Below are 60948 nucleotides of genomic sequence, written 5' to 3'. Positions count from 1 at the left end.
GCATTATATCGCCTGCCGAACCACCGGGACTTCGCAGTCGCCCGCTGATCATACGAAAGTATCAGCCAGCTGGGACAGAAACTGTGCTAATCCGCTTTTCCGAGAAATTTATAGCTTGCTAACAGCCTGTAGGATTGCCGCTGTGAACCGTTGTACAAATACGTGCTCCTCTCAAGGATTTGTGAAACATTTTTGATACAGAACTATCTATCAGTCTTAAAGAATGGTCCATTATAGCATGTGCCACACACTTAAGACCCTTAAACATTACAACTCAACTAATTTCACTGAACGTCTTCCAAGATTACGACCTTTTTCTCTGTGACGCATTCGAAAGGGACCAGTCAACATCTGTTAGACACCAGGGAGGTTGTATAGAATCCCGTAAATATTCGTCTTCTAAAATTCTGCTCGTATGCGTCACGGTTGCCGGCCAGTCTTTACAGCGTCTGTTCGAGCCTAAATCGGAGGCCTAATGAACTCTCAATGAACTCTAAAATGCCAATGACAGTTCGGCCGGTCCAGTCAGATTACTCAAACTGGCCGGTATCCCATGATCGGGCCGATAAGTCAAAATCAATTTTCTTGGCGACTTACCTCTTTGGGTGTCCTCTTTCAGGTTCGTTCAAATTATTTGATAAACTAGAAATAGTTTGACAGGAGCCTGCTCCGCTTCGGAACGTACACGTTCGCTCAAACTTTCCTGTATGAAACATTCGACTATTCTCTTACGCAATAAATAATAAAATTCATGGGTCACCGTGCAAAGTGTGTTACCATAGTAACCAATTACCGGATATTTACAGAATCACATTCAAAATGGCCACCATCGCTGTGTTAACTCCCTTGGTAAAAATACAATTTTCGATTTCCGAAAAACTAAGACGGTCAAAAATTGGTTTTGGTCTTTTTACTCCAATCTTAAAGTGAAACCCCACAGGTGGTAGATAGAAACAGAATTGTAAAAAATGGAGAGTCCGTATATCTATCTCCAAGGTGTTTTATATCCTAAATTTAAGGCTGAAAGGGGTCCCGGTCGATTTCGGAGAATTAGCGCTTTTTTTGGTCGGTCAGTGACCAAGGAAATATTCAAAATTCCTTTGACTTTAAATGTGTATTTAATGTAAATTGATCATGGTTGTTGACAGAAAAATGATCACACATTCTTTATTTACGTTTGTAGCTTATCTGCTCAAACCAAACTTATTAATCAAAAGATGGAAATATCTGAAACCTTTCACAACAACCATGTCTTTTTTTTTGTTATTGGGATGTGTATAGAATTTAAAGTCTTGTTTAAGTGACTTTCATTTCAACTTACGAGCGACGGCTCCCTATAGACAGGAAAGAAACTCAATACCAGTTTGCCAATTGCGCAAGATTGGTATAAAAAAGAGATACTCCCACAGAACTTTCTGAATAAGAAAGCTTTCATTACTTTCTCTCAAAATGACCAATCTTAATTTTCTGAAGGAAAAAGAATAACGTTCATTTTGAGTCTGCCAAGTCCACAGGAAACTCAAATCTTAATCTTGTCTGGACATCTGGAACATCTGTGAAATTCCCCGGATGTTCGTCACTGTCGACGTCAATACCCACAGCGTGATGTTAAGTACAAGTTAAAAAGCATAAATAAGCGCTTCTTGAAACCAGGCGACCCTAAACTTTCCTACCAGTATTTTCTCGGATCTGGAATTTTTCTCCGCATTGCTAAACGTCTGACGCATGCAGCGTGCCCTTGAAGATGTCTTATATGGAAGTGTGAGGAGGCATGCTATGTGTGCGTTTTGACCTCGTGTACGTGTGAAAATCACGTGTGGCATATCTTTGCGTTTCACTGGAATTCTATCTCTAACAGTGACGTCTACTTTCATGTAGATGACGAACATAATATTTTGATGATTTGTGATTTCAATCCTCAGTCATTAAGACAACAATAGCCACCTGCATAATTACTGTGAGAATATCTCGTTTGTAAAATTTATCGAGTTAATGAAAAATCGGGATAAGTAGGTGATTCCTAGGCTCGCCAAATAAATTCACCGTGGTATGAATAAGAGCAAGATACCAGAGAGACCACAAGAGCGATAAGTACTTTGCTGTGAGTGCGTCCGTCTTGTTGTAGATTGTTTTTCTGTAGTTTGCAATTTTTACTGCTGTTGTCGTAACCTTTGACCCTTCAAAAACACTTACTTTTTTTTTGTTCCGTGTATTACGAAAGGCTGGTGGCGTATGTTATATACGCAATAGATCACTGCTTTGGCATTTCTTTACATTTGATGACCAGTCGTCCCGTTTAATTGTATATTGTCTTCATCCACCACTCTACAGACGCAGTGCCAGGCAGAGCTATAAATTACCCTTTCAGTTGATGAATGAGATTCAGTGAAAGTAAACTGCGCCTCGCATAATACCCTCCTTTGATCTTGACTCCAGCACCCCACCAATTGCATAATGATGCATCCTTACCATACCCATCGCACAGTGGTGCATCCTTACCGCACAACTAAGATTTTCGTGCTCTCAAGTTGTCACTCTGATTTCTTGTCTGGACTTTGGTGTGAGTGATTTTTATGACAAATGAAATCACACGGTGAGTATATGTTTATGTGCCCTACTTGACACAATGCATAAATAATTCTTGATACTCAAAAACAAACAGACAAACATTCAAACACACAAACACCCCTCAAGCAAACCAATAAAAAGCCAAAAGCAAAAAACAAAAACGAACGCTCACATTCGCGGTTTAACAGCCAAACAATTGGCGGCAACCGCAAGCGATAAATCTACACACAGTTGTGATTAATGCCGTCGTTTATCGCCATAAACCCCGATTATCCTTTTAAATCAAAACACAGAAACCACGAGCGGTATTTTATGCGTCGGTGTTACCGAACCTGACCCTGTAATAGCTGGCAGGACTTCGTTGACTACTTCTTCCGAATATAGCGAGTTTCGCCTACGCGGTAAAACACAGGGAAAACTGCAAGGATTGTCACATGGATTACAGCCAGGCCCTGGACATACCATATCCTCGCTGGGGAAGACATAAATTTCCTCCGAAACTTCCCCGACACATTTTTTCATGATTTGAACAGTGTCCGTAGCTTGACCTGACGAAGTCATGAAAACTGGAATTTTGGACGATATTTGATTTTTACAATTCTTCGCATTTTTGTCATGCAATCGGAACCGATATCAGAGCTTTTGTCTTTTTTCTTTGGCATTGCTTACAACTTGTTGAAATTCCCCTGCTTCGGAATCCGATTATAGCAACGGCAAACAACAGCGCTTCCTCGGGTCAAATACAGGTCAAGTCGTAAAGTACTATAAGTGCGTTTCTAGGTGAGGTGTTCCCACAGCGATGGAGATTTGGATGTCATTTTTATAACATTCGCGTCACTTCAAGTTTCCGTAAAAATTCACAGGCAACCGGAAGGCCTGACATATACCGTTTAACCCTTTGAGCGCCAAAGTCAATTTCTGCCGCCTTGATAAAATATAACTAATTAATTTTTGTTCAGATTTTACCAAATTTTGATCAAAAACTGTAGCCAATAAAAAATAATGTCCATTTGGTTCAAAATTATCAAGAAAACTACAGAAAATATCACAAAAATTGGTAAAATGTCGCACTAAAATTTTGGAGGGAAAAAATTACAACACTCAAAGGGTTAACCAACGGTCAGGCTGTGGGAGCAGGTCTATACTACAGCCAGGATCGTGAATATTTGCTTGTCACTCTTGACTATATCGGCACTGCAGCTGCAGTCGAAATTCCACGAGAGGGCAAAGGATGTTAAACGCTCCCGGTTCCGGCAACCGTTGTGTCAATATGCGCACCTACCACTTATTGAAATCCCTTGCATTGTCTCCGTAAAGGGCAGCGGGAAGTGATTTCCCAACACCTGCCGTATAACAGTAACGGTTGCACGCAATTTGGTGATTTTTTCGCCCTACCTTCCTCGTAGCAATGGCAGAATTGATATAAGGGTATCTTTTTATACTCCGATTTCGCAATCGATGGAAACCGCCAGTCACATGTTGTCATACATAACACGCGTGTTGAACAGTGTTAAAACAAAAGTGAATCCTAATTTTCCAGGTAACAATCAGTGAGAAATGACAAGAAAATTAACATATGCAAATGAGCAGTTTCTTGTCACTTTTATGTAATAAAAATATTACATCGTAAAATGTATCATGTATGTAATATGTATCAGTGCTATGAGTCAATGTCCACCTTGTATCATCTTAGGTTCTCGCCATAAGTCAAATTATTTCATGCCAATCGTGCAGGCCTATCGTGTAATGTGCCGACCTACGATGTACGGACCTAACGGGTCTAAAATGTCTAACGTCTATATATCATTTTAGGATCTAAAGTCATATTCTATCATGCCCTAACGTGTCTAAAATGTCTAATGTGCAGACTTTTAATGTGTATAGCCATCAGGTGCCGCCAACTGGTAAATTTCATCAATTTCGTAAAATCATCACAAAAGATGTTTTAAGGCTAATATACCAATTTTATTTTTGACCTTGACCTAAAATTCGGAGGGGAAAGTAGAGCTGTTCGTAACTGCCCTCCCACTGGCTTACACGGAAATTGTGCCCTCCCACTGACATTTGATGCCCACTGCCCTCCAGTATTCAGAGTATTTATGGTCTGCCCGTTCCCCACTCCCCACAACAATTCAAGCTCCCCACTGCCCTCTCCCCACTACTTAAATTCCCCGTTGCCCACTAGATACCCACTAGACAACCCAAATCAACACAAAACCGTGCGAGCGGCTAGCAGTATACCTTGGAACATTGCTCTCCTCTTCCTCAACTTCAATCAACTACGGTTTCCCCTCCCTCTACGTATTTTCGGGTACCCACTGTCAAACATTTTCTCCCCGCCCACTGAAAATAATGAAATTTCTTTCCCGCCCACAGTAAATATCGATTTTTTCTACCCTCCCGCTGATTAGTTTTAAAATTTGCCCGCCCGCTGAAAAACTGCGCACGAACACCTTTTTGCACGAACAGCTTAGTTGGCAGCACCTGAGCCATGCACGTTTGGCGTACACGTTTAGGTTCTATAATGCAAATCGCATACAATTGCCTATAGCACGTTAGCTTCAAAAGAGTCAATCATACATTTTCGCCAACTACTGGCCATAGCTGATAGACAGAGGACAATGGAGAGATTCCTGGTGGGTGGGGGACAAAGTAATTGGTGGGATGGGATATTTTTAGAATTGGGACGTCAGGCCACCTGTGAACGTAGGCACACATATATACAAACATCCGTAAACGCTCTCACAAGCCAAAATTAGCGGGGAACTTGCAAGAGTTTTCTTCATACATGGCTTAGGCAGCACGCGCTTTGAGATCGAAACAGTTAAAACTTTGCCCAAACTTTCTGAAAGAAAACTTTGAACCATCCCCTTTCGAAATAAAAATCAGGGTTCACAGTGTGCTCGTGAAATACCCACTATTTTTCGACACTTAAAATTGAACATAGCCGACATCGCTGTGCAACGCTAAGGGGGAGCATTAAACTGGCGACTCTCACAAAGATAACCAGCGAAAACTTTACTTTGAGTATCGAGAGAACCCCCCCCCCCCACTTCAAAGTAGTATACCAAAGGAGCTTTTTTAAAAGTTTGAGAGTCCGAAAGTCTGAACCCGAGGGACGTTCTACCTGAGCTTGTTAGTCTCTATAGGGTCTATGGACATTATGAATACAGTCAGTCAATCGTTGAATTAAGCCAGGCCCGTCGAAGCTAAAACGAGTTACCGATCAATCATGCAACTACAGCAACTACAACACTGGAAAGACATAAACTTTTACTGTTAGATTTACAAAGTCTCACTGACAGCGATCACCGCAAACCCTGAACTGCTTGCCCTGTATGAAAATAATCACCATCGCTGTGAGTGTGACGACCTGTATTTTGCATGCACGTCACAAATAGCGACACTGCGACGTCTGGATCAAGTGGTACCGCATGGCTTTGGTTGCAAGTCATTAACCCTTAATTTGTTGTATTTTGGATTTTGGCAGTGATGATCTCAGCGTAATGAGCGTCGAGTCGTAAAATCCCGTGTGACTTTTTTTAAATTGTATAGCACAGTATCAGTAACCTTGAAGTAAACGTCATTCTATCTTAGATAAACACTCAGTTACAGTGTTTATCATCAGTGTAGTATCACCATCGATTCAATTCTCTCTCTCTCTACAGTGTTTATCATCAGTTTAGTATCACCGTCGATTCAATTCTCTCTCTCTCTCTCTCTCTCTCTCTCTCTCTCTCTCTCTCTCTCTCTCTCTCTCTCTCTCTCTCTCTCTCTCTCTATGTGTGTTTGAGTGTTTGTATGTATAGATGTGGGTGCATGTACATGTATGTATATGTATGTATGTATGTATGTATGTATGTATGTATGTATGTATGTATGTATGTATGTATGTATGTGTCTGTGGGTCTCTGTTTCTGTGAGTGTGTCTATACAAATATTTATATAAATATATTAACACCACATTGTCAGACATAGGTACATTGTGCATAAATATGTCCCTATACAAATATATGCATTCATTTATATATACATCGGAGAGAGAGAGAGAGAGAGAGAGAGAGAGAGAGAGAGAGAGAGAGAGAGAGAGAGAGAGAGAGAGAGAGAGAATACCATGTTTGAATCGACGATTTGCTCATATGATTTACTTTAAACAGCTTATTTCACACCGGTGATTGCAAAATATCAAAGTCTCTCATATGGCCAGGGCTTTTACCTGCGTCACGATTCTGACGATGACACGCACGAATCCTCTGGACGTAACGCCTTGGCTTAGCGCTGTTGCCGCGACAGCAGAGCTAGCTCGAGGCGTCACAGACAAGACATCGGAGCGGCCACATTCGATTGACCACCATCCGTTTCTAGTACGGTATTCAATGAAACTGTCCGCAGACGTGACAGGAATTTTCAATTGGGTATTCGTATTTTCCTTCTGGGGACGGTTCATATAGTATGTTTTATACGAACTTCGTGAATCACTTATTTTGATATTCTTCAATTTGAACATGATCAGAAAGGCCAACATTCACTGCTCTGATATTAAATATTAATATTGTCCTTTTTATTAAAATTTTCGCGCAGACTTAACAGTATATTGCACCTGCTTTTTGGTTTAATTTTTCGTTTAATTTTTTCCACATCAATTGCCGCTCAAGACACCATTTCGCTTTGTTAACGGAGACGGAACTATCATCTAAAAATCCCGTATTCAACTAAAATGTGGAAGTGAGACACGCGAACCAGCGTGTCAAATTGAGAGACAATCATTTAAGTAGGCAATTGCTAATGAGTCATGACATATTTACGAGTTTAATAATACATCTACACCTGTATACCGAACTGATGGAAAACAGTCATGTCTATTTCACTTCTTTCCTCCGTCTCGTCCTTTGCAAAGAGAGCGCACGGTGCCAGAGATATATCCCATAATTCTCTTTGATTTGTACCGGCGGAGATTTCCTTATGTTAAGCCGGGGCATGTCCCCCATATGCAGAGAAATGAAATGACTTGTTTAGTGAACCATACTTTGAAGGGCTTCGATTTTCTCATTTCTCGAGCTCATTTTGAATTGTACTATAATTCACAAGAAACTGGGACAGCTCGTGACATCTGGTTGAAACAAACAAACGAAAAGTATTTATTCTTCTCTCCCCGAAGACTTGACCACAGAAACCTACATGTTAACAGTGAAGTGAAAATTATTTTCTCAGCTGGGCCGTGATTGTCAGGGCGCATGCGAAACTTGGTTTTGGCTTCTTTGTGGCTTCCTCGACCCTTTGGCCCGGATGTCTAAACACACATGTAATTTTATTATGAAAAGATAGTGGCTTTATGTTTCAACTTTATGTTAAAATTGAGATAACAAAAAGTCGTTGGAAAGCTAGTCTAGGTTGGTACAAATCAGAGAGGCCTATGGGTAATCTTCTACTAGGACAGTAGAACATATTTCCTAATAAGTGTTTTGTGAAGAGGAGTGCGTCCTTCTCAAAGGCATTGATGTACAATTTTCACATGCAACACCATTGTCTGTCTGGTTGCGATCCTTGTTACCATGGTAATGATATGACAGGCGACTCTACCCTTATCAGTCACTACCACAGTATTCAAAATTATAAATAATGATAATGATAATGGTAATAATATGAATCATAATATTATTTAATCATCATCATTATCATCACCATCATCATCAAAATCGTCATCAAAATCATCACCATGCTCGTCGCTCAGTCAAAATGATTTTCTGTAACATTCAGTAAATTAGGTCAAGGGTCAACCTGCAAAGTTTACGCACTGTCCCGGAACCTGCAAAGTTTACGACTTAAGAAGCAAACAACCCATGACTTAGCGACATCGGTCGCAATACTCTGTATCAAAGCCATCGGGAACAATTAACAACAAAACACGACAAACAAAAACAAACAAAAATGCCAAATAGGTTGAAAACATATATAATCCACTACGATTTCATTCATAGGGCTTCAAACTGCACACAGGTATCAGACCTAAAAACTATGTGAATGGAAACTTTGCAAACTGTCTCCCAGGGCCCTCGTATTTTAAGTCTTCATTATTCCTGACCTAAGCTGGATGTTTTTCTTTAATACTTGGAGACAGATTTGTTGGCTTACGACCTGCAGAGATTTGAAAAGGACTACAGTATGTACAGCGTCACATAAAGCAGGTTAAATGACACAGCTGAGTGGCTCCAGATAATCGGGCCATTTAAAATCTGTGTGCTCGAGTGCAGCGTCCGTCCAAAGTTCACGCATGAAGTAAGTTGGAAAAACCACACTCGCACGACAAGCTCTTTCCAATGCGCAGGGAATTACAATTGCTATGGTCCCGTTTTTCATGTGGTTGTACGCGATTTTATTCGCTACACACAGACCAGTATCAAATTCTTTGTTTTGTTTATAGTTTATTTGAGTGCGGCTCTGAACGGCGATGGGGAAATCCCACAGCATCGTCTGCAACGAGGCCATTGGTCAAAAGGATCACGTGACACAATTATACCTCGCCTCATTAATATTTTCCCGGGGAATAAGCACGTGTTGCACGTGTGTCGTGTTTACAACACCGAGAGCCTGTATGACCATGTTTGGGCATGTGTAAGACATGTTACTGACGGCTGGAATTCCCACCTTAACTGATTTAGAATGCAGTAGGCCTACAGGTTGGATGACCAAACAGAATTACGTCCAGCGAACAAATATAATCGCAGACGTGAAAGCTTATGCAGTCTCCTGTCAACAAAACCTTGAAATTTCCATTAAGTACTCAGCTGAGTTCGTCAATTAGAGCAACACTTTGTAGCGACGTTGCTTTTTGGGAGTGTAGAATTATTTTTAACAGCCATATTAAGACCAGTCATTTCAGTAAAATTCGATCGCGAAGACACACATCTGACCCGGTTTAATTTTTAAATCCGTCAAAACTGAGCCTGAACAGCTAGTCGTACACAGATACGAATTCAACGGGCGTGTACCAATAACATTTGGTGTCATTTCTGACACGAAATTTTATTGAATAAAGAAAAAAAGGCTGTCTTGTCTCGGTACACCTGTAAGATAAATCATGATTTGTTCATGATATTTTCTCTTCTGGTGTCCAGATGTTCGCCTCGACAACATGATGTAAATACACAATCATTGCATGAACATTTTTTATGGCACTGATTAAATCAAGGAAACAACACGGACTGGCAAACATCACAGAACGTGGTCGTCTAGATAGACAAAGTGAATTAGCCCAAATCTGGCATACCAGCAACCAGGAAGTTGGCGTTCCAGTCGTCAACCTGTAAGCACAGAGTGGCTCCTACACTTACAGACTGTGAGAAACAACAGACAGACCAATCACTTTAAATCCAGCGAGTCAATATTTAACAATGACCCGTCACAGGTGCGAATGAAAGGAAGTGTTTATGATTATATATATATATATATATATATATATAGAGAGAGAGAGAGAGAGAGAGAGAGAGAGAGAGAGAGAGAGAGAGAGAGAGAGAGAGAGAGAGAGAGAGAGAGAGAGAGAGAGAGCGCAGTGGACGCACGATCACTGGATGGTTTTGTTCGAGCCCCGACATGGCATATATATATATATATATATATATATATATCTATATATATATATATATATATATATATATATTCAAATTAAACCAGGTCAGATGTGTGTCTTATGTATATATATATAGAGAGAGAGAGAGAGAGAGAGAGAGAGAGAGAGAGAGAGAGAGAGAGAGAGAGAGAGAGAGAGAGAGAGAGAGAGAGAGAGAGAGAGAGAGAGAGAGAGAGAGAGAATGTTTGTAGATCGCGTGAATGCGTGAACCGTTAACTCGAGGAATAGGTGGGGAATCCTGAAATATCTTATGAATTAAACATGCGGCAATTTCCTAACATTTTACGGAAATCCACGCGTTCCAATCTGAAGTGGTATTTAGAGCCCATTTGAATTCAATTAATGTCGTATTTTACAACAATATTTTTCGAGAAGTGTGACGGCTGTCTGCTAAATTTTACAAATCATCTCATGATGAACTGGAGGAGAGGAAAAATTCAGAGTGGAAATAATCCTGAGAGTGACGTCACACATAACCTAGAGTCAGATTTAGTACGATTATGTTTAAAGGGACCTTTTACTGTAAATTTGGGTGACATCTGCATTATTCGTGTTCTGTAAAATAAATAAATCTTCGCATCCCCCTAAAATCTGCTGAAATGAATAAATGATGAGTCTGCAAAGATGATGCGTTGATCAAAATGAGTTCTGGTACAGTCTGAAATTCTGTAACTGTTGTGAACGTTTATAGAGCAAGCTGTAGGGCGAGCATTTCGTCATGAATTTAAGAGTAGAACAAGAAACTGCCTTTTTTACAAGCTAAACAAATATATCAAAATACATAAAAAGTTGCGACTACCGAGCTTGTAGGAGAAGAAATGGAAGATGTTTTGCCGTTTTGATTTCTGTTGTGTCTATGAAATCGGATGAGACAGAGGGATGTGATCAGTCGGTTAAATGTGTCAAAGGTCAGGCAGAACATCTAAGGGTAAAGAAGCGAACGACGTCCTTTTGTTGAAATTGTGTCTAAACATCTCCCGAGTGTATATTTGATTAGAATCAGTCCGTTGGTGGGACTGATGTGTCGTGGTGGTTCTGGGCATGCGTCGTGTACCGTGAGAAGTATTTCCCGATCCGGTGGATTGGGAGTTTTGGGGCTCCCGCGGTGCGGTACTGCTGCACCGGTCAGCTTGTCTTAATCACTGATTGATTTACAATAGATAGGATGAGCATAAAGTAGGATAACAGATCAAGATAATGATATACACGATAGTTTTCAAACACTTCATTTTTTTCTGCTAGACATACCAATCAAGCTGTCAGACGAGACCGTTTTAGCGACATTTTGGTATACTAGAGTAGGTGTTCCTACTCAAATTCGTAGTTTCTCCAGACGGTTCAACACTGATCATTTAGCAAAAATGTGAAAAAAATGTCGCGCTTCTTACAAACCTTAATGTTCTGTGAACAGCCGGGAGCTTATTTGCAGTGCGGCCCTAGCCATAGACTGTAGAGAAACTAACCAAACGACACTCATCATATTGGCGCCATGATTGCAGCGCGAAACAACTTGCAACGTCGCGATGCCTCCATATTAATATAGTTTCACAAGATACCGATTTTTGTCGTTTTCGAATCCGACAGGTAAATGTTTTTAATCGTATTCGGATCTTTCGATAAAGAAAGGCATTAAAGTCTCTCAGTTCTGCAAAAACCTCTTTATTTACCAACCTCCACCGTGCTCATGTTTTAGATATATCGTTCGGTCGGAAATTCCCATGGAAACCACGCCCACTAGAATTGCATATACACATATTTGTGCATGCAAAGAAGTTTAAATGCATCGACGGAGCATTGAACGACCGAGAGCGAAGTGGTGATTTTGTTTGCCGGAGACGATCACCCCACGTCCATCAGGTGGCCGAATCAATGGAAGGAATTCTTCCGCATGCGTTGACCACTTGTCGCCCCGGACTCCGGTACTTTGGACCACGGCAAACTACATTTGTATTTGGACCACCTACCGCTAGAGGGCGCCGAACTGCCTTAGACGTGACATGTTTGTAGTGTTGATGATGAAACTTCGGTGACAATTTTGCGACGATTTTAATTCTACACGGAAAAGAAATTGCGAAAGAAGAACCAATTGTCGACCTTAAGCTGAATTCTTAGGAAACATGTGAAAAGGTGAGTTTATTCTTAGGCTGCTCAAGTTCAAGTACTACAATGTTAAATTATGAACATCGAATTGAAATATCAAGACTACATATATATGAATGTATGTATGTATATATATTATATATATATATATATATATATATATATATATATATATATATAATATATATATATATATGCAGGACTTCCCTTTTCGTATATTATTAGTTTTATTTTTCATTTCGCATGTTTTTTTATTAATACAGGACGCAAATATATTAAGCAGAACTGAAAATCGGAGTTTTGATTAATTCTGCAATCGAAACTTATTAGGCAATAATTCAGTGCCTTAATTGATTGATTTAAGGGTCCCTTCAAAAGGTACACATTCTAGCTTGCGATGTCTGCCATGTTTAAATAAAATCACTACCAGTACTGCTTGTTAGAGTTGAACTTTTTTAATTAAAATTAGATTTGAAACAAGATGTGACCGGTCGTGGGATATATAGGTTTCTTTTTATTGAATTTTGCTGTAAGGCTCCGTTAGCTGTAAGAACTTTTGCTGTATATTCTGGTGTTTTTGTTTTGAGCGTGTGATAAAGTTTCTTGCTCTACTCAGCCTCTTAAGGTATACAGAACGCGCCTCGGGGACAGAGATATTCGGACTCTCAAACTTTTCAATTCTTTTCGGACCTATAACTAGTGGTTCTAATTTGAAAGCTCTTGATGTAATAAAAATGTTAACCATCTTAATTTTTCGAAAACTCCATAGAGTTTACACAGGGATGGCGGCCATTTTGAATGTCAAATATCGTTAAATCTTGGGTAATTTCTTTTCTAGCACCAACATTGGCACGGTGACTCCTGATTTTCATTCTTAACTTTGAAAGAGTATGGTTGAAAGATTTATTGAGGAAAGTTTGAGCAAAAGTTTCAGTCTTTCACTTTCGAGGCTCATACTATCTTAAAATCATGTCGAACAGTCCAGTGCAAAACCTGGCTAATGCATAATGTCTGCTCCTGTTATTTTTGACATCAGAATTCTAGTCAGGACCTAGAATTATTTGCCTATATCATTGCATACTTTACATAAGGCATTGTGTTGGCAAAGCTGACATTTTTATTTCAGCATCCTCTAGGGAGACAAACGAGAAGATAACAACAGTTTTAAAGCATAGAAATCATAAAAATACCGTCAAAAATTGAAGCTATTTGCAAGGAAGAGTTTCCCGCCTTTACTAACTTTTTTCCTTTCACGCTGTCAGGGCCGTAAATGGTCAGAAAACTCCGTCACTTTCAAGATCGTAACGCACCTCGAAATAGAAAGACTTCAGCATTTTCCCAATGGCAAACATTCCTCAACAAAACTGTCAACCCCTCCTTTTGACAAATTAAGCGCGAAAACCAGGGGTCACCGCGCAAATTTTGGAACAAATTGCCTAATGCTTACATATCCGGCGTTCAAGATGGCCGCCATCTCAGTCTGTGTTAACGCTACGGTGAACAATCATATTATTTTGTGATTTGCACAAAACTGAGACTTTCGAAACCTTACTTGCTCCAAGAGCTTCAAAATAAGCCCACACTAGCAGAAGACCAGAAAAGAATTGAACAAAATGTTAGCGTCGGCGAATATCTGTCCCCGAGGGGCATTCTACCTTATGAAGATCATGAGCTCATGGGAAATGTAAACACAGTGAAATTGTGTAAAACGCATCGGACAAAAAGAGATTGTCTGTTTTTTCAAATTAAAGGAAAAATTATTCCTCTGCGTATCACAAGCTATCAAGAAGATCCAAAAATTATGTGACAAGTTTTGAAAAAAACAGTACACTGGTTGTGTAATGTCTATTATGTGACAAGTTTTGAAAAAAACAAGTATACTGGTTGTGTAATGTTTATTATGCTTAATGTAATCGACAAATATTTGCGAATTATTTGACAGAAAACGTAGTAAATTATCGTCGCAGATTTCATTTGCTGTTTTTCTCCTGAATGTTTTGATCACTCCGAAAGTTTTCGTCTGAATGTGTTTCTTCTGCATTTCGATGGAACACATGCACCTGTCAGACGCAAAAAAAATTTACAAGTGGTGTGTTTCATGTTGTTGGTTTTTAAGAGGCTAATAGACAAGTGAGCGGCACGTGTTTATTGAAATATGACTAAAAGAGTTTACTTATTTCGGTCGTAAATTTTCAGTTACTTGTTAAATAGCCATCACGAGGAATATGAGCAAACAAAGTTCCCGTTTTCTTTTCATATCAACGACGTTGTAGTCTTTGACCACTAGTGTAAATATAACCGCACATGGCTTTAATTTATTCATACACCACAAAGGCAAGCCTACGCGTGTTACATGGAGAATCGTTTAGGTTATTGCATTTATTAAGCCATTAATCTATAGACGGTGCAGAGTATTGCATTCCTATCTGAATTCATTAACATTAAAATTAATCATTCCAGAGAGAGAGAGAGAGAGAGAGAGAGAGAGAGAGAGAGGAGAGAGAGAGAGAGAGAGAGAGAGAGAGAGAGAGAGAGAGAGAGAGAGAGAGAGAGAGAGAGAGAGAGACAGAGACAGACAGACAGACAGACAGACAGACAGACAGACTTACAGAAAGACAGAGACAGAGTATACTCAACAGAGACACCTGTACAGAGGGATGACGGACAAGCAATGACACATACCCTCAGGGACATATAAACAGACAGACAGAGACAGAAGGACACAGAAGAGACAGACAAAAATACAGCCATAGACACACGGACGAACAAACAGACAGGGACAGACACAGCGAGACGGGCAGAGAAAGGGAAAGAGAATGAATTCTCAACTAAAAATAAGTATTACAACGAAATATGTGACAGTCGCGAAGCAATGCTACCTTATGACGTGATAAAGTTTAAATGAGAACGAAATTTTCTTTGACGTCCTTAATTTTTATCATATTAGCCGTTTTCGTGAAAGAAGGAATAATATGCAATGCCCATGCGCGTTAAAAGCGGAACATTCTTGACAGTATAATATGAAATAGAGCCACGTTTGTTATGCGATTTCGCGCGAGCCCCTATTAAGCATATGGAGTGTGGGAACATGTCGCGCGCTGATTGGCTAATCTAAACAAATTAAATACTGATTACTTCCCGACGAAATGCGATACAAATTGCACTTCAAGTTCCTTCTACATAAATAGTCGTGATGCGACAATCAGGTTATTGATCTAAGTGTGAAATATTTAGAACATTTGAAAACGCTAGGCTTTAATGGGTGCGGCTATGAACGAAGTAACGCTGGGCCACAACTAATATGAACGTTTTCCTATTTACAAAATTAATATTTTTGTGAAATGAACCAACAGTAAACATGATAGCACTATGCAAATCTTACACCTACAATTTGTCAAAGTAAAAAAAACAACCAAATCCGTTAAGCTGCCAAATTTCAAGAACTTATTCTCGCCCTTTCTTCGAAGCAAAAGAATCCGAGAAAAAAAAAGAAAAGAAAAAAGCTTCAAAGGGTGATATAATTGACCCGGAGACAAAGTACGCGAATTGTTTAGGAAACTCGGAGCCGAGTGCAAGCCTTAAGTGTACCCTCTGACAGCGGGTGCGGGTTTAATACGGAGTGCTAATTTTTCACGGGGTGTAACCGAATTAAAGTAGTACGATTGAGCAGTATATTCAAGTAAATAGCACGATTAAGCGGTGCCATTTACTAAAAATAAACTCTGTAAAGAGCAGCGTCATTCCAACGTTTTCACAGTCAGAACCGCAAACATGGCGAATCTGGACCAGAAACATGGTGTTCAGACGGCGATGGCGTAACAATGAATCGTATCTGTGTTTTCATTAGTAGTAATCTACTCACGTAAATTGAAAAGGGGTTTTATTGGTTGCGAATATTGATACAGGCACTATCAAGGTGATTCCTTAAGTCGAAACATGAGCATCTGTCGTTGCGAGCATGGCCGATGTTTTCGACCATGGCGGAACTGTTAAAATGGTGCGGTGCAAATTGCCCTCGCGAACACAATGAGCGGAGGCAGAAGCGAGGCATGCACGGAAGCAGCACAGCATGATGAAGCGACTGAACTTGACTACTGGCAATAGTCTCGTTATTTGGACTTGAGGAAACGTGTCGTTTCATAGCAAACTACAAATGCACCAAGCTGTAGCCACAACGTGCGGAAAATGCACTATTCTCGCAAACAGTCATATACACTCAAAATGGCGGATGACTGTTGACAATATTTTCATAAATTTGTTGTAGTAAACAAATACCTTCCTATCGCTTGCAAATAGAATTCTAATCCGAACTGAAATTCAGTTGTCAACAATAACACCGTGATCATTTTACGCCTATAACTGTATCGACAGGTTTAACATTACGCATTTCATAATGTGTGTTTTTAAAGATAGAATGCGCCTCGGGGACAGATATTTGGACTCTAAAATCTTTTCAATTCTTTTCTGATCTACCACTTGTGGGGGTTCATTTTGAAGCTTTTTGAGTAAGAAAGACTTCTACCGTCTTGGTTTTTTCGAAAATCCAAAATTTTATTTTTCTCCAGAGAGTGACACAGGAATGGCGGCCATTTTGAATTTCAAATATCGGTAAATCTTGGGTCAGTAGTGTCTTTAGTATCAAAATTTGCACGGTGACCCCCGATTTTTATTCTGGATTTTGAAAATGAATGATTGAGGAAAATTCGAGCGAAATTTTAAGTCTCTTACTTTCGAGGCGCATACCACCTTAATAGGACAAAAATTTGTAATTCACAGACAAAGCAAAAAAAAAACACAAAAAAAACCCCCAGAAAATGAATCACGAATTCCAGCTGATGGGTCTGTAAGTTGACCACCTAGCTACTCCGAAAACAACCATGACCAGGCCGGTTGAAACTGAATATCCGAAAAGTGACTCATGCCTTCATTTTTTTCCTGTTTGATCTGCATCCATGGTTTGGGATAGATTGGTAAGTTTTTCTTTTGGTCGCATTCTGGTGCTTTTAATGAGAATGCGGTCGACTTAAACATTAGGGTATAAACCACTTTAAAGTTTGTGCGATGTCACATCGTGAAAATACGCCGAAAAGTGACGGATATGGAGGACATGTGGTCGGCTCGCTCTGAGATCAACTCGGTACAGTGACTCTGTTTATTGGTTTTAAGAACACATCAGGAAAATCACAGGATGTGCTCTGAGCAGTTTTAGTGAACCCAGAATTCGTCTGCTTTGTACCGTCCGGTTTGATACTCGCTTACTTTCACGCCAAACCCAGGCGGAACTTTTGATGATACGTTGGTTTATTTTTACTCTAGAAAGCATTTCTCTTTTCTTCATCTTCTTCTCCTAAAGTATGCCAATACACAAAGTATAGTCTTCCCGCCGCATTGTGTATCATATACCGTGTTCTTGTTGCCGCTAATCCAATTTATGCTATACCAGCATATTGGTAGCGAAAATACAGCAATTCTGGTTGTCCAGGCGCGAGAATACCAGTGCTGTATTCTTGATATAGCACAATTGGAACACACACGAGCTTTCAGATCGAGAAAAGTCCAAATTTTTAACGTTTCACGCCACCGAGACTTTCAATATACCGTTATCATAGTACAGCAATGAACCGCCTCAGCAACGGGTATACGACCCATGTTTGAGCAGTTCGCTCTGCTATCACTCGTGCACGTGTTTCGTGGAATGGTAAAAAATATCTTGTTGTAAACCCGCCGCTGAAAGTGGTTAACTTTTATTGCAGCGGAAATGAATTTTTTTTCCAGATAATTTCAGCCACAGTTGTCGGCAAGATCACTTAATGTCACTGACATGCAAAATTGAAAAATTTAGACAAGGCATTCCACGGGTAGACGGAAATTGCTGTTTACAATCAGAATAAAACTTGAATGGTTAACTTTACGGCAAATAGAGATTATTTTATGCTTATAAGTTTTTTTGTCGGGACTTTAAAATGAGCTTCATAATGGGGCAATCCTGATACAGAATCTTGTGTTTCTAGAAATTGCTCACCTTGACATTCGGGTTTAAAGCGTATCCAGTGAATTAGTAAAGTTTTTTTCGAGACTGTACGCAACCGTCTGAGGGCCGCGCCCGAATGATCAAGCGCGCCGTCGCGTCGGTTCCAGAATACCGAAGGTGCAGCCATTGAGGGCGCTGTTCCGACTCCTGGCTCTGGAGTTTTCAGGACACGATGAATAATATGAGTCACGGAATGTTGGGCCATTGTGTCCAAAAAGGAGAAGTGTTCGGCCGAAATCTCGGTGAATGACTATACAAGTGCACCTACTTTGATAAATATGCCATGAAAACTGGTGAAACCTCTACGTGATGGAATGCAAACCTCTGTTAAAAAAACAACATCCCATACGGCGGAAAATCTTCAGCCGGACACTATCGAAAAACACTCAGGAATCTATGGTGTTTGTTTATTTACATAAATTGTACATTTCCTTTCACTTCTGCATGCACTTTTACGTATTATAAATAAAAATGAAAACTAAGTAACAACCTTGTACATGACACCAAATTTTAAACTGATAACCAAGCTGACCGTTCACACACACACAACAAAATGTAACTCCGCGATTCAGGTAAATACAATTCAACATACATTGCTTGTAATATCTTCAGAGTTTCAAAGAAACTCTCAATAAATGTCAGAGTTGTCTTAACGCGTTCTGTATTTGCTAAATTTTCTTAATCATATGCCGATGACTGGAAGGCTGAGCATGTTTGTCGAATGACCATCAGAAAACGTTACACTTGAAATATTTCTGAATTCAGAAAGCAAGTCCAGGTTGTGAAGACCGATTTCTACCTAAAATACAGGCTACCGATTGAGCACGGAGTAAACATGTTGACCTGCTATGAAATATGCCCAACAATGTCGATTAAGTGTGCCAGTGGTTGTTGGAAGGACGACCGTGATTCAGACATAGTTTCAGATCCGGATAAAACGGACAATCGATGCCAGTCCCGGAGTCAAAAGAACATTGCTCTAAATTTGCTCCCCGTTGCAAAAGTAGGTCACCCCTGATGGATTAGCTAGCGGCCAGGGTTGAGTACGACGGTCTATGTATTACGCCTCCCTGAAACTCAGCCAAAAGCCTCGAGGCGACTAAAAAACAAAGACCTGACGACATTATAAAACAAAGGCTGTTTTCCTAGGGTTGTATTTTCTATAATATTGGCATTGTTTGTGCTGTAATTATTTTAGTCGTCGACTAACACAATTGTAAACTTTTAACGGACGCAATCGTGATAAGACTTGGACGCTACGAAACTTTGGACTTAGAAATTGATTATGAAGGTGATAACGTTCACAACAATGCCATAGATCTTGATTGAAAAAAATGACAATTTTCCAGGTTAATCAGTGCTACTGATTTCTCAGAATTCTACGATCAGTCCATTTAGTCCTGGTACAGACACCCAATAAGCAGACTTGTAACAAAAAACTGCGCACAAGATGAAACGAAAATCTGTACACTAGAAAATCAATATCAGTACAGCACTATACTGCTAAGTGATATGTACGAAAATTTGGCGGGAAAATCAGGTGTTTCAAAGACGAGAGCCAAAAAAGTCACATTTACCAAGCGTTCCTCGGTCCTAAATTGAGAAATACTTATGAATTCCGGGGGGGGGGGGGCAATTGTAAGCCCGAGCTTCGACTTATATGATCTTGAGTCAATGCAAAAATTACAAAGGTATTATCGTTGTTGTCTGACAATAATGATCTGCTCTCCTCAGTTATTGGCGCAATCCAACTCAATTTAGCTTGGTGGCGCTACGAGACGAACATGTAAAATGCCAGCATTCATTTACGACTGGTTTATTTTCGCTTGTGCGCATGCGTATATGTCTGTTCGGCGTATCCTTGACATGCTCGCCTCTGACAGTCGTTTACAAGGAGTTGATTCGTGACAGAATGAGCTATATTCATGTTAATATGACATCACTCTGAATTTCTGGCTGTTTTCTTCCCGTTTTTTTCGCCTCGCCCACCATGACACGCCGCAGTGAACGTTCAAAGTTCGATGACTCACACTCGAAAAAGCAGAAGTCATCACTCCAAATTTCAGGCAGTTAAAAGTAAACATCGAAATCTTTCGCTGTAGCAAAACAAGGCAACAATATCTAAACTTTGTGTTGAACGGACAGTTCTATAGAGAAAACAGTTAATATGATATTTCGTATAACTCTAATATAATTATCTATGTAAAAATAAACAGTTGGGATTTTTAGGTTAAACAAGTAATTTAAGATGTTAAACTGTTCTCTGCAGAACTTGTGCGCCACAAGTACGAACATTCCTTGTGCCGATCGACGCCTTGTCGAACGTCATACACTCACTGTGAGTCGTCTGTGTGCGTTCCATTTTCCAAATCTTCCGGTTATTGTGAATATGATATGTATGATAAGGTTCAAAAAATGCGGAGAATGACACGAAAAATCTGTAATTTTTTGTCATATTTTTGGATTCTCTTGTCACCACTCAGACATCTTTTGCATTCCTTCCTTGCATGATAGCGTGGGCAAATCTCCTCTGGAAGTCTTCGAACAGTTGCTCGCCTCCTGATGGCGCTCTTCTCAGAAAACCCTCCCGATTCAGGTAAGTGAGGCCGATGCCATTCATGTGGAATCGTTCCACTTCGACGGGCTCTATTTTGTAGTGGGATGTTGCCCACAGCAACCAGTATATCACGTGATCCCTTGTCCAATCGCGTGGATCTGCGTAGAAGGAAATATAATGTTAATTCTGTAAGACATTCAAACCTGACTTGAGCGATTGCTGAGAATCAACGTGTGATTACATGATTTTCATAGTCCAAAGAAATAGGCAAACGATAAACGATGAGGAAGTGGATGAGAATAATGCGCAGAGCATTTTTCGTAACAATGCTACATTTTTTGTAAAAGAAAGAACTATATAAGAGTCAGCAAATGTTTTTGTCTACCATTGAAGAGGGTTCAACACTTGCCTCAAGACATCGCTTTTGTTAAATCATCTTAAGTTTCAAATATCTTCTAATAGTAATTTTTCCAATGTCGATATCTTCTCGCAATGGTGCCAGAACTGTCAACTATCTACCACCCTTCCGTCGACCAGTCAACAGAGTCAGACAAAATTCTCCCTTCTTTTCCCTGCCTCGCCCAGTCTCCAATTCACAGGCCTTCGCCTGTTATACGGATCGATTTGCAAGACTGCTCCCCTTTGTGAGCGCTTCATCTCTGACTCATGAAGACAACATTTATAACTGACAGACTAAACGCTTGGGCGATCTGAAGAAGGGACGCGTTTATTAGGAAAAGGTGCTCGCCTTACAGGTCGTTTTAAACTTTTTGTGACGATTCTCAGATCAGTGAAGAGCACTTTTTCCATAGAATGGCAAGTTCTGTTTATCAGTAGCCTAGGAAACAAAAAGGTCTCCGCTCACTCCCAGCACTATGATCGAGTGATAACGAACGAGAAACAAAAAATACCTCGAATCAAAATTCCTATTAATACGTTGTGAATTCGATGTGAAAGGAATGTCATTCTGTCAACAAAATTTCAAAAAATGATAATTCGTCTAGGATCTCAAGATCTCCGTCTCGGCCAGTGAACCGGTCAAAAGGCGCGAAAGTGGCGAATTTAAAACACGATGGAATTCGGAGGATTGCCTACAGAGCGGAACATTATTGGAAAAGAAAAGAAATAAACACAAACAAACAAACAATACAGGGCACAATCAAGGAGGAACGAACTAATGTAAAATACACGTTTGCACAAAATGACAGTTTTTCGCTCACCTCTTGGGAATTCATTTGGTCTTGACACGCCCTGACTTGCTGTCGCGGCTTCTGTCGTGTTCGTCGTGCAACTCATAGTGGCAGCTGAAAGACAAAACAGTTCAAACAACGCGTATGGTTAGCTATCGATGCTTTGGGCTTGTGTTGGACACTGGGGTGTTTTAGCGAGATTCTGTCTGCCCACGTATGAAAGAATGATGAGTAAACGAAGTGGTAATACAAAAATTATGATAAAGCAGAAAGAGTCAGGGAAGTGGAGAAAGGACACAGTGATAACACGTGAGAGAGGAACAGACAGATACATGATCAAACACTACATAGATACATAGATACATACACACATGCATGCATACATGCATGCGTGCATGCATACATGCTTACATACATGCATGCATACATACATACATACATACATACATACATACATACATACATACATACATACATACATACATACATACATACATACATACACTTACATTCAGTTATGCGGACAGATAGACTGGAAGGCATTTACACCAATGGACAGCAAACGATAAATAGGAAAAGGCATGCAGGCAGAACAGTCTGTACGGAACTGATGCAAACGGCAGTGACAGACAGACAGAGGCAGATACACATACACTAGGGAACACGGAGACAAAGGCCGGCCGAGACACACAGAACAAACAGCAGCGACAGAGTACAACTTAAGGCTGCCAGATGTTCCTTAAGTGCCCAGCAACGCCGTACAACCCACCTTCCCAGTAACATGCGATCACCTTGAATGCCCAAAACCACCCGACCTATCGACGCTTTATGTAAATTTCTCCCACAGACGACTACCCTACCCAGCATGCTTTCTGACCCCGTTTCTTGAAATAACCGTGACGATTACACCATGAAACTGAGAGAGAGAAGAACTTTTGGCTAATTCTGGCTAATTTTGGCTAACGGTGACTATTTTAAGTCCTACGCTTTCTCGAAATTCTGGGTATACAAAAATGATTTAACAGTATTCCAGAGGTAAACACTGGAGATCTCTGAGATTTTGATCGGTCAGTGATTCTGAATGCATATGCCATGTTCAAAAGAAATGGATGTAATTTAAAGTACGTATCAGAGAATAAAGTGCATGAAGTGGAACCGCGAGACAGGGAAACTCCCTGAGGGGACTTTTTTCACTTTCACGTGACTGTGAAAGTGGAAATAAAGTAGTCGTTTCCTTCAATGGCAGACAAAGGATCGCTATACCGCTGTTGCAAAATCCTCTTCGCGGCATTTCAGATGGCAAAGCTTTACTATGGTGGAGGGTAACTTTGTCCCTAACAACGACAGATCCGACAGTTCAAGGAAGAAACGTTTCACCGCCGTCTTGGAAGGACCTTGGTATGTTACTAACAATTTTAAGAGTGTACTTGCAAGGCCAGAGGCCGCAGCTGGGATAGATTCTCGAACCTTCAAAATCATAAGATTCTCTGTCGGGTTTGGAAATTTATCGACAATGTAAGTTTCAGTACTGCCCTCTGAACCGTCCCTCTGAAATCGAAGATCGAGACGACGCGATAGATAGAACGCGATGTCCTACACTTTACCATCAGGTTTCGAGTCAATTCAAGCCATTGGAACAAGCACACACCTACACAGGAAGAAATATCTCTCACAGAATGTCCGTCGATGTTGTCAACAAGGCAACCGCACGTTGGAGGGATTGCAGTCATGTCAATCTTTATACCAGGAAAAAAGCGTGGGTTTCTACGCGCCTACGATGACATGGCGCTCCAATAATTACAAGACCTCGCCTGATGTTGTTCATTTCTATCTATTTCTAACTCGCCTGATGTTGGTCATTAATATCTACACTCAGTTGCCAGAATGCCTTCAATGCTGTATTTTAGATGCGACTCAGTAACATACTCATAACAATCAACCCCGTGTGTTGGTGGAGAATTATTAAGTATACACATGAGAGAATAGTGCGTATTACACATGGTTGCGACAGTCACTGTAATGGCTCTATGAGTCGGCACGTCACCTCACTCTGAATTGAACCCACGTAGGTTGACGACGTGCGGCTGTCATGTTGTCAATAAAACCGAGCAATCATATGAAACACTAAAATATTTTATAAAGGTGTGCACAAACAGACACGAACACCTGATACAGGCATGCAGACATAACATACACCGAAGAGACAGAGAATGTATGTATGTATGTATGTATGTATGTATGTATGTATGTATGTATGTATGTATGTATGTATGTATGTATGTATGTATGTATGTATGTATGTATGTATGTATGTGTAGACGCATGAAACTTAAGTAACATATATAAATACATTGTACCTGAAGTAGTTTATGTTTTATATATAAATATATATATATATATATATATATATATATATATATATATATATATATATATATATATATATATATATATATATATATATATATATATATATATATATATACTTTAAAAGTTCTCCATAGCTGTTGGTCTCCTTTGCCGGTAGTCCATTAACCAATAATGGGATATCTATTTGCGGTGCCACTTAAACTAGATATTCGAGTTTTCGCTATGGCTGATCTGTCGGCGTAGGAGCACACATTCAAAAACGTTCTCGAGTGCCAAATTGTACAAGAAAGTCTAAATTGGAAGAACGGACCTGTCACGGTATCGGAACACTCCAGACAATCATTTGTTTGTGCTTGACATTGATGAACTGGATCGGGGGTCAATGCCGAAAAGAGTCAACGTTATGAAGGTGAAATACGAGGGAAAAGGGTCGCAGAGCGTCTGCCATGATGAGCACGATTGACATGAATGTGGGTGGTGATGATGGACCCAGAGCCAATTTTTTGTAGACACATTTTGGTAAATGACTCATCACTATCTCCTGGTGACTTTCTCAGAGCCAGCTGGTGGCCATGAGAGCCTGTGCTTCTCATTACTTCGTCATATCATTTTGTTCAACGCGCAATAACGATTGCTTGACAGTGAAAGAAATCCCTCACGCTGTGAACGTCAAAAGATAAGAAAATACACACAAACCTCGAGACGAACACTTATGTGAAAATTACTCCGATATTGAAGAGAGACGAGAGCGACAAACAGACCTGTTCAATGCTTTGTCGAGATGACGGAGAGGAGGCTGCTATATCCAGTCAGCGAGACGACTGCCTTTGAAGACAGGCGTGGTACACCGCACACCACAGTGTGCATGCGGTCGAAGAGGACTGTAATATTTTGATGAGACGTGCCGCTATCGTGACCAGACACAAAAGGCAAAGTTGTACTCTGAATATGCAGACCAAAGTAGTGCGGAATTTTTTTAATTTATTCGGCAGCCGTGAGGTTGCCATCACATTAATCTTGGAAATAAATATCCCATTTTAGTACCCTGGCCTGTTTAACATCGTGAACGCGCCCCTCCCTTCAAAACTGCTTGACCGGAAAATCCCCTTCGAGACGAAAAATCAATCGAGTTTCGAAATTTCGCATCTGGGGGTTTTGCGACTTGTTGATTTTCTCACATGATGACGTCATTCGTTGAGGAGCCATCAACTTTGAGAGCTTTCAACGCATGTGTTTCACACCTGTGAGAAAATTACAGAAAATTGGCGCTAGCTTGCAACCGGGAAAACAGTGCGTCCTTTGTTTCAAGGCGGGACTCTCAGAAGCACAAACGATCGAGGGCAGTTTCGTCGCGCATGCGTCTTTCGCATCACAGTGACATATAATCACTCAGAAGATTGACCTTCGTTCTTTTTTCGGTGGGCGTTTAATTTCACCATTTCGGGTTTTTTTAATAAGTTGCACACTTACTGATCAAGTCGATCTCGACCAAGCAAGACAATACTATCATTGACCACGTTTGCAGACACCAACCGGCATGAAGTAGGTATAGTACGCAGTTTCATTATCGATGCTAAACTGAACGCGTTTTTCGCGGGGCAATTTTGTCCCTACTAAGCGTTTTGATGAGATCGGCCACCTCTTTTCAAATTTCCCAGCTCTGATTTCCACAGCATTGGTCAGTGCACGTGGTTTAAAAGGCACCCTCATCAGGAATTTCGTGAACATGTGAAACTTTGATTGGACAGGCAGACGACAAAGTAAAAAATGTGGACAAACAGCGGCGACTCAGTGCGATCACGATAAGTGTACGAAGTTCATGAAAACGTGACAAGGCGATTGCACAAACGTGCACATTTTGGCGGTTTTTCAACTCCGCTAAAGCTTACTACCGTATTTAGCGGTAACAACCGAATTATAGACATCATTCTATATGAAGGATATCGCGGGAAAGCGGGCAGTAAGCCCCGTGGAATTGGTGCAGCTCAAAGTGAACAAATAATCGTCGGTTCCAGAATGTAATTCCCGCGCGTCTTTTGGCCTTTAATATTTGTGTAAATCATAGTTTTTGTAATACTCTGACCAAGTTAATAATTTTGCAAACCCTTCATTAAATCGTCAGAATTATGAATTGTTTCCTAATCTCAACGAGTTACGGCATGACCGTTCAACTATCGTCTTCTGTCACTATAAACCTTTCTTTAAGTTGGAATTCACGCCCAGTCACAACACACACAACGGCCCAGCACAAGATTCATGAGGGCGTTTTACGAGATTCATTCATCATAAACCTTCCGCGTCCGACGTCCAAAACCTAGGATACCAGCTGCCAAGGCTTTCAATTCTCCCGCGAAATAAATACACATCAAGATTCTTTAAGGTCAACTGTCACAGAGGAGGAGGGTCTTGCAAATTATGAGTAATATTTCTAAAGCAATCTGTGAAATGCTAGTAGTGAGAGAGTACCCGGATATAGAAATTTTGCTTCCCATTGAAAACTTGACATCGCGTCAATATACATACATACATATATACATATATATATATATATATATATATATATATATATATATATATATATATATATATAAGTTTGTAATACAATAACATAAATCGCTTTCACTTTTCCTAGCAGATAGTTCCTTAACATACTTAAACTCACAAACTTCACTATTCGGACAAACCTTCTTGTGCTTTTTTTTCAGGTTACACGTGTTCTGCGGTCAAAAATCATCATATTTCCTTACTGCGAGCTCTTCAGAGAGTTGTGACCTACTCTATCTCTATGCTACTTTGACATTTGTTAAACCTATCTATATAACGATCTGTTAGGCTGCGTCTGCAATCAGCCTTTCACAACATACAGTTATCGAAAACACTATTCAAAAACCCCCATTTTTCACACAGGTCTCGCCTTCATCATGTCGGTTCACCGATGACGTGTTTCTGTCGCACGGCCTGCCTCTGGCACTCTCGGGACTCGTGCATTTCGGGAATGGTACGAATTACGCTCCCGGGGCACACCTATTAGGCCAGATCTGTCGAATTACTGAGAACGTAACCTGCTTAAATAAAAGATTACGCTAGAATTACCGGTCCTTGTTTACACCTAGGCCCACAGGAACAAATAATGGAAGGCTCTGGCCGGGATGTGTCAACTGTAAGTACGTTTTATGCGAACAAACATGTTATTTCCACAGCTTCTCATTCCCGTATACTTGGAATTAGTTTACCAAACTTCAATTTATAAGATTATCCGGATTTCTGCGACTTCCCGTTTTGTTAAAACTTGTTAAAGAATCAAAACTCAAGGATTCGCAATTCAATTATTCCTTCTCAAAATTCTAACAGCTGTTACATGTATGCTAATCGGGACCACTGTTGTGATGCGCGTGAGCGATATATCACGTGATCTTTCATAACCAATCAAAGACACTGAACTTGGTTAGTACATTATGTACCTACTTTATTTCACATGTTCTCCGAAATGTTATATGTATGAGCGGTTGTCTTTCTGTCCAAATATCGTATGAAAAAAATTATCTATCTATCTATCTATCTATCTATCTATCTATCTATCTATCTATCTATCTATCTATCTATCTATCTATCTATCTATCTATCTATCTATCTATCTATCTATCTATCTATCTATCTATCTATCTACTTACCTATATCTCCATCCATCCATCCATCCATTCACCCATCTCTCCATCCATCCATCCACCCGTTTATCCATCAACCTACCCCAAATCCACCGTATCCGGCATTGTAACTGTGCCTTGTCCATTCGTTACAAGTATTTTTCAACAAACCCTCTTGCCTGTCCGTATTTGCCCGTTATATGCAAGTCTTTGTTTCGATCCGGCGAGCGATGAATCTATCTACCTCACTTGTCTCCACAACTTCAAAGATTGCCCTACTGACTCAAGAGTCCCAGCATCTAACAGCCCGCCCGCATCAATCGACATCCGTCCGTTGCGCCATAAACTTATCAGAACAGACGCCCACGTATCGATAACCTAAATGTAGCCAAATTTCCGTCCATTGTCCGGATATGAATCAGCGAGAACTTTCCGAAACTGGGCTGGAAAGAGATGACCCTTGCAGTCCCTTGCACTGTAGTGTACCGGACACTTCGATAAATTTCAGTTGAGTCTGCGCAAAAGAACCCTTTCGGGCAACAAAGGAGACACACTGCGCACCGTCTGATGCCCTTCAAGTTGGTTAAGAAAACAGCGCGATCGTGTGCGCCTCGAAAGTGAAAGACTTTAAATTTTGCTCAAACTTTCCTCAACGAAACTTTCAACCATTCTCTTACCAAATCAATAATGTAAATCAAGGGTCAAAGTGCAAATTTTCGTACGAGCGAAACAAATTGCCTAATATTTACCCGATATCTGAAATTCAAAGTGGCCGCCGTCACGGGGAGAAATTAAAATTTTCGATTTTCGATTAACTAAGACGGTGGAATTTTTCTTTTTCTTCCTTTCAAGAGCTTTAAAATAAGTGCCCACAAGTGGTAAATTAGAAATGATTTGTAAAAGTTTGAGTCCTTATATCTGTCACCGAGGCACATCCTGCCTTGAATTGCATTCTATCACCGTAACACACAACACGACATAGCCTTTTATTCCCTTGCCAAACGATATCTGCTAGACATGACATGGAAGAGATTTTGATCAGATCTGGGTTAGCGTTAACTTTACCATCTATCCGTCCATCAGGGCCGGGTTTTCACATCTGTGTGAAATATGAAGATGCTTGAAATATGAACGCTCTGGCAAATATTTTGAGGTTAAATATTTGTTGTGGAGGGATACTTCAAAGCATCAAGTTATTTGTGGATTACCGTGGGAGTTCCACTTTTTTGTCAATTTCCAGAAGTTTAATTCTGAAGATCTTCAAAATTCCAAGTAAGGGCTGAAATTTTTCTCAGAAGTTGATTGAAATAGTTCTTAAGGCTTGTCATAAATACTGTATTAAATGAAATGCCACTTTGTGATCAACCGTTCATATTCCTTGAACTTTTATAGGCGTCATATTGCCCGCTTTTATCAAGACAACCTCAAGGTGCCCTTTCTAGCGTCACGCGCGCCCCCAACGGCAAACATCGGCACCACATACATGTAGTCGGGCCTGCACGTATTTTTCAAGTTTCTGTTTAATTGTGCTAACGTATAGTGATATCTTGTTTTCTAAACTTCCAAAAATATCCGTAAACACTTATAATTCAACGTCAACAATGGAAATGCGTAATGTGTTTTTAGCAGCGCTCATTGCCATACAGGCGACTGTGTTAATTTGTCGAAATGAAAGTAACTTTCTAAAAAAATTATCACCTCCTATCGCTTTGTACTTTTTCGTGATCGAAGATGTCACAGTTACTACGGACGATATATTTGAATAGCTTCTGACGACAGATTGAAACAAGTTAATGTATTTTACGTTCACTATTAAATCCAAAATGGCGCCGTCCCGTTGATGTAAAGTTGACGAGCGCTTATTGTATGCATTCAATTTAAAAATTAAACCCTTTTGAGATAAACGAGTTAGGAATCGTCTGCCCTTTTGTCGCCGTCAAGAATGATCTTGGTTGTTTCTTGGTTATTTCCGGTAGAAAACTTGGTATATCTGTCATAATTTTATACTGTTATCACTTACTGCCACGTTGAAATCCATTGGTCAGTGTCCGTGCTGCTACTCACGATATTAAATTAGCCAAATTAGCTAAAAAATTCCGTATTACTTACATGAACCAACAGACTGTCTTTCACAACACCAACACCTAAATTTATAGGTTCACGAGGTTCGCGTACAACTGGTGTTGACTGAAATGATTTCTAGGTCGTATATTCACTATTATGTCCGAAACAGCGACCTCAACTTGACCGAGCTGATAAGTTTAGCTTCCAAAATGTGCTCACACCGAGAAGATCTGCGTACATTGACATAACCTGACAGGCGTACCATCCGAACATTTTAGCAAGATAAGTTATTGCGATAAGACAGCAATCAAATTCTATCCCGTAATAATTTAAAGAGGCAAAGGTGCGTTGACTTGAGGAAGATTGCAATTACTGGTATTTTTGAAATAAAATGTAAAATGACGAATTACTGCTCACGATGTTAAATTGGCCAAACTTTTCCGCGTCGCATAACTCTCAGTGTAACGCGCTACTGACTTCGATAGGTGCCCAAAGCGGTCACTCACCGGAAATGGGTATCTTGTCGTCCAAAGTTAGAGGCGGGCACGGTAGGAATGAGATGTTTTGGCGGGAACTCGCGATAGGCGGCCTTGTGAACGCCCCCTTTATACTACAAGTCGGGAAGTGTTTCCCGGTCTATGATTTTCGACTGACCTTGGAGGGTCAACTATCTCATCTGTGACAAGCACTCTTAGCTGTGAGCAAACTTCGGGCTTTTAAAATTATTGGCACCGCTTAAATTTACCAGCTTCCTGTGCTGCGCCAATTTAAGCAATACATCCACATCAGTCAAACTGTGCCTCTGCACTTTAATTCATCCGGTAAAGAAACTCGGTCATTGTGAAGATTTGTAAAACTGCAGTATTTGAATTTGAACAATTTGTACCCGGAAACAACGCTTGAAAATCGGAGATATCCGACCAGAAAATCATCGTTGCACTTCGGCGAATCTGATACAGGTCTGTCATACAAGGCTGTATTGATCGAAAAATAGGTTACGCGCAGACTAAAGCCCAAACGAACAAAGCGGAAGCACTGGGTTGAAAATTATTGTCTACGGGGGGTCACCCTTCAAAACATGGCAAACGTGTTTGTTTGCAAACGTGTCATTTCAACGGCTACTTCATGTCATATAGAGCCTGACCGATTCGGTGGAAATGAAGCGTTTTCAACGGGATCGAATGCATTTTGAATGGTTAACTGCCATTCTGGTAGTAGTCGTGACAAACGCCTGGTCCGGTACTATATTCTGAATATGGGAAGAGTTTGAATTTGACGATACGTCGATGATCAAATGTGAGCCTGGGTTAGAAGAAAATCCTCGCGAATAAGTGGGAGACAGAAGCAATGATACCTTAAGCAAAGGCTGACATTCAAAAGCTGAGGCGATGAGTACGAGTGTTGATGTTATATGGGGGAGAAAACGAACACGTTGTTCCGTGGGGTCGTGTCTTACCTTCTGATAGTTTAAAATTGCCGGTATTTAAAGAGTCTTCGAGTGAAACGTTTGCTGAGTCATTCATCGAAGACTTCCAAGTGCATGGAAATGCAGAATCAGCATTCCCGAGGAGGTAATTTCTCTCTTGCGTGGAGCGTCGTATTCCCGGCGGCTACCAGTCTTCCTGCTGCAGCCGTGCTCACTGCCTCACCCGCCGACTCGACGATGGGGGCGCTATCGCATGTAATCAAATCCGGCAGGTCACGATGATTGCGTGCTTGTTTACTGGCGTACAGTGCAACAACAACAACAAAACAATGACGTTTTCCCCTTAAGTTTTGAATCTAATGAGGATTCGTTTAGTTTTAATTTTCAATATATTTTGTTGTTGGCTTGTTATATTATCTATCTACATTTGATCAAAATCTGACCAAATTAAACTCTGAATCACGTTGTGCACAGAAGTTTCAATTATTCACTGAACATACCTTAATACTGCGAGATTTTGGGGAAAAAACTACCGTACTTTTCCAGGGCAAATGGTACTCAACCTGTCTAATGTAACCAAGAACGTTGCTTTTCTGTATTGAAAAAAAAAAGAAAATCCGAAATACAAAACAAAACCGCAACCGGAGAACACTTGCCCACATCCTTCTGATCGTAAAACTAAGTCGGTGTAGAGGGATTATTTAATGGTGCATGCTCAAAAACATACCCCGAACCAATCCCACCCCTATGAGAATTTTGAATTGCACACTAATTTAGTTTGGACCGAGTAATTTTTAGTCTTGCCACACAGGGAAAACGAACGGTCATGTGCACATCGACAGTTTTTGTTTTGTGTAACCCATTGACACTTGCTGAGAGTTCAAGTTTCCGTTCCAACCACAAACTCCCGCCATTTAATAGTTAGGCCAGGTAGGTAGGTCACTACCCCCAATTTCTTGAATCGGAGTGACTGTGCAACCCAGTCCCAAGCGCCGCCTCCTACGTCATTGAAATCTGATACTTTCGTTTAAAGTTTGCTAATTCGTGGTTACGCTACCTACTCGGCGTATTATAAGTAATTTGATTGTCCATTTTCACACTTTTCGCATATATTGACACATACACCATAAACAGCGTACATATGATATCATACTTTGTTGAGAGAGAGAGAGAGAGAGAGAGAGAGAGAGAGAGAGAGAGAGAGAGAGAGAGAGAGAGAGAGAGAGAGAGAGAGAGAGAGAGAGAGAGAGAGAGGAGGAGAGAGAGAGAGAGAGAGAGAGAGAGAGAGAGAGGCAAACGGGGAGACAGACAGGCAGATGGAAATGGTGGCAGATCGAGGCGGAGATTGCTAACAGGACAATTCCTAGTAGGCATTCCACACAACAAAGAGTCGCTCATAGACACTCATTTGCTGAGAGTCCCTGCTCTGAACCACAACATAAAGAAAAATCTGTCGAAAATGTATTGTATAACTTTCCCGAAGGAGCCACATGTACGACCACTAGGAAATTTGTCGAGGACGACTTGTCTTGTTAGACACTTTGTCGACCAATTAAACTGTTTTTTTCTGTCGCAGGGTTTATTGATCGTCCAAAGTCTTGTCGCGATGAATGCTATCGTCAGAATGCAACCAAGCGCATTGTGAATCAATGATAGTGCAGTTTTCATCACGTGACCAGCACGTGGTTCAGTGATGGGCTTGTTGGAATTTGTCCTGCATAATGAACCCATGTCTGAAAGAAGTGCACCAGGGAGACAAGGAGTTGATGGTAAAGTTACTCGGCTTAAAGGGAAAAAAAAATCAAATTTCAAACACTGGACCTTTAAGGTAAGTGCAGTACAGTTTTGGACTTTTGAAACATTTTCGTGTGTTTTAATATCATTCAATGATGTCCCTTACGATAGGCCTGACTTGCGTCTATACGCCGTAACTTGAGTTCAAAGAAGTAAAGGTGCAGTTTCCTAAGGCGATAGTTCATTCAATTAAAGACACTCAGGAGGAACTTCTCTATAACTCTTGCAATTTCAGTGTATCTTATTGAATTATTCATTCATCAGCAAAATATTCAGTTACGGTATCACTCATAACTTGGTGGGAAATCTTTCAAGCAAACTTTGTTTGTGCGACCCGGGTGCGTCGCACTGCAACGGGGGCCGAAGTTGGGAAACAAAGTAGGCGTACATGACAATAATCCAAATAATCTATCCATCAACTTGTGGTCGGCGTTCTATTCAACGGTTGTCATTGCGCTTGCGCAGAATTCACGGCATGCCGGTTTCTCTAAGCCAGACGTGAGAATAGCATTTTCATTGCTACCGACGGTGTATGCGTCACCCCGGTTACTGGCCTTGCATTACAACGTGGACGTTGCACTTGACGTTAGCATGCGAGCAAGAGAAACATTTTAGACAGAAAAAAAGAATCCCACACCAGAGTTTTATTGCAGTATCAGTCTTTCTAGTTTTCATCTAACATGATTTTTATATGACCGTAATTGGCATTGTCGTCTTTCTTTTGGTCACCAATAATGCAGATGGGCGTGCACGGGTATCTTGTTTTGAAATGCTTCCATGGAAATTTCAGAAGAGATTGCATGGTGTTCATATCCCATCAATTCAGATATCCGATTCTCCATTTCATGACAATAAGAAGAACTCGGAAAAAAATCGAGTCTACGAACAATTTTGACTTTTTTCAGCACCCCAACCCCATTTCCATGTATATAGGTCCATACTCACCATTGAAAACAATGGCTTTGGGCTCAACCACGATGATGGAAGGGTTGAAATGCCAGTGTTAAACATCCCCGACTTCATGACTGTGTTACGTCTTGTATTAAATGTCAAGATTTGTCTGTGACATGTAGTCAGTGGATAATGTATTCCTACTCAAAAACATCGAAGAGACAGACTGACGTTGGTGAAGATTTATCGATCCGTACGCCTATTTAACTCATCAAAAGTTACCCGCGCCCATGCAGCATGTCATACGCATGCGTGGAAAGTTTTGTGGAAGTCGTCCTAAATCTCCTGTAAGACCCAAACTTTTGATAAAAGATGGGGGAAACTGCTGACGGAAACTTTACTTCTGAAGTAAAGTTTCCGTCAAAAGTGGTACACATACACACGTGTATAAATCATTTTGGGTAAAACAAGTGACAAAAAATCTAAAATCAGGGAGGAAAGTGATTGAGTTGGGATTTACGCCACGAATTTAGCTTGAAATGCAACTCCACTAACTGCCATTCCCCCTCCGGGAGGAAGGGGAATGGTAGTTGAGAACAAAGCTGTCATGCGATAATTGTGGTTCTTTATATCTAATATTTTAATTTCTTGAATAATTGTCCGGGTTTCTTACGGCGTATTGTTAACCTCTCAATTCCGACTCTGCATGGGATAAGTCAATCTGCAAAATAACCTTGCATGGGATTTTCCTATAGAATGACACCGCTACAGCTGTGCCCCTCTCTCTCCACCCTCCCCTCTCTCTAGCCCCTCTTCCTTTCCCTGCCTGTGTTCTTAATAATTTAATTCTGTCTCTCTGCCTGTCTCTGTATCTGTCTGTCCGCCTGTCAACAGGGCCTTAGCCTGCAAAGGGGGACAGCTGCCCCTCGCTGGAATTTTCCAATGCTAATATTTAAATTATGTACATTATCCAATATGTAAATTTATGTAAATTCACCAAATCCCCCTTTTGGCAATTTGATCAGGCAGCGAACCTGGTCTGCTTGTCTGTATGGTTTTCTGTCTCTGTCTGTTTGTCCCTATCTCTCACACAAACACACAGACAAAGACACAGACACAGACACACACACACACACACTCGTTCACTCTGTCTCTCCCTCTCCCTCCCCTCTCTCTCCATACTTCTATCTATGCAAATGTTGTTGATCCATTTTGGCTCATCTTTTGTGTATCGAATTCTATTCCTTCTCAGAACTCAATGGCAGCTTAGGGGCCGTGGATAATTAAAACATGCGCACGGTAAACGCAACTAAGTGGGGTTGGCCTTAACCTCCCTCCCAATCCTCGCCCTAAACGAAAGTTTGGAAGTGCAAAAATCCAATCAAGCCACATTCTGATCAGCGTATACCTAAATACGTCGCTATGAAATTACGCATACGCTACCACCCCCCCTCCCGGTGGCCGTATAGCCCCTCTCAATCTTTGTTCAGCGCCAACTCGACAATGGCACAACCAACAGAATGAAATTAATTGAAACAGTGTAGCCAAAATGATTGTTACGTTACTAGTATTTTACTCGTATTTGAACCTCATCTTTGTTAAAAGAATGCTGCTGGTGTGTAGCGCCGGTGCTGCACTGACCCAGTACACGCCACACAGTATAGCGCGATATTTTGCAATACATAAAAATGTGTGGCGGGACGTTGCGATTTAAAATGTAGTACGATTTTTGCATACGGTAATCGAAATACAGCCAAACCCCCTCCCCCAAACACAGAAATTGCGTTTGCCTTGCGCATGTTTTAATTATCTACGACCCCTTCATAAGTCTTAGTAAACTTCCATTGCCCATTGACCACTGAACATTAAAGTTTCAAAAGGTCTTGCGATCATACACACGTAGCCGCGACGGCATGGTAACGCCTGGTTTCTCACCAACTGCCATGTTCAAAATCAAAATGAGAGAATAAAATAATTTTTTTTTGCATGGTCAAGTCGGTGTACTGGAAATTAAACGACAGGTTGAGTTATATTCGATAACAGGTGGTTACGCCCGTAGCGGATCTGGATTTGTCGTGTAAATTCCTTTCAAGAACGCCAACATGTAAATGTCTTACTCAAACCTTCCCCCAGCGTGAGAAAAACTTGAGCAACATAAACATCAAATGGCAAATATGGGTCAATTTGGTTTAATAATCAGCGATTTTGATTTCTTCCCACTGCAAATGCAATTTTTCCTTCGAGATGTTTAAACATATGAAGCAAATCTGTCGGACAGGCAGTGATTGTATGTACAGAAGATCAAGACATAACATGAACTGTGTGCGTAGTCACGGGTGGCGGCGTTCAACGATCACGATGTCCCGTGCGCGCTCACAAAACCGTAAATCAGGTTAATAACGGTAATTCCCTTCACATTGACACCCCTAATCCACGCTAATATTATTCAAACCTTGCGGAAGGGATTTGCCTTAGATCATACTCCGAGGCCCGTTTCATACTAATTATTATTCCCGCCTACAGGAAATTAGAAGCGATCCAAAATCCACGTTAAAGAGAAGGAAATAGTCGGGACTTTTTTCTGTTGATATCATCTGGCGCGATGTTAAAACAACGTTTCAAGCGAGTCAGAATATTCTCGGATATTGTGAGATTTGATGTGAGGCGAGACTGAAAAGACTCAGTCTGACGACATTTTCCCGCGCGCGCCTTGCGTTTGTAGGTCGTCTGAAACCACCATCTTGTCGTATTTAGAATTAGTGAAGACAAAAACAAGCTTTTTTCGATCATGTTTAGACAAGCAAAAGTCGGAAAAGAAAATCGCGTAACTGTATCGCTGTATTTTGGTATTAAATCAAATACAGAGTAATACGCCGTTAATCTCGCAACCAACAAGCCACCGGTCGCAGGCTGTTTGCTGAACACCGATTCAACAATAACGCCATTTTTGTCTGAGAAGGCGGGATGTTGACGAAGATTTAAAGGGTACCTGTGCAACACGCCCACCACACTGTAGAGCACGCTCTACGTCCTTCCAAGGTCGCTATATTGGCATTAATGTTGCGTTGTCTGTGTCTGCCGAAATGATTTAAAATCTCGGTGCATCACTTCAAAGAGATACGTATCTCCGCTGATATTCGAACGCTGACGCTCGCAGCACTTTGATAAATTGAATTTCTTCCCCACTGCTCCGTGTCAGTGAAATTGTGACATTTAAAATGAAGTAGTCGCGGAGAGTCAGAACTGAATATTCTGAACTGAAAGACATATTCATATTATGAAACACGGCACTGAGCAATCCAGTTACGACCTATTTCGCTATTCCTGCGTTGACCGAGTTTTTGACTATATAATGGCAAGGATACTAGACATTACTTCTTGCTGGGGTGTGCTTTGCTTATCACTTTCATCATGTTTATCTTCTTCAAACTGTTTATAATAACGACGTATGTGAACTCATAAGGCCACGCAGAGCAGTTCAGCTCGAAACGATCAAATGCGACGTTATGACAAAGGGGTACATCAGAGCTACGAGGTCAGCGCAGCCTTAGAAATCCTTGTACAACGCAGACGGAGAATAAGGGGCAACGGTGAACACGCGACGTGCCTCTGGCAAAGCGATGCCCGGCGGCTCGTCGCCGAACCACATAATTTTTATAACTGTTCCACATCTACATTGTGCACTACTAAGTACAGCACAACGAAACATGACATTAAATGCTAAAATAGGGTCGTGAATCTGTACCACGATGCAGAACAGCGAAACACGAATGCATAGCAACGCAACACTTAAGGACTCGCCGCACGATGTGCGATCACGACATATACAAAAAAGTTACAATGAGGGACATCAAGATTTAGCGTACCTGAACTGTAAAAATACAACTCCTATTCCTAATGCAGAGCCATAAAATTCAACCCTTCCCCTTTCCCGACTTCTAAACGTGACACCTCCTCCTCCTCCGTCATCCCCTCCTAGTTATAACCACCACCACCACCGTCGTCGTCGTCGGCGCCATGTCGCCACCACTACATTATATATCACAGTGATAACCCGCCCATTCTGCAACTGTTACCTGGCGATCGCTGTAAAGTCAAAGTTTCATATCATATCCTCTGAACTTTACATATCAATTCCTACTCAAGTTCAACTTTTTTCTTTCTCCAAGAGTCCACCGAACAGGTGAATGCGATCTATCAAATGTAGTGTTTCAGTCGAACCCCCGCCCTCTCGTACTCACAGGGGGGGGGGGGTACCTTGGTGAAGGTCAACTCCGCTGAACATCGACTTGCAGAAGCCAGAAAGAAAAAGCGCTATGTTCTGTATATTATATAAAGTCAGTCTAATGGAGAGATGCGTAAATCAATGCAAAAATATTATGCACAACACACTCAGCACTCAGCATCGTACATCACATCAGAGTACAATTAAACAATAGACGATGACGTCATTGTGACACCACTACCCCAGCGAGACAAAACAGCAAAGCGAGACACAACTAGCTATTAAGGTAGTATGTGACTCGAAATTGAAAAAAATTAAACTTTTGCTCAAAGTTTCCGTAATGAAACTTATAACCATTCTTTTACTAAATCAAGAATAAAATTCACGGGTCACCGTGCAAAGTTTTGTACTTGAGAAACAAATTACCTACCGCGGATATTTGAAATTCAAAATGGCCGGTATCTTTATGTTAACTCTATGAAGGAAAAAAAAATCTATTTTCGAAAAACCAAGACGGCGAAAATGTTAAGCCCCACTAGCGGTAGACCAGAAAAAAAATATTGACAAAACTTGAGAGTCTGGAACATCTGTCCCCGGGGCGCTTTCTACCTTAAACCCATTCAACTGACAACACGCGTATGATCTTTGCCATCCTCCACAGAACATTTAGCAACACATGATTCCACACTTCAGCACCACATTATCAGGATTACTTCACGGCAACACAATAATAACAGATTCTGAGGTACTCACGGATCGCGATGCATCCTGGCACGTACAATGCGATGACGTCACCCCATGTTCTTCGTGGCGGTTGAACGGCTTGCACGGCTGCCCAACATACCACTATTCTGTTGTCCCATTGAGCGTCGCTTTGCCGTGCTCAGCGCACTGTTGTTGATGCAGAAAGTGATTCGCTGTACGAGGAAATGAATTTCCACGGTATTTGCTCTGCAAATAAGAAACAAAGCACAGGCGGGGAAAAATACACCAATGCGCGATTTTGCCGGCGTAAAGGCTTAGCCGAAGTGAGATCTTTTGTCGTCAGGCAGTTTCCTTCTATGACAAGATCGGACTATACATATGGCGCCCTTCGAAAGTGTAAAATAAACTTGTTCATCATAAGATTCCACAAAACTAAACGGTACTTTGAATCACAGTTCATTTTAGGGGAAAGATAAGATTGTTATCAAAATATATCCGTGCTGTTCCCTCTTTATAGTGATGTACATCACCTCGACACATTGCATTGAAATTCACGCTTTTCGTTCATAAATTTGACAGAGTGACCATGATAAGAAAGTGCTTGTTACATTTATAATCCGGGGATTTCGGAATTGGGTTCTAAGATTTGCGCATGCCTATCATGAGAACGATGAATTACATAGAATGAATGGACGCCGGGATCTTTTGAACAGATTAAGTTGCGAGTTACAAGCTGTATAACTGGGCAATAAAAGTCACTTTCCGGTTTTAGTGTAGTTTGGCAACCAGCCGAGGTTTGGTATTTTGGAGTCCGGTCCGATATACAGTGGATTCATCCGGATTAAGTTTCACAGCTTGTAAACTATCGACGGCCTAAATATACAATCTGTGGAAATCACCAGGATCGTAAGGTGACTATTCGGCCAAAAAGAAACAAAATGTGTTTGAGTCAGCGTCTTCTTGTTTGCTCTCACTTCTTTCAAGTCAAGTCTTTCTACATAAAACCAAGCCCCGTTGATCGTCTAACGGTCGGTGGTTTTCGCGGATCTCGTTCAACCCCCCTGATCGTGTCCAAAGACAACAACTTGCGGCTTTTGTCAATTATTGATGATTACAAACAACTTCAAAGCACTTGCGGAATATTGAGCGTTGTACCCGAACAACGCGGTGCACCGTCGTCCACAGTGCTCTCGTAGGATGTGAAGTTACCCTACTTTATTGACAATTTCCCGACAAATGACGTCATTGGAAGTCGATAAAAAATTCAGCCTGGTCACAAAAATCCCAGCTCCGTCACCAATAATTATTCTTTACGATTATTCACCTAGAAAACTTGAAGAAGTTTTAATTATAGTCTTACTGGTCTATATGTGTACTTACAAGCAGAAATGCGCATGCGCCGTTGAAAAAGGCTGTCGCCGGGCAACATTGTCCACCCGACAACAATCGCAGCGGTTAATAGACTCGGGCACACTTCACATTTTGGTACTCGAAATAGTAAATTCTCGTACACGTGTCATGGGAGCTCCGAGGGGAAAATCCCTGTAACTCACCGACCATTGATGACATCCAGCGTCCAGGGTCGATCATGCTGGACAAAAAAAAAAAAAAAAAAAAAAAAAGAGGAAAAGCGTACATGTCTGCTTTCAAATCATCATTGTAATCGTCATTAAATGTTTGGCTTTTTTAGCTTATATATATTGTTTACAGCAATGATTTTACTTTTAATATCAATCTTTTCGTTTTCCTTTGAATCGTGTCCGGATGTAATGTGATTACTACATTTGCGCTTTCTGCAGAAAACAAACTTTACAGATAGTCATGGCGTACGCAGGTATCGACAAAACGAAATTCTCTGACGCTGGATACCGATCGAATTTCGGCGCATGAATAGCTCCTTGTTGTTGCCAAAGATAAGCAGATTTTTACGCTTTTGAGGAACGTGCAGGTGCATGTTGGTTTTAGAACACCGATATATGCAAATTCCTAAAACAAATATTACAAAGTTTTTATTGCAGGTCACGTGCTGAAAACAATGCACTTGCTAGTTCGATACACGAAGAGATATCTTTTGTACAAAAAGATCACTCGATAGCGTTTTTAATAAAATTTCCGGTCTTCGATATCTGTCCCGTTTCACCCTGTGACTTGTTTCGCTGACATTTCCTTGCGTTCGACGATTCTTAGATAATTATATATTTGGTTGCAATACGCCTGTATAAGAGAGCAAAATTCAAGCATAAATAGGAACATATGTGGAATGAAGAATACAGAAGAAACTAAATCTTAAGGTAGAATGCGCCTCGGGGACAGATATTCTGACCTCAAACATTTACAATTATTTTCTGATCCGACCAATTGGTGAATGAACAATTTTCAGTGTCTTTATTTTTCGAAAATAAAATTCTATGTTACTGTAGAGAGTTAACATAAGGATATTGGCCATTTTGAATTTCAATTATCGGTAAAATGTTGGGCAATTTGTTTCTCTAATACCAAAATTTGCACAGTGAACTCCAAATTTTTATTCTTGGTTTTCAAAGATAATTACGTAAAGATTCCTTTAGGAAAGTTTGAGCCGAAGTTTAAGTCGTTTTACTATCGAGGCGCATACTACCTTAAAACAATGCACCAAGCAGAGTAAATGGTCAAAGTACGTCTTTTATATGTCATAAATCAAATTAAACCGAATAATCTCCGTTACACAATATTGTCAGTTTTTATGTTCCTTTCCAAGTTATCGTACTTCCTTATTGTCAAGTAGCTTGGTTTTTTTTGTTTGAGAGAGAGGTTTATCTTGAAAGGAAAGTTTTGTGATTTTCCGGCTCACAGGTGCATGCCTAAACCAATCAGAGAGATCGCCGAAGTGTGTAATGATTAACTACCAGGCCCCCGGTTACGAGATGGTTAGGGATACCCTAAAGCGTGTATAAAAAAGCCTGGAGTTCTCAAGAAAACAAGCGATACGATTTCGGACGGTCAAGAGAAGCAGGTGCGAACGATCATCGGTGAGTTAACAAACGTAAAAATGCATAAATTTAAAGGTGACTGGTGCTGTATAATATGGTTTAAAATCGCAATGAATGCGAAGAGGGTTTCATTAAATTTTCGCCACAAAATTTTTCTTTTAAACTTTTTAGTGAAGCATGTCGATCTTCGCGTATCCCGGTACAATATGGTTTTCAGAATTTGAGAGTTACAATACAATTGTTAATATAATATAATTTTATGAAAAAATTAATATAAACACGATTGCAACTAATTTGGGAGAAATGGATCATTATATTTTTCAAACTTCTCAAGAGTGTTTGGTACCCTATAGCTGAATGTTGCAATATTACGAATTACTCATAAAAACAAGTGCATTGCTCAAAGAGAAAAGCAGATGAGTTTACATTTGCAGATTAAACCGGCATTAGTTCACTACCCAATTATCCCAAATTAGTTCCAATCATGTTTATATATATATATATATATATATATATATATATAGCTCAAATGATAGATATTTTACTGTGTATCTGCCATGGAAGTATACTTTTCCTGCCTTTCGTTAAGCATTTCGTAAATCTTGTCCTTCAACTGCAACTTGTGACGCTGTACCGGTCGGTCCGACAGAAAAATTTGATACGCGTAGTCGATACATCATCTTTTGTTGTTAGCATAATGACATTGTTCGCCGCGGCGAGTTTGGCACGCCCTAGACACTGCTGGGGGGAAAAGAAATGTATAGAAAATAATAAGCGCTTTCTTGTTTATCTATCACACGGAGCGTATCCTGTTTAAGAAGTGGGAACGTAAGAATGGCTTACTCGAGATCAGAAAACGTTAATTCCGCAGTCTTTGTTCAGCGCGGTGGCGGATAACACCGAAGCGAAAATCGATGAATTCGGACTTAGGTGTTCAAGAAAGGCGTGGCTGTCATATTAACAAAAAAATTATGTCCGGCAAATACTATTTTGATTCTGACAAGAGGCATAATATTCATACAGACTTATTAGATATTTACAGTTAGCTATATACCAACATTTTAAAATCTTGGGGTAGATGTGTCCATGTACTTGTGGTTGTCACCCAGAGACACTAAAGGTAGAGACGCGACAGATGGTATTATGGATTTTATAAAGCCCCATTGGCTGTATCTTTTTGCACCCCTCCCCCGATAAGATGGTCTGAAATTAATAGCAAGTTATGTAAAAATGTTTACCAAACTGTGACTGCAAAATCTTTTGAAGCATTGGAAATGCACTATTTAGACTTGAAGTAATATCATGGCCGCCGCGAACAGGTACACAAAACTGAGTAATCGAACAGAATTCGAATCCATCGCCAAGGATGTTTTTTATCACTGAAAATAAAGTGTATGTTTGGTAAGCAAAATGTAAAAAAGATACAGCTGAAGGGACTTTGAATGCAAACTTGATCTGTGCTTGAAGATGAAAATATCTGGTACTGAGTTTTGCCCCTGAACTTGCTTGTTTCCGTGCCTTTAGCTATGAATATGAAAGAAGTTCAAATAAGGTTATTGCATTTTCTTTCGTTTTAGTTTATCTTTTGCAAAACAATTTGAATTCTCAAAAACTGTCCACGTGCTGGACGTATGTGCCGATCATTTTCACTCAAAGCGGCTTGTAATTTTGGCAATTTCCCAGCAGTAAGCTCAGCAGTGTTATTTGCGGATTATATCGGCGTATCATGCTCAAACTTACAATAAAAAGTTTACATAAGTCACAGCGGATGAAGTGTGACCCCCCTTGCAAATCGCTATATCAATAATCGGACGCCGCGGGCCTCTTTCAGCACCCACAGTTTGTCCCCGTTCTGCTGACATGCGTCCCAGGGTCAGTATTATCGACTGTCAATTTTTTACAATTATTATTTTTTGTCTACCGCTTGTGTTGGCTTATCTTGAAAACTTTTCACCGGCTTAGCCTATATTTGTGGAAATCGGAAATTTAATTTTTCTCCATACAGTTAACACACAGTTTTGCGGCCATTTTGAAAGTTAGGCGTCGGTAAATATTGGGTAGTTTGTTTCTCTAGTACCAAATTTTGCGCTTTGAAGCTTGCTGTTCATTTTTTGATTTTGAAAAAAGAATGGTTAAAAGTTTCCTTGAAAAAAGTTTTAGCAAAAGTTTACGCATTTTAATTTCCAGACGTGTACTACCTTTAGTATTGAGGCGTATTCTACCGCCATGCTTTCACATAAAGTTTGGTCTAGGTGCAAGTATCAGAGATTATATTTAACTTTGCTCGCGATTTCTTGTATTATTTCAGAAACCAGGACACGGCTTACACAGGCGCCACGGCTATGGACCCGAGATTCGACCGGTGTGACGTCATACCCGGATTGACGCCTCTGGAGAACTACGATTTTAAAACAGACGACGAAACGTGCGGCCACGACTCGATATGCGAGGGATCCTACGCTGATACAAGTCAGAGCTATCTCGAGAATAACGAGGTAATGTAAACGGCTCGCTATGCACATGGCGCCATTATATTTGCCAGCACTCCCAGTGATGGCGCCATTATATTTGCCAGTTTTCACAGTAATTGTGCTACATTCTCGTTTTATACCAGTTTCCAAGCTTTGGTCTGATTTTTTTTACAGTGAATAACGTCATTCTTTTTGGAGTGTCTTTTTTGGATCATCCCCTCACGAGACTTTTTTATTTCACACTGTAGACACCCATATTCGACGAAGAGTCTCTACGAGACCTTTGCTTGATTGTTGACCGCGAGATGAGAGAACGCATCCGAGCCGACAAGTTGAAGTACCTCGGCGAAGCGGGCCTTCCATTAGGTACGTTCATAGGTTAAATCACGTCTTCGACCCAAATATGTGCCACCATACTAGCAATTCATCGCAAGTTAGTTTTGCTTCCGCAAAATAATACAAATGAAAGATTTATTGCGATTCAAAATATCTGCAACTCTTAGGGACTTTGTTTGAATTATAGTGCGTACGAGTACATCACAAAGTTGTGCCATTTCTTAAGAGCTGCAAAATGAAAAGATAAAAATAAGAGGGCAACGAAACCAGAATACGTTATTGTTATATGTGCAATAAAAGAAAACTAACATTATTGACGAACTCTAGATCTGTCTCCGACAGACGAACTCTTTGTCAACCAATCGCAAGCCTTTAAAGTCTCTAGCGTTTTCATACAGAGACTTTGAACGAAGGAAAAACATTGGTCAGGTAGCACTGTTGGACAAAATGCTCGTTTGATTTTCGGAGTGACGTCATAATATGGCTCGAAAAAGTACATCACCGATAAAAGCCCTCTCCATGATCTGATCGCAATGAAAAGAAACAGTTTATACGTTCATCTCTTTGTTTTGCCGGCAGATTTGCAATCGTGGTCGGTTTTCCAGTGTGCTTGCTGGTTCCGATGGATGACTGCTGCCTGTGGAGTGGAAGACACATTTAGCAATGACGTCATCAGAAACGGGCTTGATGGTCAGCTGCTGTGTGCCATGACAGAGCAGGATTTTAGAGCGATCTTTGCCGCGCAATCAGGAAACGATGACATCGTGTTTCAAACCCTGCAGTACTGGAAATCAGGTAATTCATAATTTCCAAACGATGGGAGATTTTTTCTAATGTCATCTGTGCAAAATGAGGTTACAAAGGAAGTAATTTTATATCTGACTGCAAGCGTTCATACAGCGCCTTCTGTGGTGGAGGTAAAGAGGTCATCCGTCCTCCATCCAAACAAGACTGCCATTTCTGCCGCTCTTTACAATACTGTCCTTTCGAGAATACTTGCATTATATTTCATTTTAACTATACATTATTAATCTTCTCCCAAGAACACGTTGAAATATTAAGCATAATTTTCGCCTAGGTTTTGTATCGCATACTAAATGTCATCACACTGTCGACAAAATAAATTGTAGTCCGGACTTATATTCGATTGTCCGGTATAGTGTCGGATATTACACATATATACGGACGGTGTTTAATACACATGAGCAATCCTCTGCCCCTCTCTCTGTCTGTCTCTGTCTGTCTGTCTGTCTGTCTGTCTGTCTGTCTGTCTGTCTGTCTGTCTCTCCCTCTCTCTCTCCCTCCTCCCTCCCCCATTTAGTCCCACTCACTGATATTATCAGCATAACGACAGGCATTCCAACATCAGCGGGCAACAAAATGCAATAACCCTAAAAATCCCAATCACTCTTCCACATCGACGCGACTCAAAGTAGCAACATTGGAATATAACTGAAAAAAGATACATCATATTAGGAATTGAATAAATATTTCTGTTTCGGTCATTTATGTCGTATTGATCTTTCCTTCCCATCCTAACGGTGAAGACCAAAAAAATAATTTATATAGTGAAAAAACGGAAATGGCGTACATTTGTCATGACAATTATACGAAATATAGTTGTTATAACTTGAATAGATCATCATCACGATAGCAATTACCGTGACGTCACTTTCCTCTTTGTCTTACAGTTCGAGTAAACACAGAAGATGTAAGTAACCTTGTGGACTGTCAGGTCAACAGGCATGCGTCATCACGTGACCCGACCAAATATTATCCACAGTGGCCGGAGAGTTGTGAAGACTACGCGTATCAGGTTAATATCAGCTGTTTACTTTATCGGCTGTCTTGTCGCAAACGTCACGGTTACTAGGGGTTCATACCTTATAACATGGCTTTGCCACTCAAGTGAACCATGAAAGTCTGAGGGCGGACGACCATACTTTAAAAATGTGGCTTGAAAAACATAAGATTACAGAAGCCAAAGTACAAATTTAGGTTATGCAGGGATTTTACACCAGAAATGCCTATGATGAAGAAATACATGAGTTTAGCTGGTTTCAAAGAAACAGAGCTTTTGCCGTGAAATCGGTTGATATTTCGTTAAAAGTATTATCAAATCACTCTGTCAAACTCTCTCAGTTCTGAGAAGTTGACTATTTATCCACAATGTATTTCACTTTCATGCACTTTGACCCCTTAGCATAAGACAGAAGCAATGTAGCGAGAATTCAGACATCACTCAGAATTGAACATGCATTCGACTAGTGCCGATTACAGTTTTCAGCGAGATAAACAAATTCTTTGGAATCAATGTTATTTCTAACTCTCCTGATCTCAAATTCATGACAAACTTCAACGCTTTTTGTTTCAGGGCCAATACCCTGAGTTCCCGCTCAATCACATCTACCCAAACAACAGGCATATGTCTGGCAACGGTTTCTGCAGACTCGACGATACGCTCATGGCACATTTTACACCACCTGATGTGGAACCGTCCTTAGACGCGGTCATCAAAAGAGGGGCCTGCGAACGAGGTTACGTCATGGTGGATATGCCAACATCGCAGAAAAATGTTAAACGTAAGTAATGAGACTGAGTAAGCTATTTTGAGATGACAAACTTAAAAATTCTATTCATATTTTAAATTCATGGCGAAATTTTTCGCCAGATAAATATTTCTGTGACGTGCTCATAATGTAGATAGAAGTAGTTTTTTTTTAAATTTGTAGTCTCCTCGTTATTGTACGAAAATGTATATTCATGTGGCCAGCATTTTCCGTATGTTTCACCGTAGGGGGCGCAAGTCATTAGTATGCCTTCTTGCAGACAAACGGTTTTGGCGTGTGCCACTTCTCTTCACGAAATAGGGCAAAAATGGCTGACTTCATATCTTATTTATCTTTTGATCGGAAATGAAGTTGTTTTCGTGGCAATTTACTTTTGTTTTGAATTTTTAGTGTAAAAGCGTCCGCACCTCATCAGAGGTACGGAATCAGAATTTGTTTCATTTACAGGAATTTTGTTTCTGTTTTAAAAGGAAACAGATCCAAAACCCAACCAATACTTTGGCGGTTCATCCTTGAGTGTTTGAACAATCAAAAGATGACGAAATCACTGCAGTGGGTGAACAAACGGGACGGCACCTTCAAGTTTTTCTCTAAACATAAGGAAGAGATCGCGCATGCGTGGGGCAAGTTGAAGAACCGGAAGAGGATGACGTATCAAAAGATGGCGCGCGCGTTGAGAGATTACGCGGGAAAGGGCATCATGAAGAAAGTGAAACGGAAGTTGCATTATCGTTTCTTACCAAACGTAATGTCACAACTCAGTTTTGGCTCGTCCGGGTGTCCATCATTCAGTAGATACAGTCCTCTGTAGCGATTTTTTCTGAAAAAAAATTACAGTGGTAAAACAAATCAATCGAATCTTCTTTTGTTGCATTGAGAGATGACTAATTGAATTTTAGTGGTAAAACAAACCAATCTAATCTTTTGTTGCATTGAGAGATGGCACATTGAATTACAGTGGTAAAACAAATCAATCGAATCTTCTTTTGTTGCATTGAGAGATGACTAATTGAATTTTAAGTACGAATCTGAAATGAATATGCATCATTCCCTGTTGTTACCGACAATCGTTCACAATGATTGTACACAAACTACCCACATCCTATATGTTCACTCGTTTTTCAAAAACAAAGTTTCATTTGAAGCTACTAACTATAACACCAAATGGCAACTCTTTCAAAATTTAGGAAAATTTTCGACGAAGAGAAAACTTCATGATTGTACTGGTTATAATGTTTGTGTCTGTAAACTTTTGAAGTTTTTTGTAAGGTTTATTTATTTTTACTTGGATTTTATAATAAAATCTCCATCGTAAATCAGAACTTTTCAGACTGACAAAGTGTGAGTTTTGGTAGTGTGAAGAACTGTGGTCAAAATATGCACGTAAATGTTCAAGAGTGTCATTTAAAATCGTTATTAGCTCATATTGATTTATGTTGGCTTCGGAAAGGTGCAGAATTTGCTTCAAACCATTATTTTATCAAGAAATTTTTGACACACATTGTTTTTTACTAGAATGACATCGTCAAATGAAATGACGTCAGAGGCAGAATGAGCCGTGCCAGACACTGACGTGAGAATTTCGAAACGTTTTGAAGATTTTATAATGATGAGTTCGACCCTCTGTCACACTCATACTGAAAAATTGTAAAGATTTTGATTTATTTGCCGTATTTTGTCTTTTAATTAATTTTCAAGTCTTTGATCTAAATTGGCCGTGGGTAATTAATATGGAGCTAGAACTCTTAATGTGAGCGATGTTGACAGCTGTTCCCCATTTAACGATAACAATACACACACATAAAGTAAAATCATTTTAAAAATTCAACTAAAATATATAAGAAATATAAATTTATAAAAATGATAATCAAAAAGGAAAAAGTTTACTCCTCTGCTGACAGGGGAAAAGGATTTTACAAAGTCTGTTAAACTTAGCTCTACAGTAGTCCGAGTTGAAGTCATCACCCTTCGTTGCCCTATCAACTGGTTAGCTGAGTACATGATTCTATGATCCAGTCATCTTCCTGCCTCCCCATTCGTCCTCAGGCTCTGGGCTCCCTGCTAAGAACATCGCTTCCCTGACGACAGGTAAAAGGCAATATGTCACGAGACGTAAAATTACAAAATTGTGGAAGTGTTAAGTATAGTTAATAGCCATGAAAGGATTATGGGATATGCGCAGATCAGATAAGAAATAAGGGGGGTCGCATAGGTCAGATAATGATTAATGACGGAAACTATTACAGTCACATTTCTTTTGACAATTAAAGTAAGTTAGAACTAGTAAAAAATAACAGAAATTGAATCTATTGATAATCGCTTTCAATGAAAAAAACTAAAACAAATGACTCGCACTATACGACTACACTCAACAGTGCCTTCTCTCACGCTCGCTATACGCAACGTTTTACTCTACATCCATTTCTCACTTCACATACATACACCATTACAGCTACATACTTAAAAAAATGAATTCGTCCGATCAGACGAAAACGTCTTTGAACTCTTTCACTCTCCAAAATCTTCGTACTCAGTATTTTACATATCCGTGTCTGGATTCTATTAAGCCTTTGAGCGTCAAAGTCAATTTTTGTCACCTTTATAAAATATACCCTAGCAAATTTTTTTTTTCAGATTTTTTGCCAAATTTTGATAAAAACCTTTAGCAAATGGAAGATGATGTCCCTTCGATCCAAAATTATCAAAAAAATTATAGAAAAATTTATAAAAATTGCTAAAAAAGTTGCGCTAAAATTTTGGCGGGCAAAATTTACATGCACATGAAACTTGGACATCACATGCATTGCATTTGCTCAGATGATATTGCAGTAATGTTGGTTAATCAGCACATCTACTTTTCTTTTTTATTTGCGATTTAAATGTTGGCTACTCTAGCAATAAACAACAACAATAACAAAGTAATAGTAATAAGAGACAGACACACAGTGTTGAGGGTTCAAGGTCAACTACTTTAATACAAGTTTACAGGTTGTAAGCCAAAGTCCCCGGTTTGGGTGGGAGGTTGGGGAACGCTCAAAGGTCAAAGTTAACAATAGGATACCCAAGGGTAGCCTCGTTCCACGATATCCCAAACACAGCCTCGAACCCGCCTCATATAAATTACAATAAAACAAGTATTATTACACACTCGCTTGTTTTTATTGGTAATTTGTAATATTGCAACATTCAGCTACAGGGAACCTATCACTTTTGATAAATTTACACAATTAAAAGATCATATTCTCCCAAATTGTTTCCAATCATCTTAATTGCTAAATACAGCATTCTGTACCGATGGAACGGAGGAGAATCTCCCATGATGCTTAGCTGTTAAACTTAATAATCATGGCGGACAGAAACAGTGAGCACGAAGCAGACTTCGAGAAACGTTTCAATGAAGTGGCCCAATCAGGTTACACTGCTCTCAGCGTAGCCATAGGATCTGCTACGGGTCTGTTCAATACGATGGCGGCACTTGGTGAGGCCAAAACGTCCCAGGAAATTGCAGATGCGGCCGGACTAAAAGAAAGGTCGGTATCTAACAAACGAACAATGTGCAAATGCCATTGGTAGTTTTTCACCATAATTTCAAATATACAATAAGTTTTTGTGCAAGTCATCATACTCTCTGATTTATGAGTCAAAACTAAGACTTTGGTAAAATAGCGAAAGTTCTCTGCTGTGAAATGAATAAGCTGAATTTAACGGCCGTGAATTGTGAAGGAACAACCGGGCCTGCGTGTACAGAGGCCATCTGTTCATATGTTTGTTGACGGCTGAGGTCACAGGCGCTTATAGTACTGCTCCGATTACAGTGCCTTCATGCGAAAACGGTGAGCGCATAAGCTCCACTGCACTGGTGAGTTAGTAATGAAATTTTACGACAAAACCCTGTCCATTAACATTATTCCTTAATTGAAGGTAAAAACCATTTTTAGGTCCACGAGATATTTAATATTTAAATTGGACATTGACGTGGACCATCCAGAGCTATCAACAGTATTAGTAAACGTTGTGTAAGCATTACCCTTCTAACGCCTTACACCTATCAGACATATCAGACATTATATTACGATGCCCTGCCCGTCGCATTTTGATTGGTCGAGCTGAACCACGTGACTGACCACAAATACACAGTAATGGTTTGTTTACATGCCCGTGAATATGAATAATAAGATTAACAACTCAAAGTATCGTAACTTTACAGCTCAAACGTAAATCATAATCAATCACAAAATAAAACGGAGCACTTGTAGGTCAAGTTGAGATACTTTTTTCTGAAAACATCTCCGGATTTGCCAATTTTTTTACAGCGCGCGTGACAGTGCGTCGCGTATTGATAGTTTCTGGGGCCCTGTCGTCGTTCGCGCTTGAAATTTTCGAAAATTTTCACGGTTTTCTCGGGTTCGCTGATAATATAATGGAAATAACAGACTCCGCTCTGACCATTAACGTTTATTTATGGGCGCGGGCTCGAGGAAAGCCAAATTAACGGGCTCGGCAAGCCTTGCCCGTTAATTTTTGGTTTTCCTCTCGCCCTTGCAATTGCCCACAAATAAACGTTAATGGTCAGTGCATCGCCCATTATTTCTATAATACATGAACGATGCAACTCAAGGTAGGATGCGCCTCGGGGACAGATATTTGGACTTTTACAATTCTCTTCTGATATACCATTTGTGGGGGGTTATCTTAAACGTCTTGGTGTAAGAAAAGTTTTCACCGTCTTAGTTTGAAAATTTTATTTTGCTCCATAGAGTTAACACAGGGACGGCGGCCATTTTGAATTTCAAATATCGCTAAATCTTGGGTAATTTGTTTCTCCATTAACACAATTTGCGCTGTGATCCCCGATTTTATTCCTGGTTTTGAAAGAAAATTGTTGAAAGATTCCTTGAAGAAATTTGAGGAAAAGTTTAACATAACATAATAAATTTTAAAATAACCTCTTCAAACCTTGACTCTTTCATTCGGTTGACAACAAAGGTCTTTGCTTCATTCTGTCTTCTTCAGTCTTTTAACTATGATGTACACTGCTTTGTGGAAGATGTAGATTCTTGCCTGACCATTAGTTTGTGTCAAAAATGTAGACTTTTGACTGCCATTGAATGGAAAATTGTAAAGTTTATCCGTAGTAGTTCAAATTGTCCAGGAATTGTACAAAATAACACATTTTTATCATCTTGACTCAGCAAAGTTAGTAAGATGACAAAGTCAATGGAAATTAAATAATCTCAACAAAAATACTGAAATGCATAAGCTTCCTCATTTCATCAAGCAAATTCAATGTGTTGATTATAAGTTTCATGCTACATGCAAGGTAAAAATTATCACACCATTCCATGACCAGGTACGTCCGTGAATGGCTTGGAGCAATGGTTGTTGCAAGTATAGTCGAAGCTGACTCAGAGAGGGACACTTTCTACCTACCTGCTAGCAGATATAGGACCCTCTGCACAACAGAATCAAGAGGCATGTTGGCTATACTCTGTGAAGGACTACCCGTGATGTGTGAAGTCTATAAAGATCTCGTGGAGTGCTTCAAGAAGGAAGGACCCAATGGTAGGCATACCTTCATGCGTACATTGATGAAAGAATTGATGGATTGATGCATGGATAGATAAATGGGCGGATGGATAAATAGATAGATAGATAGATAAATGTACGTACATAGGCACATACATATATATTACAGATACATACACAGGTACATACATAGATACGTATATATATAGATATAGACACATAGAAACATAGATACACATATACATATACACAAACAGAGATACATACATAGATACATACATAGATAGATATACAGATAGATACACACATATATACACACATACATAATTATACGTAGATACATATATAAATAGATACATACATACAGGGCTTTGCTGCCTACCTTCCCATTTCGATGTCTCGTAAGCACACTTTGTGTGCACAGAATGCATGGACTTTTTATCTTACATAAACACCAGGATGCCGTACAAGAGATGCTGCTATTATTAAGAAATTAGGCCTTTAGCAGCAGACACACTTCAGATTACAGCTTGCATGGCAAGAGAATATAAAACAAGTGACCACCAGTACATATTACAGTTATCCATTTTATAATACATTTCTTGTTTGGTGTATGCACTAGTCTTTAAAAGTCACTACCAATAGCATCAATAGAAACAAACACATCCTCCGACAGTAATTAGTCTAGTGTAATCTGAGGAAAGATATCATCACTTTTATGTGAACTTGTTGTTTATGCTAGATAAAAACCCATGCGTTCATTGCACACAATGGGTGCATACCAGACGTTGAAACGGGAAGGAAGCCTGCAAAGCCCTGTACACAGATGCATACATAGATAGATACATAGATAGATACATAGATAGATACATAGATACATACATACATACATACATACATACATACAGACAGACAGACAGACAGACAGACAGACAGACAGATAGTAAATTAAATCATGCATTCTCTCATGCATTAAGATTGTCGACATCAAGTAGGTTGTTTCCTACCCAGAGCAAAATTGAAATTGCAGCAAATAGACTATGTCTTTGTTATTTTTGAGAAGAATGATCAATGAACAACACTCAGTATTTTAAGAGACTTTGTAAGAGATTGATAGAATGTATGCTGTTACGTGACACAAAACTCGACAGTATGGGACAGATGTCTAAAACATGTGGATTTGTTTATCATGACCTAGGTGACTTATGTTTCAGGTATCTCGTATTTGAAGTATACCTTGGACCCACCTTTTATTGAGGCTCTTGCTATGACGTTTCTGGGCGGTAAACCTCCCAAAGATCTCACCAACGTGGAGCAGATTAAACGACTACTAGGTAAGAGCTCTCAAATGTCAGCCTTTACCGTGTCAGTTATCGAACAATCTAAATATGTCAGGGAATTCAAAGGTGTATGAGAAGACGTGAAAAAAGAAGTGAAGAAAATTGAGACAAATCATGGCGTCGTACCACATTGAAGCCTTCGTGGCAACAGCTTTTAAGATTACACTCAGTAGGAGATGTGTGGTTGTTTGCTACTTGTACAAGGAATGTGGGAGTAAATTAGCATATAACATAATATCTTGTAGCTCAACCATGGATGTGAATGTAATTATAATGTGAATGCCAAGCCTCATGTTAAATAACATGGGCATTTGTTACGTGAGAGAAAACGAACAAAACGGTGAACTCGGCGGTTTCCTTTTAAACGTAATTTATTACGAAAAATAAATAAAACTAAGCGCTAAGTCAAGGGATAGATTACAAACTGTAAAAAATTACAGTCCACTTATCTCAGCTGGGACGGCAAAGCTCCAGTGTCGGACATTGAGACGGAGTAAGCAGTCCTTTGGCTTGCTTGTGGGCTTGAGGTTGCACAAAGTCCGCAGAATAGATCCAGCGTTGCAGTGAAGGTGTTGAAAAGTCTTAAAATTAATACTGCTGGAGTTTCCAAAATCTTGAAGTAACACGCAAGACTGAAGAGACACGATCCCAAATGTCTGACTGAAAAGCCGTTTCTTGCTTTAACGGGTTATTGCTACAAAATCCTATATTGAACTCCTTCAGTGAGTATAGTTCAACAAATAACACGATTGGAACTTATTTGGGATGATTGGATACTGAACTAATGTCGAAATAATCTGCAAATGTAAGCCAATCTGCTTTTTTCTTTAAGCAATGCAGTATTTTTATGAGTAAGTTGTAATATTGCAATAGACATCAAATCAGGTCCAATAATCGTTATCATTCAAGGTAACTAAGAAAGTTACCAGGTCCAAGGAACATATTGAAAATGACAAAGGCAATGGGGTCATCTTGAACCACAAAGTAGTGGTGGTACCAGGTGTCCGGAATGGGTAAGCGTACCCTGCCAGCTAGCCGCACCCGTCAAGATTGACCCAAAGCGACAAATCCATTGTTATTTGGTGAATTCACCAAATTACTTTTGTGAGTCAAAATTTGGTATGCTGTCACTCATCATTTGAGTAACAGACAGGTCATATTTTGATACAACATCTCCGTATCTACCGTAGAACTTCTTAAATGATTTCACTAATCTACTTTCTGAGAACCCTTGCCTCACTAACTTTTGAGCTAATAGGCTGTGTCTAACTCGAAAGTCTTCATATGAATTGCATGCTCTACTGTATCTAAGAAGTTGTGAAATATACACACCATAAGCTGGAGATGATGGTATATTGCTCGACAAAAAGGGAAAGTTTATGATTTCAAAATTGAAATCGTCTCTTTTGTCATACAGCTTAGTATATAGTGTATTTTGTCTAATTTCAAACAATACGTCTAGGTATGAAGCTGAGTCCACACTTTCAGTTGTTTCTTTTATTTCTAAATCATCTGGGTAGATGTGGTGTAGATAATTGGATATACCAGGATTGTTTAAACTGATGAGATCATGCTGCAACATGCAGCTATACGCCATCCAACGCTTTTGAGAAATTTGAAAAAATATAAAAACGCGATTTTCCCAAATTAGTTTCAATCGTGATGAACATATCTGTTAAGAGAAACATAGCATAAGGGAGTTGGTCAAAGTCCCCTGAATTCTTTTTAGTTATTACCTTAGATACGAATTCTTGTCCCCTGGACTTGAGTAACCTTTGAAGAAAAGCTGTGTTTTAAAACAAATAGAAATATTATCCTTGTTTGTTTTAAATAAACGGGTTCTCTCGTGTCTCAGTAAACCTTCTGCAGTTTCAATAAACATATGTTTCGCAATATTTTTCAAGATGATTGACTCCAATGTAATGTGTAATAGCCGTCTTCAAGAGGCGTAAATTCAAATAGCAGAGGGACCTATTAAAACAAGGCTCATTGGAGAGACAATTAACCCTTTCAGGCCAAAACCCCTATTTATAGGGGTAGCTCTGATATGTTACCAGAAAGTCAGGCCTGAAAGGGTTAAATGTATACAGACGATGTCAAACTAACAGGCTAAGCGTGTTCAAGCCTAATGAGTAGCCTTTAGATAACCACCACATTCACACTAACATGTTCAGGTCACCCCTGAGTCAACCCTGGTATGAGGTTGGTTTAGAGTCGACACTCATTTGACTAGACCCAGACTGTGTGTGTGAACGCTATACATTGGCCCTGGGGCCAGGTGTACTCCATTAAAGAGTGACTTTGCCGTAGAAATAAAATAACAGTGTACAAAAACGGAGAACGTTTGCTATAAAGTAATCTAAAAGTACTAAAGTTATTCCTTGTAAAAAAGTGCCAAGCCTTTCGTTACATTGTATTTTTATTTCGAAGTCAATGAAAAGTGAATGTTAAGATCAATTTAGTGTGGGTACTTAATAATATTATGATATAAATTCCAATGGAAGAATTAACTGGAAAAAAGAGTATGCGCCATTGGAATAATACTACAAGTATATAAATAAGTCAATGGTACAAACAGTGAACAACACTTCCTATGATATGGTCAAATTGCCCATAATGACATAGAAATTTCTATGTCATTATGGGCAATTGGTGACATCGTGTATACGTCTATGTCATTATGGGCAATGCCCCATTGGTGTTTCAGAAAGTTCATTTGTGGAAATTTTTGATGTTGGAAAGAGTGGGTTTGTACAGTTTGGAAAGAGACCAGAATCCAAGGACATCTATTTGAGTAATCGATGAGTCATTTATTTTTTATCAACAACCTACATATAACCATCAATTACATTAATTTACGACTTAATGCATTGCAGGAAATTTCTATGTCATTATGGGCAATTTGGTGACATTGTGTATACGACTAATTACAGTAATTTGCGTCAAATGTATCTTTGGATGAACGATCCAATATAGTCACAAGAGGTCCATTTTGTTGCAAAGATTTTTCAACGATGTATTTTGTACATTTTCAGAGACGTCATCAGTTGTCCTTGACATTGGTTGTGGTAGAGGCGCTCCCCTTTGCTTCATGGCACGTGATTTCCTGAAGAGTGAATTCCATGGCATTGATGTGGCGGAAAACTGTATCGAAACAGCCAAATGTAGGGCAGAATCTATGCAGCTGAAGAATGTAACCTTTCACATCGGTGACGCATTAGAGTCGGTCGAACGACAAGACTGGCGATCCAAATTTGATATTGTCTACTGCAGAGATGTGGTCCATGACATGCAAAGACCCGATCTGTTCTTGAAAGGAGTGAAAAACGTTCTTAAGGATGAAGGGTACTTCGTAATGGTTGAAATCACAGCACATGGCAAACCTGCAAAAAATATGGACTGCCCAGTGGCGCCTCACATGTACGCGGCTAGTCTGTTCCGCTGTTTGCCAATGTCCCTGGCGGGTAATGGTGAAAGTATGGCACTGGGAGCGATGAGGGGGAATGAACGCGCACTGGAAATGCTTGCAGAAGTAGGTTTAAAATGCTTCCTCAGTGAAAAAGCCGATACTTTGAACACAGCTTATTACTGTAAAAAGAATTAAAGTGAAGAAAAATTTTGATCGTCAATACTACTTGCTACTTATCGATTCTCAAGATTTGTTATAACGTGGTTGTTTTGAATTAAATTCACATTATGTTCGACCAGTATTTGCTTTTACAGCCATCAATGACCACTACGGGTAAACTTATTACTAGGGAAATACATTTCTACACGAAGTTACCACTTGATGACATTGTATTTGCTTTTCATATTATATAAGGATTAAAGGATCCATTTATTTGCAGCAGCGGAAAAGCTCTGCGCCAATTTCAAGTCTTTGACAAATAAGTTTAAATTTATTATGGAAAAGGAAACCATGGGAATCAATTTGGCAAAAATATATATTATTATGTCTAGAGTTACGGCAAAAAACATTACGACAATAATCACTGACTGTATTCTTTATCTTTTTTTCTTTTGCGATATGTATTTAGTGACTTCGTGAACACGTTTTCCTTGTATTTGTCGTGAGATTTCTGAGACACTGTTATTACTTTTTTTTTCTGAGTTCATGTTACCCTTTTCATCCCTACCATGAAATGATGTGTTAATAAAGTATATACGTATATATTATTTTTACTTAGTTATTATATTAATTGAAGGATAGAGTTTTTTTTTTAATTTTTCGCAGTGTGCCACTTTCTCTAAACAGGGAAGACAATTGTACTCTTTTCTGTCCGATCAATACCTAACGGTGACATTATCTTCAAATGTTGTTGGATAAATATTCCAAGCCTATGAATTGGTGATTGCCTTTTTCGCAGTTTCAGTGATTTGCAAACTTCAAGATGATAGTTTGTGACTTCAATTACATTCATTTCAGTCTGATGCACAAGTTAAATTTAGCTCATCTCTGTGTTATGCAGTGGCCAAACTGCAAGATAGAGTTCTTATTCAGCTTTACATATATCAAAGCTTCTCTCTCCGAAGGTTAACTGTGCCAAAATATATCGCCGTCAGCTTTCGTCTACATGCAAAAACGACATTAAACTGGTCCAATAATCATTTTCATTCAAGGTAATACATTACCAGGTCCATGGGACATTTGAGATTTACAAATTTAAGTAGGACCATCCTGAACTACTGATAGTTAGTGGTGGTACCACGTGGTAAGTGGTGGTAAAAACGAATTGAGAGAACCAGAGACTTGAGCATGTAATTGTGTATTTCTTTTCTTGCGACTATGTAATGTTTGTCTGTCGGAAAGTTCTGACTTTAATTAATAAATTGTACGGATGAATGCAAAATGACAAAACGTGTCGATGTAACTTCTCAAGCTATTTTGTATTAGAATTTTTTTATATAAAAATAATACTTTGGTATAATGTAGTACGCGCTTCGATATTGAAAGACTTACAGCTTTTGTTCAGACTTTCCGTATGAAAACTATTAACGGCCCCTCTTAAATTCAAGAATAAAAATCGGGATTAACGAGCAAAATTTGGTTATGGAGAAACGAGATACCCCATTTTACCGATTCTTGATATTGAGGATGGCCTGTATCATTGTGTTATTCAATGGGGAAAGTAAAAATTGTCGATTATCACATATTAAATAAGATGCTGGAGAATTTACCTCAACTAGTAGTGGACCTAAAGAGTATTGGAAACGTTTGAGGGCCCGAATACATGCCCGCGAGTGAGGCGCAGTCTGCTTTAATTTCACTCTCCTGACAATAGTTTGGACGAAAAAAACGGTCAAGTTGATTTGCAGGAGCGCGTCTCTATTTTTGTAGTCTTAAAACATGTAGAGTGTAAATACTTAATGCCAATTTTTCTTCCAGTGAATTAAAATTGGAATGTTTTCTAGTTCCTCTCCAGAAGAGAGCGATATTTTTCAGTTTAGAAGATGTATGGCTTATTCTACTACTATGAAATAAATATTAATTGACAAAATAATAGTTAGGTAAAACTTATCTAACTTCTGTGCTAATAGGGGAGATGGGAAAATTTTCAAGCCAGCATTTATACCTAAAGTAACCTGGATTAAGTAAGCGTCTGTCATTGCCGTACGTGTGTCGACTTATACGCAGAGCTCACAACCCCTTAATCCCGCAACTTCAATGCAGATCCCGTTCAGGTCATGTGCTGTAACACGTATGCACAGTTCTTCGTCCTGGCACCAATTAGTCCAAGAGGCCCTGTACGGTAGTTCTATTGTATGTAGACACTATCTCTGTTCAGGTGCAACTGGCCAAGTGTATACCACGTACTTTTCTTTCGACACACAGTCTGTACTTTGCTCACCAGGGCTTCAGTATTGACACCGAGGTCAACAACGTCGTTATCTTCCAGCAAACGCAGCAACAGCAGTCCAAGACCAAGTAGCGAGGAATGCAGAGAGAAGAGATTAGTGATTAGTGAGCGTCTCAAGCTCAGACATACAATTAAATCCACGAACCATTGCATTTGGCAGAAATGTTAGGTCCTTCATAAATTGTGACGAAGAGTATACCAAATTTGGAAGTAGCGTCATGGTCCAGCAAATTCAGGTCATATGTACCCTCAGTTGGTCAGTAATCCATCATATTTAGACACCTACAAGTATGTTAATGCATGGGCTTAGGCTTACTTACATGTGAAATCAGTTTGAACATACTTTTTAATCAGACCTGGTCAGAAAATTGTGAAAATTTCCAAAAATATGTTTGGCATTTGATTAAGTTGAAATTTAACATAATATATTACCTAAGTCAGGTCACGTGACCGAAATCTGTTATTTTCCCGCCAAAATGTATATTGCAAATAACTGAACATTCCAACCGCTAAACATATTATTACCAATTAATGTAAAATGGGATGGAAACTTGCGTTAAAACTACTGGCAGATGCAAAATTATTGAATTTTGAATAACATTTCTTAACAAAAAAACAACATACAATATTTTGACGTTTTACATGAATGTTTTGAATGTCAGAAAGAAGTATATATAAACTTTCAT

At 39.8% G+C, this 60948-nt stretch overlaps 3 protein-coding genes across 7 annotated transcripts; 2 read left to right on the top strand and 1 right to left on the bottom strand.

The window, feature by feature from the left end:
• Nucleotides 1-11965: 11965 nt before the first annotated feature.
• LOC139134647 (transcription factor ETV7-like) lies at nt 11966-48860 on the top strand. Of its 2 annotated transcripts, XM_070701607.1 has the most exons (11): nt 11966-12322; nt 20841-20922; nt 27351-27603; nt 33154-33405; nt 42025-42200; nt 44470-44656; nt 44881-44998; nt 45548-45763; nt 46660-46784; nt 47343-47550; nt 48009-48860. In XM_070701607.1, the coding sequence occupies exons 6-11, from the start codon at nt 44504-44506 to the stop codon at nt 48347-48349; spliced, it is 1161 nt and encodes a 386-aa protein (XP_070557708.1). In that variant the 5' UTR covers nt 11966-12322; nt 20841-20922; nt 27351-27603; nt 33154-33405; nt 42025-42200; nt 44470-44503; the 3' UTR covers nt 48350-48860. The 2 variants fall into 2 exon arrangements, with proteins under 2 accessions (XP_070557708.1, XP_070557717.1); XM_070701616.1 differs by lacking the exons at nt 11966-12322; nt 33154-33405 and having other exon boundaries at nt 20843-20922.
• LOC139134660 (protein C-ets-1-like) lies at nt 18720-31813 on the bottom strand. Of its 4 annotated transcripts, none has more exons than XR_011552834.1 (3): nt 22843-22918; nt 22104-22187; nt 18720-21041 (listed from the first exon to the last, which is right to left on the bottom strand). XR_011552834.1 is itself a non-coding variant. In XM_070701629.1 (3 exons), exons 1-3 carry the CDS (start codon nt 31672-31674, stop codon nt 20806-20808), a joined length of 387 nt encoding a protein of 128 aa, XP_070557730.1. In that variant the 5' UTR covers nt 31675-31813; the 3' UTR covers nt 18720-20805. The 4 variants fall into 4 exon arrangements, 3 of the variants coding, with proteins under 3 accessions (XP_070557730.1, XP_070557737.1, XP_070557744.1); XM_070701629.1 differs by lacking the exon at nt 22843-22918 and adding an exon at nt 31608-31813; XM_070701636.1 differs by lacking the exon at nt 22843-22918 and adding an exon at nt 28191-28386.
• A 2006-nt stretch (nt 48861-50866) lies between the features above and the next one.
• Nucleotides 50867-59898, top strand: LOC139134495 (S-adenosylmethionine-dependent methyltransferase Rv2258c-like). The gene is made up of 4 exons (XM_070701357.1): nt 50867-51068; nt 52889-53100; nt 54279-54398; nt 57440-59898. Exons 1-4 carry the CDS (start codon nt 50884-50886, stop codon nt 58006-58008), a joined length of 1086 nt encoding a protein of 361 aa, XP_070557458.1. The 5' UTR covers nt 50867-50883; the 3' UTR covers nt 58009-59898.
• Nucleotides 59899-60948: the final 1050 nt, after the last annotated feature.

Source organism: Ptychodera flava, chromosome 1 (genome assembly GCF_041260155.1).
Source record: "Ptychodera flava strain L36383 chromosome 1, AS_Pfla_20210202, whole genome shotgun sequence".
Taxonomy (NCBI): Eukaryota; Metazoa; Hemichordata; class Enteropneusta; family Ptychoderidae; genus Ptychodera; species Ptychodera flava.
The sequence above is the reverse complement of the archived record's forward strand: the minus strand, read 5'-3'. Positions and strand labels throughout refer to the sequence as shown.

Coding starts and splice junctions, on each gene's coding strand:
- LOC139134495 (XM_070701357.1), top strand. CDS start 50,884: ATGGCGGACAGAAACAGTGAGCACGAAGCAGACTTCGAGAAACGTTTC. Junction 51,069..52,888: donor GCGGCCGGACTAAAAGAAAG/GTCGGTATCTAA, acceptor TTCCATGACCAG/GTACGTCCGTGAATGGCTTG. Junction 53,101..54,278: donor CAAGAAGGAAGGACCCAATG/GTAGGCATACCT, acceptor CTTATGTTTCAG/GTATCTCGTATTTGAAGTAT.
- LOC139134647 (XM_070701607.1), top strand. CDS start 44,504: ATGGACCCGAGATTCGACCGGTGTGACGTCATACCCGGATTGACGCCT. Junction 44,657..44,880: donor GCTATCTCGAGAATAACGAG/GTAATGTAAACG, acceptor TTCACACTGTAG/ACACCCATATTCGACGAAGA. Junction 45,764..46,659: donor CCTGCAGTACTGGAAATCAG/GTAATTCATAAT, acceptor TTTGTCTTACAG/TTCGAGTAAACACAGAAGAT.
- LOC139134660 (XM_070701629.1), bottom strand. CDS start 31,674: ATGAATGACTCAGCAAACGTTTCACTCGAAGACTCTTTAAATACCGGC. Junction 22,188..31,607: donor CAATTTTAAACTATCAGAAG/GTAAGACACGAC, acceptor TTTGTCTTTCAG/CTGCCACTATGAGTTGCACG. Junction 21,042..22,103: donor ACCAAATGAATTCCCAAGAG/GTGAGCGAAAAA, acceptor CCTTCTACGCAG/ATCCACGCGATTGGACAAGG.